Source organism: Clytia hemisphaerica, unplaced genomic scaffold (assembly GCF_902728285.1).
Source record: "Clytia hemisphaerica strain Z4C2 unplaced genomic scaffold, Clytia hemisphaerica genome assembly, whole genome shotgun sequence".
Classification (NCBI taxonomy): Eukaryota; Metazoa; Cnidaria; class Hydrozoa; order Leptothecata; family Clytiidae; genus Clytia; species Clytia hemisphaerica.
The window spans coordinates 457,338-529,426 of NW_027104053.1; the positions used below are offsets into that span (position 1 = coordinate 457,338).

At 34.9% G+C, this 72,089-nt stretch overlaps 5 protein-coding genes across 5 annotated transcripts; all 5 read left to right on the forward strand.

Moving 5' to 3' along the window:
- The first annotated feature begins 19,013 nt into the window (after positions 1–19,013).
- LOC136811949 (transcriptional regulator ATRX homolog) lies at positions 19,014–21,776 on the forward strand. Its single transcript, XM_067068558.1, has 2 exons — positions 19,014–19,179; positions 20,485–21,776. Exons 1-2 carry the CDS (start codon positions 19,014–19,016, stop codon positions 21,774–21,776), a joined length of 1,458 nt encoding a protein of 485 aa, XP_066924659.1.
- A 2,194-nt stretch (positions 21,777–23,970) lies between these two features.
- On the forward strand, positions 23,971–25,914 carry LOC136811950 (zinc finger CCCH domain-containing protein 4-like). Its single transcript, XM_067068559.1, has 2 exons — positions 23,971–23,983; positions 25,550–25,914. Exons 1-2 carry the CDS (start codon positions 23,971–23,973, stop codon positions 25,912–25,914), a joined length of 378 nt encoding a protein of 125 aa, XP_066924660.1.
- A 1,018-nt stretch (positions 25,915–26,932) lies between these two features.
- LOC136811951 (piggyBac transposable element-derived protein 4-like) lies at positions 26,933–27,918 on the forward strand. Its single transcript, XM_067068560.1, has 3 exons — positions 26,933–27,244; positions 27,337–27,612; positions 27,736–27,918. The coding sequence occupies exons 1-3, from the start codon at positions 26,933–26,935 to the stop codon at positions 27,916–27,918; spliced, it is 771 nt and encodes a 256-aa protein (XP_066924661.1).
- Positions 27,919–37,229: 9,311 nt separating this feature from the next.
- LOC136811952 (uncharacterized) lies at positions 37,230–37,907 on the forward strand. Its single transcript, XM_067068561.1, has one exon. The coding sequence runs from the start codon at positions 37,230–37,232 to the stop codon at positions 37,905–37,907; it is 678 nt and encodes a 225-aa protein (XP_066924662.1).
- A 29,098-nt stretch (positions 37,908–67,005) lies between these two features.
- LOC136811953 (zinc finger MYM-type protein 1-like) lies at positions 67,006–69,936 on the forward strand. The gene has a single exon (XM_067068562.1). It carries the CDS (start codon positions 67,006–67,008, stop codon positions 69,934–69,936), a length of 2,931 nt encoding a protein of 976 aa, XP_066924663.1.
- The last annotated feature ends 2,153 nt before the right edge of the window (positions 69,937–72,089 follow it).

Sequence of the window (72,089 nt, forward strand, 5' to 3'; positions counted from 1 at the left end):
GGTTTAAGTGACTATCAAAGCATTCCACGATTTCTATTTTCATAAATATGACAAACAATTTATTTTCATGGAAAAATTTCAGATATTTTTCCAAAAAAATTCAATTTTTCTTTGAAAAATTTGAAAAATTTCAAATTTTTGACAGAAATTTAGGAACATTTTTCAAAATAGGGAAAACATGTGCACTTACTCCACTTTGGAGTAACTGTTTTTAAAATTTTTAGTTGCTACACCACCACATACTAAGTGTCATAGTGTTCACACAGTAACTCCGTGAACCCCTTGAACTGAAGCTTTTTAACTGGTACTCCATAAAACAGTATTCTGTCTGGTCTTGAAATTAATATCTGCGTACTCTGGACTTAGAATTTTTGCGAAATAAAAAACAACAGGATGGTTGATGACAGCTAGTCTTTTCCTAGGAAGACCCCATTAAATGGGATCCCCTTACGAAAGAATAGGTTGTGTATGTGTATATTTAGTTCCAGTGTGTCGACATGGTCATATCAAGTCTGCAAAAACTGTTGTTTTCATGTGTTGTTTACTGTAATAAAAATAATTATAAAAAAGATCAAGTTCTTGCTTGTCAGTAGCTGTCTCTCCAAACTTATTTTCATTTCAACTATCAATATTTAAGTCTTGACAAACTTAAAGAATGGCAGCAAGGAAGGGGTAATGGAAGAGGAAGACCAAAAATTGATATTGACGAAGAACAAGTTCAGATTGCTGGGTTTCAATTGGAAAATAATTGCAAGCCTGCTTCAAGTATCCTACTCAAAGTTTAAGACATGGAAAAAAGATCATGACATTGAAAGTTTCACTAATATTACTGATGACGAGTTGGACAATATAATTTCTGAAATACTAGAGGCATCCCCTAATTTTGGTGAAAGGATGGTAGTTGGATCACTTCAAGCAAGGGGTCAAATTATTGAGAGGGCAAAGGTTCGCGAATCTTTAACGCGTGTGAACCCAGAAAGAAATTCACTTAACAAAAGAATAAAAAGAAGAGTTTACAGTGTTCCATTCCCAAATGCATTATGGTAAATTCTATTTATCAAGACTTTGGTTCCTTTCCAGCATTTTTCTTTCAAGTATTCACTCTGTTCCTTGACCTTTTCAAAGCCCATTCTTGTTATATGGAATACCTGCCTATTTGAACATCCATCGTGTACTTCTTTTAGTCTCTGCTTAAGTTTAAGATATTTGGTCATTAAAAGTCAACTGTATAATTTGATCTTAAAACTTCTCTTTTATCTCCTCCAGGCACCTTGATGGGAACCATAAACTTATTAGTTGGCGTTTTGTGATTCATGGGTGCATAGATGGGTTTTCGCGCATCATAGTTTTCCTGAAATGTTCAACTAATAACAAATCAATTACTGTCTTAGAAAACTTTTTGGAATCCATCCTTGAATTTCGCTGCTATTTGCGTATTAGAACTGATCATGGTTTAGAGAATATTTAAGTCGCTGAATGGATGCTAGACCACCATGGATTGGAAAATAATCCCGTATTAACTGGAAGATCTGCCCATAACCAAAGGATTGAACGACTTTGGTTTGATGTAAAGTTAAAAGTTAATTGTATATTTATTGATTTGTTTCGTAACTTTGAAGAAGATGGTTTATTAGACCCAGCCAATGAGGTTCACTTGCTTGCCCTTCAATACATTTTTTGTCCTCGCATCAACAAAAAGCTACAAGAGTTCATGTCAAGTTGGAACAATCATCCTATCCGAACTGAAAAAAACTCAACACCGTTACAGCTCTGGATTGAAGGAATCTATAAAAGCTTTGAGGATGGCATTCTTGAACGAACAAATGTTGATGTAGATGAGGACTATGGTGTAGATGGTGATGAATCAGATAATGATGATGAAGATGAAGAACAATACACAGTTGAAGTGCCACAAATTCATCTTGGTTTGGATGAGAATCAACAAAATTTTGTTACCTCTATAGATCCACTTCAAGATGATGGCGAAGAGGGAAGATCCTTATTTCAAAGATTAGTAAACTTTCTTGAATCGTAGATCAACGTAGGAACAAGAATTAAAATTGTGACATTTGTTTACCTTAAAGGAAGAAATTTTGGCGGGAATTTAATTTGGCAGGAATTTAATTTGGCGGATGGTGGAAAAAATAAATTTTGGCGGGAACTTAATTTGGCGGATTTCAGGTAAATCCGTCAAATCCGCCAAATTTTCTTCCCGCTAAAATTTCTTCCTTTAAGGTACATATTGAGAGGGTCTCATGCAGTTTTTATCTGGATAATGACATACCTTAAGTGTATTTATTTTTGTGTGTACTTAATTTCACAAGTTTTTAGGCCAAGCAATATTCTTATTCTTGTTTTAACCCTTCTCTTAAAAAATACATGCAAAAAAATTCTGAAACTGATGTTCACAAACTTTTGGCACCCGCTAAAATAAATATACTAAAGTTCCAGAGGTGGTGTAGGAAAAGTAATCATGTTTTTAAATTTTACAAATATTTTAGCGGAATTTAATTTTGCAAATTAAGGGATATTCTATCCAGAAAAAGGCCCAATTTAGTCCTAAAGTGATCAAATTTACATTTTGTGATTTACACCCAAAATGGCAAAATCAATTTCCGTCAAATGTTATTTCCGTCAAGATTTCATTTGCTTAAGGTAACATTCTTTAACTGTAGCCACTTTAAGCATTTTATATTTAAGGGGGGAAACAAGGCAGAAACAATGAACTTATAAATTCATTTTGTGGCATATTTATCTTTCTATTCTACATTATTAATATTTTGTATTTTAGTATCTTTGCAAGTGACATCTTTTTTTTTGTCAGACTCAATGAGTAGAGGTGGGGTTTCAAGGGGAGGTTTTAAAAAAAATTGGGGTTGCAAACTTTAAGGTAAATTTTACTTTACCCTAATATGCTTCACACTGCACATGAGAAAAAAGTGGTGTTTGAATTGTCTAGATTTACTGGTATGCCTTCATTTTACCTGTTTTATTTTTTCAGTGAAATAATAAATAACAAGAATGGAAACAAATTGTAGCTGTGGCTCGAAAAAGAAGAACAACAAATCTGCTTTGAATAAGCTTTTCCCATCACTATCCAAAGCAAAAGCTTCAAAAAAGGAAACAGGAGTGTATGAAGGATTTATTCCTGATTCCATCACCGAAAATCACAAAAGTGCCCCTCAAATTGAAACGCCAGAAATACTATGAACATGGATTAGTTACAGTAGCTTTTACATTTGATAGTGAAATGAGTGAACTAGATTTGCGCAGCTCTATTGCTGCTGCTTTTGATGAAAGATTTCCTGACTTTCCTAATTTTTCCTTTGTTAAACCTTTTGAAAAGGCCTTAATGGAATGTAAGGTTGAGGTTTGGAATTTAAAAACCCTTAAACATGTGTTTGGTGCAGGACCAATTTACATCAGAGTTATTGGTAGAGATCTTCCGCAATCCAGGTTTGTAATGGATGAAGAAGACTTGGATAATATTGAGATTGATGACATTGATGACATTGAAGATGGTAAAAGTGAGGACCCACCAATAAATCATCCACCCAAACGTCCTCTCCAGAAGTCAAGCCTACCTATACAGCTTCCTGGATCAAGTGTAAAACGGAAAAAGTCAGATGGAGGAAACTGTCCAATTTGCAACGAACACTTTCAAGACACTGGGGTACTTCTGGTACATGCAGACAAATGTGCGATGAAACTTGAAATAATCAGTGATGAGTATACAATGCGCATCACTTGCGCATATTTTTGGGGAAATTTTTTTGACGATGATTATAATTAAAGATTTTTTCAATATTTTTAGAATAAAGTGACAAGTTGTCAGCATTAATGACAATGATATGAAGTACTAATTATTTTGACTTTTTTAGCCTACACCTCATCAGTTTCAGAATTTAAAGCCAATAATAGGTTTGGTACTGCCTTATTTGAAGTTTGTACTTTTGAGCTACATAAATTTAACTTTTAAGTTTTCGGTTGCCGTAACTTCGAAGCAACTCGAAACTTGCAACTACCCAACTCCCCAACTCACCAACTAGAAAATTACCTGGACTCTTTATAATTTACGATCCGGGAAGGGTTTACTGAGATTAAGCTTCGCGAATTGAGATTTTTATATAAATTTCAAGGATAAAACTTAGTTGCAAATTCCTTTAAATGTACCATTTTTTGATGACAAAAACTCTCAAAACAGGTAAACATTCCACAAAGCAGTGGAAAAAAGGGCAAAAGTTGATATGGAATTGACACCTGCTGACGAAAATTCTGCTATCAATGATGATGATGTCATTGCTAAATGATGACTCAAAATAGGAATCCCCTAAACCTTTTCAAATTGTTATATTTTGAGCTCAAATTTGCAAAAAATTAAGAGGCATGTGCCAATATTCTGCCACCTGCTGCTCCCAGGATCGTCTATAAGCTAGTCGACGTTTAGACTGGAAGTCTACCTCTGACTGAACTTTGCTTCATCCTGATGATTTTGAGACCAGTGAAGTCACCCGGTATAACTAGTTTTGACATTTGAAAACCTCTAAAAATCAGTTACCCCCTTATTGTAGAAAAAAGTATTTCAGGGTGTTCCCATCTTTTTGGAAATGAACTTTTTTGGTTATTTCTAGCATGTTCCTGGACCTCTGTGCCAAATTTTATCTTTGCACCATTTTTTTTCAGTTTTCGATGGTTTTTACTATTTCTACCTGATTACAGACCAAAGATATTAGACCCACTCACCCACACAATTTAGTGGAATCTGATTTTAACTTCTCAATCTTTCATTTTAGGATGGCAACTGTGATCCGGAAAGGGCGTGGACATGTATTGGTCAACAACGGCTACACGTATAAACATAACAAGTTGAGACCCAATGCGATATATTGGAAATGTACCAATACGACTTGTTAATCGCGTGTGACCACCAACGTCATTAATTTTCATAATTTGAATAATGTCGATATCAACCTTATCAGCGAAACTGCACACAATCACATCCCAGGGTAGCAAGTTATCGATCGTCAGAGATTCATCCTGATAAGAGATGCAATATTGACTGATCCAACATTGCCTATCAGAAGGGTATACGATCAATGCTTTGTACAACACGGAAACAATATCGACATTGCACCAACGTTCCACGAAATCAGGTCGGTTTTAGATAGAGAGAGAGAGACGAGCCCAATTGCCTGGGATTCCCCATTCAGCCCCTAGGCTGAGTTCGGTAGTGATAAAATATAAGGTTATTAGATTATTAGAATATTTAAGATAATTTAAATTGTTTGATACCTAGTTGATTTTTTCGATTTGTCTAGGCTAGAAAAACTTTTTTCTTTAAGCAAACCTACAAAGTCAGCCATTTTATGGAAATTGGGGTCAAATTTCTTAGATAGAAGCGGTAAAGTGAGCCTAATCTAAATCACTGTATGGACGCTTTTCTGACTCTCTGATATCTATACCTTCGTGACACGATACGCAGTCGTGCATACATGATTAAGAGTACATGGAAAACAGGCTCAGAAATACTTAGGTCGAGAGCTTAATAAGGCTGAAAAAATGCGTGAAGGATGCTTATATCCTAACATAAATTCTTCAAGGATGCTTACAAAAGATAGTGAATCAGGCTAAATGTAGCTGTGTAACTTATACTTTTTTCGTAGGCTCGAGGTAATGTTTAGCATATGATTAATTTTTTCCCATATCTGAGCCTAGATATGCTTATAAGTGCAGTGCTTATAAACATTTAATAAACATGTAAATGTTCTATTGTGAGAGTTTTGTGCAAAATCGGCTCTTTTGGAGGTGTATCAGGAAGCTGAAATAATCCAATCAAAGTCAAAAGTGAATATTTTCGGACGTGGAAATCGCCGTACAAGTATTTTTGAAATTTTTAGCGCCTGACACAACTCGTTATTCAAATTTTTTAATGCTTCATTTCTGTAGTGTATGCACAGATATATGATATTTTTATATAGGAGAAACATGTACATATTACATTTGTTGAAAATACAACTCACAAGCACATATCGGAATATTTTTCCATTTTTTCTTCAGCTGAAATCTACCGACGTTCCTCTTTTTGATTATTACTTTTTCAGCAGGTAGTACTATAGATCTTTGAAATGTCGGGAAAAAATTATGGATTTTGACTTTTTGGGCTTTTCATATTCATATACCCTTTCTGGACATGCCATGAAAATTTCAGATCAATATCATAAATATTTGGGTGTGCACCCAAGTGTCCTGTTAAATTTTCAGTTGATACTGGGCGTTTTATTGGAGCTCTCTTTTTAAATTTTTTTTTTTCATTTAACCTATCTTTTTGTATACTTTAATGGGATTAATTTCGTGGATTTGGTTGTCATATCCGCGAAAATAATTCCCAATGGAAATTTTAAAAGGTCTTATCCGCGAAATTCTTTTAAATAAAATTCCAAAAATGTCAAAATATCACTTCTAGCATGTTTACCGGCAGCAAAGAAGCGCTAATAATGCGTATTTCACAACCAGCATGCATAGTTTGGCAGTAAAATAGCAAAAATAGTACAACATAGTACAACACAATAGAGTCATCCGCGAACTCTTAAAATTTCGCGGATGAGCTCAACAGCGAAATTTAATCCCCGCGAAAATTAATACCATTAGAGTGTCATTCTTCTTTTTCTATTTTTGTCGTAGGATATCTCTCTGGGCGGCGTAGCGGATTTTTGCCTTCAAAACTTTAACACGCGAATTTTCAGTGGCTGAAGACCTACACAAAAGGCCGAATACCTGCAAGACTTAAACATTTGAGAATCCAAATTTGATCTTGCAGACGAATACTAAAGGCATTTCAAAATCGAATTATTCAAACCCTGTTGGCTATCAAACTATTGAAGTTGCTTTGTTTAGAGCCGCCACTACATACTGACAAACCTACAAACGCAGGAAATCGTTTGAAAAGGTTTGAAGTCACTTGTCAGATTTTGAATTTGAGAAGGACTCATTGAAAGATTTCAAAAGTCTTCAACGCTAACGACTTTTATGCTTGCGCGAGGCAAGCAATAAAACTTGGTCCTTGCATATTTTAGCGGGTAGAAAATGGCTAGATATTTCTCTTCTTAAGAGCAATTTTTGACACGAGAAATCGTGATCTAGTCTTCAAAACTTAACAAACCATAACCATTTTTTTATACTACAAAGTCAGGACTTTCTAGCTGTGGGGGATTTATTTTTTCTGAAAATACTCTCAGCAAAACGCTGACGTCATCGGAGAACGTCGAAAACGTCGGTATTTGGCCTTAAAAAGCCATTTCTTGGCACCAGGTGTTCAAAGGCCATTTTCTTCTTTATCTACTTTTCACGCTGAATCCGTTGGTGACATCAAATATTTTATTTCAAAAAAAATCGTTAACCTTTGATAAATTCTATCGATTTACTCGAAAACTGTAGGAAATTCGAGAGAATTTTTCTTTGCCAATTCTACACCCTATTACCTTAAGAGAAGAAATTTTGGCTAATGAGCCCATTCGCCAAATTTGATGTAATTTGGCGGACTTTATTTTGGCGATTCAATAAAATTTCTAAACTTGGCGAGTATTAATTTTAGCGAATGAGCCATTTTTTGTTGAATATTTAAGGAGAAAAAGGATTTCGTGGGAAGTAATTTTGGCGAATTTGGCGATTTTTTTAGGCGATTCGCCAAATTCGCCAAAATTTCTTCTCTTAAGGTACTATTAGGAGCAAAATTATCAAAAATTTTCCCTGATCTAAGAGGTGCTCTACGAGATCTAGGTTCTAGGACAATTGCCCCGTGACAATTGCCTCGTGACAATTGCCTCCAGGACAATTGCCCCCCCCCCCTCCAAAAAAAAAAATTTCACTTTGTTTTTCTATAGCCCATGTGAATTTTATAGTAAACACTTTTTTATAAGAAAATATTAATCGCTTATTTTTGAGTTATCCTTTTAACTATCTATACCTTTAACTTAATTGTCGCAATTTTTAATATAAAGCTTCAATATTCCTCAAATGATTCCTGAAAGTTTATATTTCCGTCAAATCAGCGAAAGTGTATGTCGTAAATTTCAGTAAATCTCACGACCTACCGAAATCCTAATCTAATATTCTTAAACGAGTGCAATGAGAAAATGTTATCAATCAATTTTTTTTCCAGAACGGCATACGTATTAGTTAAATGTTTTGAAAATAACAAAATCGTCGAGGTCACCATTCCAAAGCATTGGATGGAAGGACATACAAATGTGGTGGCCAACACACAAAGCCAGACAATTGGCTATCAGTCTCGCTCCGCTAGATAAATATCTCTGTGGAGCTATTTTGAGATCCTGATATACTTTATCTCTTTTAAAAAGGTTGCTATTTCGGACTAGTAAATAGGAATTAAAAACAAGTTTAAGCTGAAAAGAACACTTTTTTATTCCATTTCAAATCCTTATTTATCAGCCTTCAGCCCTTCTTCAAGTCCGTTGTTTTTAAGGTTATTTGGTTAAAAGCCCTTCGCCCTTCATCAACGGGCCTCTTTTAAAAAAGTTAGAATTTTCATAAATCCATGAGGCCCGTCATAACGGACCTCCTATAAAATAATAAGAATGTAATTGAGTCTATGAGCCCCTTCAAAACGGGCCTCCTTTAAAAAAAGATAGAAGTTTCATAAATCCATGAGGTCCGTCATAACGGACCTCCTACTTAATAGTTAGAGTGTAACACACTAAATGAGGCCCGTTATAACGGTCCCTGTAAAGTACAGTCCCTGTAAAGAACAGAAAGACTTTAACAAATTCAGAAAGCCACTTATTGAAATTTGTATTTCAAAAATCAAGGGTCTGAGGGCCAACGAATATTACACCCTTTTAACATGATACAAAAGCCAACCATTCATGCCACTGCGCAGGTAAAAAAAAGACTCGATGTTTTTCAAAAATGAGGTTTAAACTTAGGCTAAATAACATAAACAAAGTCTATATTCATCGAAGAGTGGATGGGCGCCCTCCACCAATGGGTGTGCAAATTATTCATTTGAATTTGATGTCAAAAAAAGAAGGGCCGAGGGCTTATGATCGATTTAGCTTGAAAATGATGGGTTGAAAGAAGGGCTTAAGGCTTACAGAAAGGGTTCAAACTCAAATAGTGAAATCATCTGAAAAAGTATAAGATTGAAGAGAGACTGCGGATGCCTCAATTTAAAGATTCGCTAAAAATTAAGTCATAAAAACAGCCTCGTTCTGACGAGCAAAAAGTACTGAAATGCTAGCACTGTTGGTTTTGTAATTTTTTTTACGTTTGAGCACTGAAGAGAGAACATCAAAATGCCAAAGCGAGTAGGAGATGTTGTTTATTTGGAGTCTGGCGATTCAAGTGGCATCGAAACGGAGTATGAAATTCTCACTCATGAAGAAAACGGTTCATTGATGTTCAAACTCTACAAAGTTCGCTACCGAAGAAAAATGCCAACATGGCTAGAAAATATCGATTCAGAAAACCAATAAGCTGAAAAAACAGGCAAAACAGTTAACTCAAAAGTGCAAGTCAGTAACAAACTAGCATCTGATCAAAACAAAAAATAATTTTTAGTTGTTCAAAAGTTGTAGTTTATAAGCAGAATAAAAATATGGTTCATACGATTCAATTTCCTAGTTACTCATGTTTGTTGATTTCCCTGAATCCATGTAATCTATGTAATAATTTAAAACTTGATACTTAAATTTCGATGACTTTTCGGACTAAAAACAAGGGATGGAGCACCTTCCACCCAGGTAGAATGAAGGAAGCAAGGGCTTACAATTGATTATGCTTCAAAACGACGGTCCTCGACGAGGGCTAAAGGGTTTGAAACACGGTAAAAAACAGCTTGCTCCAATCCTCATAAATAAATGCCGATTTTTAAAATAGGTGGATCGCCTTTCACCCACCCCCTAAGGGTGCTCAAAATTCAGAAATGCTAATTGAAAAATCGAGGGAGCAAGGGCTTCCAAATAATTATGCTTTAAAACAACGGTCCTCAACGAGGGCTAAAGGGTTTGAAACACGGTAAAAAACAGCTTGCTCAAATCCTCATAAATAAATGCCGATTTTAAAAATAGGTGGATCGCCTTCCATCCAGGCCTCCCACCCTAGAGGGTGCTCAAAATTCAGAAATGCCAATTGAAAAACCAAGGGAGCAAGGGCTTCCAAATAATTATGCTTTAAAACAACGGTCCTCAACGAGGGCTAAAGGGTTTGAAAAGAGTAACAAAACAGCTTGCTCAAATCCTCATAAATAAATGCCGATTTTAAAAATAGGTGGATCGCCTTCCATCCAGGCCTCCCACCCTAGAGGGCGATCAAAATTTGGAAATGACCATTGAAAAACCAGGGGAGCAAGGGCTTCCAAATGATTATGCTTTAAAACAACGGTCCTCAACGAGGGCTAAAGGATTTGAAAAACGGTAAAAAAAATAAGTGTGATAAAATTCTTAGAGATGAATACTGAGTCTAAGAAGAAGTGAAAACCTTCCGCCCAGGCACTCCCACGCTGGAGGGCGCTCAAATTATGAAAAATGACCATTGTAAAACGAAGGGAGCAAGGGCTTACAATCGATTATGCTTTAAAACAACGGACCTCAACGAGGGCTAAAGGGTCTGAAAAACGGTAAAAACAGCTTCATAAAATTCTTAGAAATAACCCTTACCAAAATTTTTTTTAAGGTTGTATACTTTAAGTATACACCAACTATAGTTTTTTTGTACTTTTTAGACTGTTGATATAAAATGAGTATACTCATAGAATACTTTTGCGTTTGGAGTATAAAAAAAGTTCAAATGGTTAAAATGCCATATTTGTACTTAAATTGTATTCAATTTACATGGAGTATAACAAAAGTACAAAATTCAGAAAAAAAGTCAATGACTTGATGTTTAACTGCAACCCTTACTGTATGTATTCTGTACTTGCAGCATCTCAAAATTTTGATACTGTACTCAATTTGTACTTATTGAAATTCATAACTCACTTCAAAGTTTTTCATTACAATTGTAGTATACTTAATATGTACTTCAAGCTTTAAAGGACTTATTGATTTTTTAATCACTGAAACTTTAATGCTAAAACCTACAAAAAGTATACTCCACAAAAAAAAAATTTACCAATTAATTCAACCAATTTCTAAGTTATAGAAATTCTGACTATAAAAATTGTACTGCAGAAAAAAGCTTTCCAAAACATAGTCATTACGCTATAATAGCCCAGTATAATATACAAAATGAATCATGTGAGGCATCACAATGATTTTTTCACAAAAGAATTTTACCAAGAAAATCACTTCAGCCACATTTTAGGGTACTCTTCTGTGCCTAATTGTAAGGGGGGTTACTTTGCAATTCTTGGGAAAAATCACCCCATAGCATTTTATAATGAGCCCAGTCTATAATGATCCATTTTATGAATAATGCATTCTGTTTTCAAGGGACTCTCAAAGGAATTATAATCTATTATAATTGATCTATTATAATTCCTTTGAGAGTCCCTAGAAACCAGAATGCATTGCATTTATCTAAATCCGATATCGTCTATTGTAGGGGTGGGAAAGCAGGGAGTGGGTACTCTGGAAGAAAAATCATAAAATGGGGGGTCATTATTGAGTGATTTCGGGGTGATTATCCCAAAAAACCCTAGGAAAATAAAGGTTTTGGTACTTTTTCATAAAAATTTCATAAAATGGATCATTATAAAATGCTATGGGGTGATTTTTCCCAAGAATTGCAAAGTAACCCCCCTTACAATTAAGCACAGAAGAGTACCTTCCTGCCAAAATCAGGAAAAACTATAGTGAAGCAATTTTGCATATTGTACACAAATCAGAAAGAACGAGTCGATCGAGAAAAGCTGGTAAGAGATGGACGGACGAACATACAAAGGTTAATTATAGGACCTCCAGGTAGGTCAAAAAATCCCATTCAATATCTTGACCTAATAATGAGATTTCCCCAAGTGAAAAACCAATCATGCTTTAAAAAAATTATCCCATTTAAGTAGTACCACCAATGAGATTTTTCTCCCAGCTTTTAGGCTGTGAAAAACATGACCAGTTAGTTAGTTTACAAACCTGAAGATGATAGTCTTGCTAAACACTGGGTATAGCCACCACAAGCAATGAAGACAATTGGAAGATGATACCAATTCCACAATAACATGTATTATTTTCTTTTTTCAGTTATTTCTATAATGATAAACAATAATCTATTATGCAAAAAAATTAGACACCATCCCTTAAAGGCGGAAGTTTTTGCGCATCGAGAAAAAATATATTTCATGCTTCTATATTAATAGCCGTAGTCTGTATGTGAGTGTGTAACTGTCAAATTTTTTTTATTTGTTATGAAAGGGAAAGTTAAATTTCAAAACAATTGAGGAAATTCCTCAGAAATGCCAAAAAATTTGATAGATTTCCAGAAAAAATGTAAAATATAGATTGATCCTTTGAAAATAAATAGAACTCGAGAACAAAATTCCCTTCAAAAGAGAGAAACTTTTTTGTGCCGCAACCAGTATAAATGGCATAACAAAGAAAAACTCTTTAGAAAAGCTAATTACAACATAGAATTGAAACTGCGATTTTTTTCTAAAAACTAGTCAAAATTTCGTGAAAATGGGAAAAAGTACTATGAAAATAGGGAAAGCAAATCTTACGTTTTATGAAAAAATCTCAATTTGCTGTATATACTTTAATTCAATTTTAATTTCGCAAGATTAAATTTTGCAAGGCTAAAAAGAGAGAAATTTTCTGGATATAATTTTGCGAGTTTTTAAAAATTTTTGCCTGGATTTAATTTAGCGAATGAGACTAAAAGCCAAATGAAAATGGTCCTTTTTTGCTACAAATGGAGAATTTTGCCTCTTTTCTCCACCAAAAATGTGATTTAAATTTTTTACAGTGGATTCCATTTCGCGAGTCAGTACTTTTCAAAAAGTGTGTGTGAAATTTCACGAAATCATGAAATTTAATCTCGTGAAAGTTAATCCAATGAAAGTATCATCAACACTTGTCTCCTCCAAACCAAGTTTCTCATGCAAGATATGCAAGTGTGACGTTTCAAAACGCGAGCTAAAAAAGAAGGGCCCTTCAATGAACAACTGAAGTCAATGGAAGCAAAGAAAACATTTTCCAACACATTAAAGTGACCAAACCACCCCTTTAAAGAAAAAATAGAAGATGGTAATTAGTCCTTTTCAATTGTATTTGGGAATCGTGCAATGAATTTGAGGGATCCAAAACTTATGGTGCAGCATAATTCAATTATATCACTAACTCTGCACACATCTACTGAACACGTATCATTAATTTTGAGCATATGTTCAAGATCATGAAAATTCCCTTCAACTTTTGGCAACTCAATAACGGCAGCATATTCATATCTGGAACCATCATAGATTTCAAGATAATATTTGATGAAGCCATAAGAGACACCAAATTTCCCATTGTAACAGACTGTGTAAGAATTTCTCTTCGAAACTCGACTGTAACTTCTTGATTGTAACACAGAGCCATGAAAACAAATTCTTTTGAAAATTTTGAAACTTTGCATATTTGAGAAACGATGTCTAACAATAGCTTTTTCCTTGACATCAATGCTACCATTAGACAAAAGTCCACATTTATACCAGGTGAAATCATTATGCCTGTATTCTTTGCCAGTTTATGATAACCCACTGTCATTTTATTATATAGCGTGTGGCCTGTGGTACCAGGAACTAGAGTTCTAGCAATTTCCGGAATTTTGTGCTGTATGATTGAATTGCAAACTATTTGAAAATTTACACTCTGAGTCCCATGGAAAAGATGCTTAAAATCTCCATTGAAATCTTCATACCAGAAGCTGGATTGTGCCCATAAAGGACCTAATTGTCTCACCGACTTGACCATATGAAGTAGGTTGTGAGCATTATAGGTACAGTATCGCTCCCCATATAAACGCTTAATTTGGATGCAAAACTTTTTTAGCAAATAAGAACATTCTTCAAGATCCTTAATACTGATAGATTTCTGTAATAACAAGAAGAGCGACTTGACCAGAAAACAATAATGCATAAAATAATCTGTTGGGAGTTCATTCAATAATATCGGTGCAGAATAGAACAATAAAAATGATCTAAATTCACTGGCCTTCCACTGTCCAAAATCAGTTTCTATGCTTCTTGGTACACGGCTGATCAAATTTGGTAGTTTGAGAGATTTAATAGCTTTATCTATAGCTTTTACCTTTTCACCAATGTACCAGTTTTGCGATTTATAACTTTTGTTAAACCATAGTTTTAGAAGCATTTTTACAACACCAAGCAACGAATTATGCAAATAATCCAGTGCCAATCCATTCACAATATCAAACCGAGGAATTGACATTGGCCAAGACAAACCCTTGACTCCACAGACCTTTTCTTCTTTTCCACTGGTTAGCATCTATGAGATAAAACAACATGTATTGTGTAACTTGATTAAATTTTTAAACCTAGTTAGCACACTACCTTTTATAAGGGAACTTATTTTGGCGGGAACTAATTTTGGCGGATTTAGACGAAATTCGCCAAAATAAGTTCCCGCCAAAATTATTTTTTTTGTTTTCTTGCCTAAAAAAACCCTGAAATTCATCAAAGTTGCACAAAATAAGGCAAAATAGAACAGATTTATGCTGTCATCCGCCAAAATTAGTTCCCGCCAATTAAATATTCAGAGAGTATGAAGCAAAATATGAGTGGTCTCCATTAAATCAATGAAAAAAATAGCAAAGTTAAAAATTGAATGAACCTTATTCTGAGCTTCCATTGCATGTTTTAGTGTTCCATCATGTGACCTTTCAGTTGAATGACCAGAATTTTGCTGGAAATTAAAAGGATAACAGCGAGTATGTCCTTTTCCTGCCTTTACTGTCATTCCTGGTTCAAGGCAATACGGACATCCATATTCACCATTGAATTGTACGATATTCTGAAATTGGCATTTCGCTGGTGCATCGAAAACACCAGAAAGAAGATGGACCTTCACAAGCTTATCACCTGCAGATGTTTCGATTTGTCTACCTAGATTTAAGATAAGAGAGAAAGGGTAAATTATAATAAGAAAGGGTAGTTTTTCCCTGGCCAAATATGAAAATAACCCTATGAAAATAACCGTGTACCAGAAAACGGACAAAATCTTTCCTCCCTCCTTTCAGCAAAGTGGTCTTATAATTTACCTCGAGAGAATTCTTTCAATTCTTTAACAAAGGGTGTTAAAAATGTTTTGAAGTTTGGCTTTTTCAAATCAAACCAGAGTCCTGCAAATAATCTGTACTTTCTTTGGTATCTATAACAAAACAAAAAAACATTTTTCAGTATACTCTCAGAGGTGCCTAATACACGGCACCCTGATTTATTAACCTTTCTATTTTTTGCAACACTCAAACCTTATTTATTAGGCAGGGGTTCCATTATTAAATTTTTAGAATTATTTTAATAAAAATAATTAAAGGGAAAGTCCTCTAAAGTGATTTTGGCCTAATTATCCCATTTTGAGGTTTTCAGAAGTACAATTTCCAAACCCCTGGCATAATTACCACCCCCTGGCATAATTACCTGCCCCCATTCATTTAAGTTTGAAAATTTTTCCAACTCCATCAAATTGGGCACCCAAGAGTATGATTTAATCTCAGGGAGACACTATTGTCATTGGGTACTTTGGCGGACCAACAATGTATCGATCTTACCGTATAGATGGACCTAGTTCATTTATTGTGTAGTAGATCGGCCATATTTGCATTTTAGACGATTTGAACAAGCTGACACCATCAGTATTTACTTGCAGTGATATATGAATTTCTGTCTTCTTTTGTTCCAATGTTGTTCCATGTAAGAAGCCATCAGAACCAAAATGTTTCTTATAAACCTAAAATGAAAATTATTAAGTAAATTGATAATAGACGAGATAAGAATTTAGGAATGTCACCCAACAGCAGTAACTTAGAGTGAAAAGTAAAAAACTTCCAATTGTATACCTTAAAATGATTCTCATGGTTTTTTGGAAAAACTGGAAAAGAAAATTGCCAATTTTATTTAAAATTTTGTATCATCAATTTACAATTAAAAAACAGCAATATATAGATACCTCTCCATCAATCAAGTCTTCAATGTTGTCAGGGTGCAATTTCTTTCGTGTAGTTGGATATTTCAGCTTCTCAAGAAATCCTTCATCTTAAGAAATAGGAAAATGCAACTTTACAAAACAAATTTAATTCTGTCGTTAAACCTTTACTGTTTCATACATGTTTTTTTTTTTAGCATAACGCTTGTAAGCATATCCTAGGCATTGCCTAAGCATATGCTGAGCCTCAATTTTACAAAATTTCAAAAAATTATCCCCCAATTTACAAGAAAACACTCATAATGTGCAAATTGCACCATCACATAAGCATAGCATAGGCATTTTCGAGGCTCAAAAAATTGGACAAAATGTACTCTTTGAATATTTCAATAAAAGAGAAACTGCATTTTAAAGAGGGGGGCCTAAAGCAGCCAGATCTAAAAAACCCTATACTCACATGTAAATAGCGACCGCAAATTTTCCACCAAAGGGATAACAAGAAAATAACCGTTGTTATTAGTCTCTGATTTACATATTGGGCATGATCCATTTTCATTTCCAATGTATACCATACAGTTTTTACAAAAGTAATGTAGACTGATGACACCACGTACTGACACAAAACATTTACGAATAAACCTTATTGAAGCTTTGAAAATATTGGGAGAAACCATGTGGATTTCAATGAGAGATAATAAATCTGTAAGCGCAGCCCCTGAAATATGGTGCCTAAAAATGAAAAATAAAAAACACAAATTGTAAAAATTCAAAAGTAAAAAACATGTTTTATTTATTTATTTTGGTTTAAATGTTTTATTTACATTTTAGCTTACATAAATTGCAGACCAGAAAAGTCTGCTGTTTGGAGGCAATGCAAGTTTGCAAGTTTGCCAGACGATCTCAATCGAACAGATAATCAACGATGGAACTAATCGAACGCAATCAACCGATTGAAATTCGATGGTCGAACGCGGGCGGGTAACCGTAAACTAATACCTGACTTCCCTTCGCCTTATGGAAAAAATTAATCAAATTCTCAAAATTGGGTCCAACCGCCTTAAAACTATTTTTGTACCATTTTGTACCATTTCAGGTAAAAATGGAGACAAAACGCACCCCCGTTTATAAAACACAGTACAAGGGAGAAGGGTCAATTCATTCACCAAACCAAATTATACCGTGAGATCAGGTAACTTGCATCAGTGGAGGCTAAAGTGCATGGCCTGAAATGATTGACCTGGCTGGTCATTAAAATACAAAGTTAAATTAAAAAAAAAGATGGTAGAGTAGACGAGCTGCAAGCGGGAGCACCGTATAGCTCATTTGTTTTGAAATTTTGCTGCATTGATTGGTCAGTCATTTGATGGCTATGCAAGTTTCCCTCCATTGATGGAAGTTACCCGACTTCACGGTAATGTACCTCTTTTTAATGGTCACTGGCTGTCAGAAATCAAGAAGTCACACGTAGAAAGTTAAAAACACATACACATACACACCTCATTACAAATGTCATGATTAACATAATGCTCACAGCTAAAGTTAGGTTTGATCCTTTATATATTGGTTGACTCTCGACAAAACCAGATGCACTTAATATTTTTGGAATAAAGGAATCACTAATACTTTCAGGATTATCAACTTCATCACCCTCCTCATCACCGTCATCCACATTATCACCTTCCCCATCAGATGAAGCATGGTCACTTTGTTCATCGTCGGTATCACTGATAATAGCAGGATCCTCATATAAGTCTGTCACATTATGTTCATTGTCTGTATTTGTGCTTCTATTTAATTGTAATTGATGTTGTTCATGATCTTTGAAGTCTTCATATTCCTTTGCTGAGATTGAAGGACAAGGAGATAAGGAAGGTACTGATGGTGAATTTTCTTTACACAAGTTTGAGTGGTGTTCATCACGAGCATCGTCATTTAAATCTAATTGATGTTGCTCAACAAATTCTCCATCATCAAATAAATCATTTGTGGAGGATGGAGAAGGAGAGGAAAGTAAAAATGAATGGTTACCATCACCATTATCACAAGAATTATCATGATTGTTGTTGGTACGTTCTGCTTTTGTCATTTGATTATCCCCACCCTCTTCTTCTTCGCCTTGATGATGAAAATCAACAACAACCCTTTTTTCCTCTTGAGCAGAGTGGAAAGGGTCAGCTGACAAGCTACAAGTTGTTTTAAATTGTGCAGATGGGTTCTGTTCCTGATGAAGGTGATGGACTTCTTTGGTTTGGTCATTTGATGATGTTTCTTCTTGTGGACTATGATCCAAATGTTGGTTGTTCCTGCTGGTGCTATTATTGTTCTTGGCTTTCCAATAGTATTGACTTGACCGAGGAATCTTACCATTTAATGAGAGATATTCCATATATGGACCACGTTTTCTTCTCGACCTTTTATTTTCTTCCATGACTTGCTCAACAGCATTCAAATGTCTACAGCCACCAGCAGCCAGGCAGCTCAGCTCCCAACCAGTTCCATTATGAGGTCAGTGGGGTTTTGAGCCATGATCAAACTCACGGACGGATCAAAACAATAAAATAATTATGATTATTCCGGACCTCCTTTGAGAGGAATGTAGTGTTTTCTACTATACAGTCGATTTTAGAGCGGGAAAGTTGGAAAGTTGACATTTTGGCGGGAATTCACTTATTAGTTTAAACATTTTGCAGACCGGAATCTAGTTTCAAACTAGAGCTCGGAAATCGAGGACCTACTACTAAGGGTTGATAGCGTAGACCGCGTAAACCGTAGATTTGCCGGTCTTTGTTTTGTATGCGCATTGTAAATTACCGGCAAGGGAAAAATTCTTTCTTTATAAAACTTTCTGACGGTCGACAGCTTGGTCGTATCAAAGACGTAGATTTTCATTGTTTCTATTCTAATCAAAGTCATCAAATAATGACGAAAGGTCCATCAAAACACGTTGTCGTGATATGGAGCGACAATAAAGCGAATTCGCTTCCTGAAAATAAACTCAATTTCCCTGATGGTCTTCATGTCAACAGCAGTTGTCGAATGCAACATGGATCTGAGATGTGGCTTGGAACAGTAGACAGTTTCCATGGTAAGAAAAGGGTTTTTTTAACATATAATAAAGTTAAAACATATGGGAGCCCAAGGGAAAAAAATTTTCCCTCAGTTGTTAATGTTTTGTATGAAAATCCCAATGGGATTATAAGAGGGTATCAACATACTTTTCGTTTAGGGGATCTTAGCCCTGGTTTTCCCATAGTCAGTCAGGAGTTCTATCCTAATTAAGCATATTCAGTCTGGGAAATCCTCTCAATTGCACGCTTATGTTCCGAGGCTGTAAGCGCTATTGCACGGTTATCAAAATGGCAGAATCTTTCTACACGCTTATCGAAATTGTTCTGAAACGGGCGGTAAGCGTTAAGCAAGGTTGACGGGTGACGGCTTTTGCGGTAAGCGTGCAATTGCACGCTTTAAAATTTCTTATATTTTTGACACGCAATTCCTTCCGAAAGCTCTGTTGAATTTCAAATGCCTAGGGCAGTTTTACTCAAAATTTATCGTAGAAGAAGATTCCGTAAAAATGGATTGCCCGTTAAACCATGCCTTCGCCTAATTAGAGAATTCTGAACCCCTTGAAATCCCTAAGCAATTTCAACCGGGGCGGGAGCGGGCGTAAATTATAACCATGCAATTGCGCGCTTACCGGAACATAAGCGTGCAATTGAGAGGATTTCCCAGACTGATATTTTTTTAAAGATATTTTTTCAAAGAACCTTGGAAAATCAAGGCAAGGTCTACCCCATAATTTCCAGGGGGACAATTGTTGTTAGGCCGATGGAATTGGATTTCGAGTTTATCGTAGATCGATTTTCCAAAAATGATGCGGGCTAGTAAAAGTTTGTCAATAAGTAACTCGTTCCGGATTTTCCGTATATTTTCCTCGCCTAAAGGCTCGGAAAATATTGTACGGAAAAATCTCGGAACTCGTAAAATATTTCTCATATTGTAATCGCAACTGTCCGATAACTGGTTTATCGGTGACCCAAAAAAATGCACTTTTTGTGTTGGAGGACACTTTTGTAGCAAAGTGACGTTAGATTGCTTCTACCGTTACAATGCAACAACATCTTTTCGTCAATTTATATTTTTACATGTAAAATATAAGATATATTGTACTCTTTTTAACCAATCAGATTGCAGATATTTTTTGGATCGCCGATAAACACCTGTACATATTTTTTTGGTATAGCAAAATTTTATATTCCTAGTATGAATCCCCTGCTTTAAAAGAGATGAATAAGGATTTTTAGAGGGAAATCTACAAGTTTTCAAAAGGGGGATAGGCACGATAGGGAGACTTAATATTTCAGCATGGTTTGGTATATTTCCTCTACAGACACAAAGGCAAATGCTCTAATCCGGGAAGATGATCTAATGGGAAAAAGTCAAAATCAAAAGTTGCCAGCAAAGCGTCAGAGGAAAAAGACTTGCAAACTTGACTATACATCTGATATTGTATCTGATGGGGAAGAAGTTGTCAAAAAGAAACCAAAGACACCCAAAACAAAACGTGATCAGAGAAAGACTTCACACAAAAAAGCCAAACAGACTCATGATGATTGTTCCTCCACGGCATCAGAATCATCAGCTGATGAATCTTCCGTAAAGAAAAAGAAAAGAACCACCAAGAAGAAGGCCTGTCCCAAGGATAACCAATCGGAAAATCAATTACTCCTCAGGGAAGCTCATTTTTTCAGCCAATTCAACAGTGAATCCAGTGATGAAATCATTCACAAAGTGACCAAAACATCAGACACTGAAAGACCCAAACCCGACAAATCTCTCTCCTCAAATACTGTCAAATCAGGACACCCAACTGCCCTTCACGATCAAGCTGGATCTACTGATGTAAATGAAATTGCTGACCAAGTGACCAAAGAATTAGTCAATCAAAGACCCAAACCCAACAAATCACTTTCCCCCAATACTGTCAAATCAGGACACCCAACTGCCCTTCACGATCAATCTGAATCTAGTGGTGAAGATGATATTGCTGACCAAGTGACCAAAGAATTAGTCTATCAAAAACCCAAAGCCAACAAATCGCACTCCTCCAATACTGTCAAATCAGGACACCCAACTGCCCTTCACGATCTATTTGGATCTAGTGATGAAGATGAAATTGCTGACCAAGTGACCAAAGAATTAGTCAATCAAAGACCCAAACCCAACAAATCACTTTCCTCCAATAATACTGTCAAATCAGGACACCCAACTGCCCTTCACGATCAATCTGGATCTAGTGATGAAGATGATATTGCTGACCAAGTGACCAAAGAATTATTCAATCAAAAACCCAAAGCCAACAAATCTCTCCCCTCCAATACTGCCAAATCAGGACACCCAACTGCCCTCCACGGCAAGTCTGAATACAGTGGCAAAACAGCTTATGAAACAGCCAAAAATTCAGACAAAAGATCCAAAATCAACAAATCGCATTTGTCAAACATTGTCAAATCAGGACACCCAATTATCCCACAAGATAAATCAATAGGTCATTCTTCCAGTGCAGGCAAATCAAGTGACCGATCAGGCATCATCGTCAAATCAGGTGGCCCAGCAACCAAAGTTGACAAATCAAAAGGTACCAATGCAGCAGCCTGTCTAGACAGATCCACTGTGCACTGATTTCAATATTGATGAAAATCAGTCACTCATCAAAGAAAGTACTCCCAAGAGTAATGCCAATAAGAGTCGTTACTTTGGTAAAGCAAAGGATTGTTATTTCTGCCCCCTGAAACAAAGAGAAGTAAACGAACTGAGAGATCGAATTAAAGAACTTAACATGCAAATGGATCAGTTACAGAGGATTGTTGACAGTGGCAATTATGTTGGTATGGACAATATTATTTTCATACTTCCCTTCATTCTGAAGTCCAGATACTTAAAATTTTGGATATTAGTACTTATTCCAGCTTATTCGCAAAAATAAATTAATTTGGAAATTCTCAACAGGGTAAATTTGCTATAGGTTATGTTTTTTTATAGAATTCTTTTGGCTACCAGAATATCAAAACAGAATTAATTAATCTCTTCTGTACATCAGAAGAAGCCTGGCTAGGGTTAAGAGTTACAGTAAAACTATTCTCTGAAAGCTATAGACCTATAAATAGTTTTATTATTCTGATTTATTCCTCCATTAGAGAATGCTCTTTTATTTTTATGAAATATTATTGGGATTAAAATCAACAATATCCGAAACTTAGGGCTTCATGTGACATGCAAGTTCTATAATATATAAAAAAAATTCATCATTTTACAGACAATGAACATCCTCGGCCTGGCGTCCTTCCAGACAAGATTGCTAGAAAGTACCATGTGAGTGATTTAATTTTTTTTTCTGTAGTTTAAAAGGTGAAATATTCTGATGTTTTTACTTTACTTTCCGGACTATAAAATTTCTATATGCCTTATTCATATAAACATGAAAGATAGCGTTTGTGACATTTCTACGTGCTCATTAAAAAAATGATGTTTGATGTTTCTTTAATTATGTAACAACTACAGATCCAGAACCTTTTCTTCTTTAAGGATCAATAATTCCGTTAAGGGAACTATATTTGTGGGAACTAATTTTACTGTTTTTCGCCGATATTGCTGAAATTATAACCTGCAAAATACAGTTTGCCGATTTTATCAAAAAATTTGAAAATTAATATACCGCATCTATTCATCTTTCTTAGATGGAAACTCTGGTGGAAGGATTGAGTGTGTATATCACTCAGGAACATGCCGCGATTCTAGACAGCAAAACAACATCTACGGCATGTGTTTGTTTCCTGACTGATGTGTTCTACACGAAACAGGAACAATATCATATCAATTTGAGAGGGGCCAATGGGCGCAGACCAATGCATCCCAAAATTCTGTCTGGTATACTGAGTAAGATTTTATCTTTTTTATTTACCTTGTGTACACCACTTTGTGGGGGGGGGGGCATTCAAAATTTTAGAATTGCCGAAATCAACCTTCTTACTTCGGAATTTAGGTAATGAGGAGTTTTTATTCAAGTTTTTCAGATTTTTTTGCATGAAAAATCCCCCTATTCCAATAGGGAGAGTTTATGTTGTCTGTCAGAGATTAATGGATGAAATTCATCAACCCCAATACACTTGGGAGAAAAATGTTATTTAAAAAAAAAAGGATACAAACGGATCAATTTATAGTGATTTTCTTTTTTACAGCATACACTTTAAGACGTTATCCAACTGAGAGCAGTGCAAAGCTACGTGTTGCTATGCGGAATAAATTAGCTCAAACAAAGACCAGAATGGACAAAACCCAGAATAATTTGCATAGATGAGAGGGTTTTGGTTTTGCTTACAGAGATTATTTCTAAGTATTTTTATAGATTTTCCTATTTATTTCTATAGATTTTCCTATTTATTTCATGTATATATGTTCATTGTTCAAATATAATGCAGCTTCTATTCTTTGATTTTTCATTTGTCATTTCTTTTTACTTCGTTTTATGGCATCAATTTGCCTTATTTACTCAATATCTCCTGATATATTCATTTTTAGGATGTGACCCTTTTCTTTATCAATTTTTCATACTCTTTCGAATGGATTTGTCTAAATTCGCCAAATCCGACAAAATTAGTTCCCTTAAGGTAACCAATCATAAATTCCTTTGCACTAACTCCTGCACACAGGAAGCTTTTTTTGCGTGACATAATATAGCCTCTTATAATTTTCAGCATAAGCGTAATTTTCTATTCTTTTTGTTTTCTACAGATTGCCAAAATATAATGAAAAAATAAATTAACTGAATGTCCCTACAAAATGGATTGATTGTGGTTGGCTATTATGATTCTGATTCATGAGTGAAAAAGGTATATAAATTACTTATCTTTGGCATATAATTTTTCCCAACTGCCTGGGCGAGGCGGTGTCATATATATCCTCAAGAGGTTTTGATGTCTTAGAGAAATTTGAGGTATGCAAAGAACATGTATTTTTGTTGACTCTAGGAGAACTAATTTTCAGTCTGAAAAAATGAAAATGTCACACTCTGCAGGAATTAATTTTATAGCGTTTGCCCGTTTTTGGATAAATTTCTTTCATATTCCCAAAGATTTTTCAATATTTTTGACAAAACTTGACTAACATTCCTTTCTATGTAGGTAGGTACAAGTGCGTTTACAGCTGAAAAACCATGAAAAAGGCAAAACAAATTATTTTCCTTGCGGCAACTATGAGTTTTTCACAGTAAAAATATATTTTTTCCCCCTAATTTTCTTTCTCGTTCCTTTAAAGTATAGCAAGTATATTTGGAATATACTCCTAGTATACTTAGTTCATACTTAAATAGTACTTCAAAGCTACATGTCAAATCAGTGATGTGTAAACATAAACAATGTACTTGAACTATACTTTGAATGTCATTAAAGTATACTTTAACAGCTTGTATATAGATTTTAAGTTTCATAGTAAAATTATAGTTTAAGTATATTCTCTTGTCCAAAATTACACCTATATCAAGTATATGTCACGAAGTATGACAAAAATACATTCAAAGTATACATAGAGTATACTCGTATTGTATATTTTTTGTATTCATATGATACTACCAAAGTATATTTTGAGTATGAACAAATCATACTTAGAGTATACTCACTTTTGTTAAGGGAAATGCCGAGTCTAAGAAGAAGTGAACACCTTCCACCCAGGCCTCCCACCCTAGAGGGCGCTCTAAATTGAGAAATGCCCATTTAATAAAACGAAGGGAGTAAGGGCTTCCAAATGATTATGCTTTAAAACGACGGTCCTCTACGAGGGCTGAAGGATTTGGAGACGGGAAGGAATTGAAACCCTTAGAAATTAGTTAATTGGGTGGATCTTCCAGGTTGGTCAATATTGAAGCGAGATCTGAAAACTCAAACGAAAAGGCTTCACAATAACAAACTATGTCACTTGACATACTTGACCCACCCTAAATACGCCTCTGTTGATTGCTTCCAGAATAGTTGCAATTTGACCCTGGAATGGCTAACTATGAACAGAACAAAAACGAATACTGAAACTGAAACAAGAACGACAGGCAACAAAAAATGATTTCAAGAAGATTAAAATATATATGTTGAATGTTGAAGATCAGAGATCTGACCTCAAGGAGAGAAGGTGTTGAAAATACTAAATAAAATAAAGATGAAACCTAAAAAGGGACTAATATTTATATAATTATACGTTTTTTCCATTTTTTTTTGAATTTTTCTAAATATATAAATCAAACATTCTGTCAGAAGAAATGAGAATTTTATGCAAAAAAGAATCAGCAAACCAATAGACATAAAGTTTAAAAAGCCAAGCAGAAAAACAAAACAGCAAATACACAAAAACCACTCAAAAACGCAACAGTGCGGCGGCTTTAAACATGTTTTAACCCTTTGGGTCCGTAGGGGGTCGAAAACGAATCGAATCGGCAACCAATGTGAGCCAAGATAATAGTTTGATTCTCAATGCTGAAAATGAAACCTTTGATAACAGTAATGATAAAGAACAGTCTGTGGATATTACGCCTAGTGGGGTCAATAAGCGTGGAAGGAGCGGAAGACGTGGACGCAGCAGTCGCGGTACTGTAAGTGGACGTGGTCGGGGACGTGGACGCAGTCAAGGACGTGGACGTAATAAGAGCATCGCAGATGGTGGAATTGACAAAAAAGCAGAACAAGGAAGCGCACATGGTGGACGTGGACGGGGACGAGGTCAGCGTAAACCTGCTGGAGAAAATTCTAAAAAGAAAAAGGACGGGAATCCAGATTGAAAACTGTTTCGGGTAATTTTATCTTACTATACTAAATGAGTTTATGAAAAATGTCCAGTAACATATGTTAAGGTTTCTAAAATTTGAACGCCGCGGCTGGAAAACCTATCCACCTTCGATACAAAAAGTCTCGCGCTAAGTTTGACAAGCGTAGAAAACTCGGATTAGAGAAGACTCTACACTGCTATTTGTAAACGAAAAAAGTTCTGACGTCAATTTCATGAAAAAGTACTGCGACGTCACAAAGTTTCAAATAAAAAGGTGTGGCATTTTTGTTGCACGATTTCGAATTATTTTATATCAACACACGCAACAAAATCCAACATTGTTGTTTGATGATTAAACTTCGTCTTGAACATTATTTAAAAAGGTTTCAATGTTGGTTGCATTGCATATGCGCCGGTCTTAAGCTGTCCGCATGCGAAGCCAACAAACGGGAAAACCTTCAGTGCTCAATCGCAAAGCGCGATTCTCCTTCACAACTAAGGCTTTTTCATTCCTAGAAGCAACCCTCTCACCACCTCAGACACCTTTGGGCGTCTGCAACGACGGGTACCCTCGATAATTTTGACAGGGTCACTATGGCATTTCATTGAACACAAACTTCCGTTATCTTAAAAAGACATATCATCGAGGCTTACAGAAACAAAACTTTGACTAATGTAGAAAGTTTAGAAGTATATTTTTTATTATGTATTTGGCATTTTAAGCCAAAACGATGTCAGGAATTAACCCACGTTATAGTATTTTAAAGGCTTTTGATGCGCAAGCAAAACCGTTAACCGGCGTTTACAACGACGGGAACCGTCTAGTAAACACTAACGTGGACGTAGAATTTATCGAACATACCGGTCCCAGTCGCCAAGCCAAAATCCCAGGAACTCCTCTTCAATTTCTTCAGCTATTTTTTACTGATGCCATATTTGAACAGCTTGCTGAGCAAACTAACTTATACTTTGAGTATCTGAAGGAGCATTCGACCAAAAAATTGGATTTCGTAAAAACTAATGTCGCAGAAATGAAAGCTTATTTGGGTATCATTATTGCTATGGGAATGGGGAAATTACCAAACTGCAGTGACTATTGGAAGAAAGGAGTCACTAATATGCCATGGTTTTCTTCAATTATGACTCGGGACAGATTCCAAAAGCTCTCTACCTACTTTCATCTTGTCGACAACAAAACTGCTGTCAATAAGGGCGATCCGAAATACTCGAAACTGTTCAAACTTGGTGGCTTGGAAAATAAAATTTCCAAAGCCTTTTTTGAACACTATCATCCTGGGCAAGACTTGAGCACAGATGAGCAAATGATAGGCATGAAAGGGAGGGTGAGTTTCATTCAATATATGCCTAAAAAAAAAAGAAGTTTGGTATCAAGATATGGGCTTGCTGTGACGCCGAATCGTCTTATTGTGTAAAGTTTCAGATTTACACAGGGGCTTCTGAGAGTGGTGCAGAGCAAGGTTTGGCCAGTCGAGTGGTATTTAATCTAATGGAGCCTTACCTTGACAAGGCTTATCATCTGTATGTAGACAATTTCTACACATCTCTCAAATTGCTTCAAGACCTCGAGAAACGGAAAACTTACGCTTGCGGAACTGTTCGAATAAATAGAGGAGAATTCCCGCAGTCATTCAAGGAAGCAAAGCTCGAAGTCAGTGATTCAACTTTCATCAGGATAAATAACATCCTTGCTGTATATTGGAAGGACAAAAGAGACGTTTTTGTCATGTCTTCAATTCACGGTAACGGAGAAGACATAATCAGCAAGCCGTGAATGATCAGAGCTTACAATATGAAAATGGGTGGTGTTGACAAGTGCGATCAGCGTCTATCCTACTACAGTCTGAATCGAAAATCCTACAAATGGTGGAAGAAAATTTTCTTCAGATTATTTGAGATGGCTATTGTTAACAGCCTTGTCCTTTTCACTCACAAGCATCCAGAGTTTACTAAGAAAAGGTCGTCTCACAAAAAGTACCCGAGAAATGCTCATTCATGAGCTCGTTCAACCGCTCCTCGATGAAAGAGCCGCAACTTTTGTCGAAGTAAAGGGTCGTCCAGCTCAACCTAAACCTATTCCAAAACACAAAGCTGATGCAAACATTAGACTAACAGGGAAAAAAACATTTTAGGAAAACAAGACTTCCAAGATCAAAATGCTGTGTCTGCGCTTACCAAATAAATCCTAAGACTGGGAAGCGCGTTGATAAAAAAACAGTTGACTATTGTTATAAATGTGAGAAATATGTGTGTGAACATTGTTTTGAAGATTTCCACACCAAAAGTAACATTTAAATAACTCATCTTTGGACACTTATTCACTTGTATGGATTATAGTATCATTATTGCTTCATTTGTTCACATTTAGAAATTTTTAGTATGGCCGTTCGTAAAAAATTGTTTGGTTCCCGTCACCCGACCGACCGTGATTTCTACTGAAAAATTAGAGTCGGAGAGTTGGAAACCGTTTTTCCTGACAGCTGAAACTCCACCATCACCCTCTATCTTTTCTTTTTTGAGAGAAAGAGCAAACGCTAATCTCGCCCAAAAAAACAATTCGAAACCCGTTAATTCCGTTTTTCCCGATTTTCAGGTCTGATTTTTCATTGCAGACCATATGGAAGCATCAAAACAAACCAGCGGAGCTTTTGTGAAGTGAAAAAGAGGCTTAGGGCGATCAAACGTTCGTTTACCACCCTTTTCTAAGGAAAATTCCGCCCTCTTGGACTGTTTCGTTCAAACAGAAAATATCTTCCGCCCGCCCGACCGACCCACCCACCCACTTTTTGATGGTTGGAATGACGGGAACCAAGGTATTTTTTACGAACCGCCTATTTTTTCTAGAATTTTACGCTTTTCCGGCTTTTGGTATTTTCTCAATATTTTCAGAAATAAGTTTGGCAGCATTGTCCTCCCAGGTAAATTGGTCAAATTAGAGTAGAGTTTCAGACTTATAGCTTGAATAATGAATCCTGTAGCAGACCTGAAATTTCTTTTTTGAAAAATTTCGTTGCTAGTAACCAAGGCCTGTTGCTAGGGAAGAAAAAAAATTTTTTTTTTTTTTCAGATTCATATTTTAAATTTCATAAGCTTTCAGAATATATATACTTTATTGGGTCTATCCTCAACTAAAAAAAAGTTATGGTAAATTATATTGACCCATGTATCAAAAGTCTTAAAAATCGAAAAATAATTCCAGGATCCAAAGGGTTTAAGGACGTCCAACACTCAGCCTCCCCCAGATTCCTGAACCGACCCGCAGTCCAAACAAACTAACAAACATAGAAAAATAAACAGAAACTTGCACACAAATACAAAGAAACAAAAAAGGGGTTAAACAACAGACAAAACAAGACAAACGACAAGTATCAAAAAACACAAATTTTCGGCATGTACTAAAAGACGGATCGACGGATCAACGGATCGACGGATCAACGGATCGACGGATTACTAAAAGACGGATCGTCGTATTTCGGATTACTAAAATACGGATCGTCGTATTTCGGATTACTAAAAGACGGATCGTCGTATTTCGGATGATTACTAAAACACGGATCGTCGTATTTCGGATTACTAAAACACGGATCGTCGTGTTTTTTTAAATAGAAAGCTATAGTCTGAAATAGCGTGCAATATCATTTGAATTAATCAGGGTGGGTCCGACTAGGAAAATTTTATAAAATATAACTTCTTAGACCAGCAAAACCCTTCTATATTGACTCTAATTTTACTAATAAAATTTCAGACCACAACCCCAAATAGAATCCTCCACTTCACCATAGTAAATACTTTATGACTACTCCCTTTTATATTTATTGGCTGAAATTTTAAGTTGAGCAGGAACTAATTGATGTGTAAAAAATAAATACTTTGCCGTGTAGAGAGGCCCCCCAGCTGTACTAATATTATAAGCAGTAGGTATAATATAAAAAATGACTGGTTTTTTTCCTGACCTTAATAAAATTTCCTAATTTTCTGTTGAATAATGCAATATTTATTTTAAAAGTTGAGTATATGATTAATAAACATCCTTGCCTTTTCTGGACTATATCTATCATGGAGCTTTCTATATATTTAACTAACATTGACCCAAGGGCCCATTCTTGCTACATTAGATTAAAAATTCACCAGACGTAGCAAACGATGAAAATAGTTAGTGTATGCCTTACATATTTCCCTCAACAATCAACAATTTCACACTACCAGTCACTGCAACTATTTTCAAGAATTTTAAGAAGAAGGAGGAGGAAGAAGGAGGGGGAGGTCCTCAGTAGTCCGACACTTTCTAGTCCGACAGTAAAAATGTCCGACGTCGGATTTGACGAATGCGTCAGTCCGACAACGAGTCATAAAAAACATGTATGAATGTATGAAACGAAATATGAATCGCCGAAAAGGAGGCACATCTTTTATAAGCAACCACGTGCTTATAAAAATCCAAAGTTCCGAGGTTGGGCCCCTAAACGCAACTTTTCTTAAATTTTGGGAAGCTTCATAATTCTGAACATGCAAAAAGGGACCCTTAAAGGCGGTGCATTATTTTTGCTATAAATTATCTTTAAGCAAATTTGATTGGTCCTTTATTTCTAATTATGTCAAAATGCCAAAATGAACTTTCATTAGTATTATCTCAGTGAACAACCCTTATTCAACATTAGACACTCTAAAATCTTTCGTTTTCGGACAAAAGTGACATCGGAAAAAAATTTGCTAAATTTATTACGCACGAGCGAGCGCAGCGAGCGAGTGCGTCCCTTTTTTCAACGGCGGCGGGCGTGCGAAACAAAACCGAAATTAACCCGAAAATCAATACTATGCGTGTTGCATTTTTCAAATCTTTCACTTTTTTGTAATGGCATGGGAACAAGTCACAGCTTGTAAAGACTAGAAATATCAGCTTACTCAAGTGGATGGAAGAAACAAGGGAACAACGGCTTGATTCAAGTACGATATATTATTCACGTAATACGTGTGTGCAGGTGTGAGTGCTGTATATGCATAGCGTACATTCATCATATGCTTGATAAGTTTATATGTTATGATATCTGGATATGATTATTATTGATGTTTGACGGACGGTAACTGACAGCTGGACGGACGACAACTGACAGCCTGATGGACCATGAAAGTGCATCAAATGGGATTTGTTTGCTTCAATATAAACTTGTTAAATGGATAATTCTTGGATCTTTTTCTTCTCTAAAATCTGTATATTACCGTCTAACTTGGGACGATTGGTCAAAACATGGGACTGTTGACAATCTGGCCTGCACTCCACCAAGTTTATCAATCTTACTTTCTGTCATAACACGTCACAATAACTTTCACTGATAACGCACCCTTTTTAACTTTTTTGTTTTCATTCAAAATGACTGGACGCTGATTGGAGAATTAGAGAACGTCTGTCGCCTAACCCCTTATCGCCTGATGGGATTAACCAATAACAAGCGTGTGATATGCCGTCCGTGCAAGTGACGTCAAACGCTGTCGTTTTGCCACTAATTTGTTCTTCTTCGTTCCAGACACTGGCATGTATTCCACTACGGATTTTCTTCATATTTTGATTTAAAAGCCTACTTGGTGCGAAAAAGAAATCGTGTATTTTTTGATACGCCGTTCATTAACTCAAATCAAATTATTTTGAAGGTTCGGTGAAATGGTGGCCGAATTGCCGTCCCATGTTTTGTCAGATAGTCCAAAGTTAGAGCAGTTGACGGTATAAATGATTGTGCTGTGCCAGAAAAAACTCTTCATTGGGCTTCGGTGATTTTTCCAGGGACCAGGGGTATTAAGTAATGGGTATGTCCAAGCCAAAAATTGAAAATTGACCCTGTGAGAGACAGAATTTTGCACATACCTGACACACCAAATTTACCTTTAAAGTAACAACCATCCCAGTCTTGAAAAAATTGCAAAAAACAGTCATACCCAGGCCCAGGGGTCGATTTGTCCACACAGGAAAAAGTATGGAAATCACATGCTTGGTAAAACTGATTTCCGAGCATGTGATCCTGCCAAAAATCACATGCGTGTGAAAATGTAATTCACAAGCCATCTTTTCTCAACTTAAATGGAGTATCTGACTAGATCTAATATCACAAATAGGATTGTTTGTCTTTCTTAGAGAGAGAGGTTTAACACCCTAAAAGTAACTCACTTCTATTCTATTTAACAAGTGAGAAAAGATGGATTGTGAATTACATTTTCACACGCATGTGATTTTTTGCAGGATCACATGCTCGGAAATTGGTTTTCACACGCATGTGATTCACGGATTTTTTCCTGTGCCAGAGGTAAAATTATGGATTATTTCAACAAAAGAAATAGATTTATATATTTTATAATCTTTGTACTTTGACTTTTCTGGGTTTTTGAACTTATGAATTTGTTTAGGATATATGGAATTTATGGAAATTTCTAGGACTTGCTAGATTTTAGATTAAGTTATGTCAATAAATTTTGAGAAACTTTAGTTCTCTTGGGGATTTTTCGGATTTTTGTAAGACCTTTTGGTTTTACAGTCTCGTTTATTTAAACCGGTAATTTTTTTGTTGAGACCTTGCTGTTCTCATTTTTTATCTCATTTTTATTTCTATGATCCCTATGAGTTTCAATAAATACTTTATTTGATTACAATTTTATTGTTCACCACATGCTTGAGTTACTCATATTTTCTTCCAAAACTCTTAGTTGAGCCTAGGATGTTTTTATTTTTTCTATACCGAAGAATCGTTATGATATTCTTATTTTTGATCGAAATTTTAAGATACTTGAGGCTATCTTTGTCCCATTAATTGTATTTATTGAATTTTTATAATAAAAAAGCATACAATTTTTGCTTATTTCACCTCAATTGTTATTTTTTTGTAAGAACTGTGTTTAAAGTTGTTTTAATACCCTGGCCATTTGAGCCTCGACTCTCATAAAGTCGTTCTAATAAAGAAATATGTCATTCTATCTTGTATTCCATCAAGATTTACCAAGTTCTTCATTAATTAGGTCTTAGAGTAAACATTCTGACATTTGGTGTAGTTAACACGTTTCCTGTCTATTAAAATTCACCAACATTAACATTTGATGATTTTATAACCAATCAGCCGGTGGAGCTGGAGGGGGGGGGGTCAGTGTATCATATAGCAGTATGTAATTTGAGGTTGGTCGGTGCTTTCAGGAAAATGTTCAGTGTTTTACTGCACAGATATTATATAATTTCAATGATTTTTGAAAATAGATTCTAGAGCAATATGTAGAAAAGATTTTCTTAAAAATTCAAAAAGCAGTTTATTTTAAAAATAGAATATTAACTTTCTAAAAAATTTTTGATTTTCAAAAATACGTTAACTTCGTGAAAGAGGCTCAATGTCCCAAAATCAAGTTTTTATTCACCAGAGCAAGGATACTTTAAAAGCTAAAGAAAAACTTTAGCTTTCAAAGTATCCTTGACCAGAGTTTTTATATGCTTAAAATGCATCTGTAGAAATCTATCTTGCTCTCGTGACAATCATGCAAATCACCAAAAGTGGTTGATACATCATGCAAATATAACGAAAATAGCCCAAATCACGCACCATGCCTCGAATTAATTCCCGCAATCACGCAACACGCAAACGGCTGGGTTCCCTTAGTTTTAATTTTAACGTACGTACCCCTAGTAATTGAAAGCGCCAAAATCGCAAAATTGCGGTATAGCCACTTTTTTGGGATTTCAGCGCTTTTAATAAGGAAGCGTTTGGATTGTTATGTGTAAGTACGGTAGAACACCCAATTAACCCTTTATTAAACAAGTTAACAAAAATTGGGCTAGTCTCGGTCCTTTTCTGTTGTAAATGGGAAATTTTCGCTGGGAATGAGAAATAAGCTTCCTACGGTAGTGTTTAAAAAACCTTTCGCTTGCGAACACGAGACTTTCGTTTCGTGCGTAACCCCTTTTACAATTGATTTTATAGATTCGGACTATTTTACTGTTGGACTAGAAAGTGTCGGACTAGTGACATGCACCCGAATAGCACACGAGAAATTCCTTCCACACGAGGACGATCCGTTTTTTAGTAATCCGAAATACGACGATCCGTCTTTTAGTAATCCGAAATACGACGATCCGTCTTTTAGTAATCCGAAATACGATGATCCGAGTTTTAGTAATCCGAAATACGACGATCCGTGTTTTAGTAATCCGAAATACGACGATCCGTCTTTTAGTAATCCGTCGATCCGTTGATCCGTCGATCCGTCTTTTAGTATATGCCCAAATTTTCAAAAAGTAGGCCCAGAACCCGGTTCGACATCTAAAGTCCGAAATGCCGTAGGCTTTAGGCTGCACATATCCCCTCTGATAAGTTTTGATATACATAGGGGATGCGAATCAGGCTCACAAAACCGTTCCGAACTTAGCAAAAAATCTGCTAACCAAAAAGAGAGTTGAATGATAGAGAACTTTGATTGACAGTTTGTCATCTTTTGTTATCTTGAGAGTTTTGTTTGCTAATTCAATTAATTTCGATAAACAAAAAGAAAGAGAGGAGAAAGAGAAATTTCTAGCCATCTGTTCTTTTTATTTGAATCCTGTGCATATGTACAGTCTGCAATATGTTTCTACACAGCGTATTCAAAGTGATCTGAAGGTGTGGCAAATATCTCATAATAATCATCCGGTCCGTACTGGAAAAAAACCAAACACCCTCACAGTTATGGTATGCTGGAAGTTTGAAAAGACAAAATAATAATTTATTTAGGAGAGACACTGGAGAGACTGATATCTTGATTGAAGAGATATTGGAAGGTTTCAACTTAGTTGAGCCAGATGACATCTCTGTAGTTGTTCCCAGATATATGGCTCCTCTTACACAATCTCAGCTGCTTACTTTAAAGGAACAAATTGATTCAAATGGGATAGATCACAGATGTTAGGCGAAAGCAAAATTTGGTAATGTGAAGTCGTTAAAAAACGCATCGAGCAAACGGCAATTTTAGAATTCATAATGGCGGCATCGAATGAGACTACAAACTCGACAGAAATCACTTGTTTTCAAATGCTCACTGCAGTATGAAATAAAAAGAAAATGAATATTCAAACCTTCCTTGATACAAATAAAGTAGAAGTTGTGCCCAAACCTAGCCTTATATTTATAAATAGACAAGACGCTGTCGGCCATATTACAACTTCTAACGACGATTCGCTAAAAACTACTGCTCTGTTCCCGCTCAAATTTTAACTGTAGCCTAGTATCGTAGTATCTTGTTTACTTATCATAAAATAAGTGGACTTTATTTGCTTGTGCTTCCCAGCTATCTGTGGCATGGATTATAGCTGTTTAGGGGGCTTATTTTGAAGAGAAATTATATTTTTAGAAGTATAATAAGCGCAATTTTCTTTTTTTTTAGGTAATTTTTTTTTTTTAGGTAATTTCAAAATACAAGATGGCGGACAAAGCTGTGTAGAAGAACTTAAACAAGACAAAAACATTGAGAGTTTGTCGCAGAGAGTCGATTTTTTAGACGTCTTCAATGCAATTGAACTGTTATACTTTTCTTCTACATCACTTACTTTGTACAACAATCTTCAAAACAATATTATGGACGAAGAACCACCACCAAAACCAAAACCAAAAGGAGCATGTGGATACTCCCCTCTGAACAGGGCAACATCGTCTTCACCAAACAGCAATAATCCTCAACAAAAGCCAGCTTACAAACCAATACATCTTATTAAACAAACTGTGCTTAAACCAAAAGAGAGCTTCTTTAATATCTTAACCACTGAAGCCAAAAACATGTCAAACCAACAACAATCAGACGTCATAATCAGTGACAAAATCCTACCACTATCGCAGCCCTCACCACAACTCTCACCAAAGTCATCACAACAATCTCTCACCGTAAAATGTGATCTATGCAACCTTCCCTTTAAAAAGAGAGGGCTAGCCAACCACAAAAGGAAATGTGCCAAAAATCCCCAACGAGAACATCAATCCTCAAACAACCCTCCGCCCAACACCATCACCACCACTACCCTTCTAAGCAGCGATCCCATCTCCAATGTCAATTCTCGACCATCAACAACCACCCAATCTACTGAACTATCAGCCACCCAACCCACTCAACTGATAAACCACAACGTCCCTCAACTCTGGTTTAGTCGGCCCACTTTTAGCCCTGCCTATTCTAATTGCTAGAGTTGGCATAAAGTGGATCGAAAGTGGGCTGTCTTTGTTTGACTTTAGACGGCCAACTCTTTGCCGACTTTTGCGAAACAATAGTATAGCGTCATTGGTTGCGAGCTCGAAGTTCTATGCGCAAAATATTTTATGTCCGGTTTTATGGTGCGTGTGACCGCGATAAAAATAAACAAACATGGTAGACTCAGCTGCGGAATAATTATCCTCTCTCGTCGATCTATATCAAGTGAAGCAAGTTGCTGAGAATTTTAACTGTATTACAATTCAAGATTTGATATTTGTTTTTATATTCGATTCAACGTACATACTTACCTGGACATACAATTTTTTAATTAACTTCTACATATTTTATTGGACATTTTTTTTATAATTCACAACGTACACACAGAACACAACAACAGCAGTTGCAGTAGTTGGACATTCATTTTTTATTCATTTTATAATCAATCAGTACACGTGCCGTGAAGAAAGTATGAAACCAAATAATACTGCCCTTCTCCTTACTTTGTTGAAAAGACGACAATCGAGACAAAAGAAAAGGTTGATTTTTTTGAGATCCTTAACCAAATACTTAAGGAAAAAACGTGAAATCATAATGTCAACGGTAACTTTGCTTGGAAATTTGGTACAGTTTATTTTATCTCAGGAGCCACCACCCCAAATTCGTTCTTGCAAACGTTTTGTGCGAAACACTGGGTGGTGGCAAAAGGTGTCATCTACCTATACAAATAAACGTTTTAAGCAAACTTTTCGCATATCCCGTACCACATTTTTCTACATTTTGGAAGCAATTAGGGATAAACTTCAAAAACAGTTCGTGACCGAGGAGCCAATCCAACCAGAAGAGCGATTAGCTATCGCTCTTTACCGTTTAGTGAGGGGGGATTACCTCTTCACTATATCGGAGATGGTTGGACATGGTGAGGCCACTGTATGTGTCATAATTAACGAAGTTTGTGATGCTATTGTGACAGCATTGTGGGAGGACTCAGTCATGAGATTCTTTCCAAAGAGTCCCCAAAATTTCGAGGATGCAATGATAGCCATGGACACCGAATGGCAATTCCAATATGCATTTTGAGCTATTGATGGTAGCCACATTCCAATAAAGTGTCCCCCTGGCGGAGCTGAAGCAATGAAAGAATATTATAACTTTAAAGGATTCTATTCAACTGTCCTCATGGCTTTAGTCGATGCAAAGTACCGATTTATTTGGGCCTCTATTGGTGCTCCTGGTAACACTCACGATTCACTTTATTTTAAATCTTCCGATTTGTATCATGATATATGCCAGGGTGAGATTATTCCAGCTACGATACAGAAACTAGCCCAAGTAGAGGTACCTCCGATGATACTTGGTGATAGTGCCTTCGAGCTCAAGACCTGGCTCACAAAACCTTACGGAGATGCCATTCCTTCGCCTGAAAAGCGGTACTTCAATTACCGTCTGAGTAGGGCAAGGATGGTCACAGAAGGAGCTTTTGGCAAGCTGAAGAGCAGATTTCGGATTTTACACAGAAAGTGTGAGTCTCAAAAAGAAACTGTAAAATTAATGGGTTTGGCATGTATTGTGCTGCACAACATTTGTTTGGATAGGGGGGATCTTGTGCCTCGACAATACGATTTGACGCTTGATGTCGCCAGCAACAGGAGGCGTGATCCAAAAACTGTTCGAGACCTCCTTGATTTGATTCGAGCTGATACCAACTTTCTGACTAGAGGTAAGGCTGCAGCTGAAAATGTCCGAAATGCAATTAAAGATTCTTTTTGGGCGGAGAAAAATGGCAATGTTGAACATGATAATGAGGAATAGTTTATTAAAAAAAACACTAAAAAAGTACAAAAACCTATCCAAAGCACGTTTCAGCTTGTACGTTCGAGCACTCCTGAAAAAAGAAAAAAAATCTACATTTATTTGAATGCCCACTATACAAAAAAAACGCGAAGAAAAATCAAATTGCGTCATACCACCTTAGGGGAAACCCCGTAAAGTATAAATTGTGCGTGTGACCATGCATCGTTTTTCTATTTAGTAAGTTAGGCCCTGGTTTTGTTTTTATGTCGGAAATTCTGTTCAAGCGAGATTTCGGCTTGTTATCATTACCTCGCCAAACATCTGTGAGATATATATGATCGGGTTTTCCAATTTATTGAAAGCTGTAGAAATATTTAATTAGGTCTTATTTTGTAAATCTTTTGTCTTCCTCTGGCCCCTTTAATAAATATGCATATGCAATATATCCAAAAGTCATCTGATTGGTCTGTTTTCCTCACCTGATCACATCATTGTATATTTGAAAGTTACTTTCCAATTAGTTCAATTGTGAATAATTTTCATAGGAAATGTTATGTCCCATGTATTTTGCCACCTTTTTTATACAATTTTTTAAAATATCTTTTCAGAGTAAAAAGAGAGCTATGGATTTAACAAAAGTTGAATATGTCGTGGAAAAAGATTTCTTCAAAGCTCTGATAAAAAAAATTCTTTAAAACTGTCAAGAACCGTGTATGAAAAAGCCTTACAGTAAGTATTTAATCAGAAGCTAAACATATATGTTCATGACAGGCTCTTGTTTCATTATCATTATTTATTATCTTCTCCCTTATTAAGAGAAATCAATTTCGGAAGCTTAATGTTTTGCATTTTATTTTCAGAAAGATTTTGCTCTGAGAAATGAACCAATCACTAACCAAGATGTGAAAAGGTTCCTTGACTCAATAGTTGATGAACTTAAGGAGAAATATGACTTGAAGGTAAGATATCATTGATAATCTACATGACACTTTAAACTATGGCGCGCCAAAGCGGAAATCTTTCATTTCGCGACACTATCTTTCATTTCACGATAAAAGTAAATTTAAATTAGGAAAAAAATATTTAATTTTGATAAAAAAAATTAAATTTAGAAAATTTTTTATCAATTGAGAGAAAAAAATTTAATACATTTCATGAAGAATTATTTAGTTAAGAACAGATTGAATGAGTTATATGCTTGTAAAAAGGGTTTGTTATGTAGATTAATTTTTGTTACCGAAATCTATCTAACGCAACCGTTACCTACCAATTTATGATACTCTACTTTTATACAAAAAATTAGAAAAATTTTACAATCGGGCAAAAAAACTTTTTCTCTTTTTTTTTTCATTAATTTTTTCTCTAAATTGATATTTTTTCTAAATTTAATTTTTTTTTTCTCGATGGCACTTCTCGGCTTCCATAATAAAGATAGTATCCTGTAAAAAAGATAGTATTGTTTCAATTAAGATAATGTTTTTTTGGGAGAAAAGTGTCGCGAAATGAAAAATAGTGTCGCGAAATGAAAGATAGTGTCGCGAAATGAAAGATAGTGCCGCGAAATAAAAGTTAATGTCGCGGAATGAAAGATAGTGTCATGAAATGAAAGATAGTGTCGCGAAATGAAATTGATATATTAAACACCTCATTTAAACTGTCTTTCCGGCGAAAATAGGTTGTTCCAGCGATTTTTAAATAGTTCTGGCTTCAAAAATCAATTCTATTGAAAATTGGAACATGCTTGATGGTGGGCATTGCTATTAATAACGTTTTTGAATAAAAAAACAACCAATTATAAGGAAAAATTCCAATGAAAATCCAGAAAAACGGCGATTTCCGGCATTTTCGGCTGAAAAAAAATTGTTCTCAAAAATCGGTCTCGGCCATGTTTTGGGCATTGTTAATACGCATCTTTGAGCAAAAAATCTGAAAAAACTAATGAGCCAATCCTGAGAAAAGCTGGTAACAGACGACGAACGGACGAACGGACAAACGGACATGGGTTAATTTAAAGGACCTCCACCGGGGTACCCGGAGGTAGGTCAAAAAATTTTTGAACTATTGTAATTATTACAATAGTGCAAAAAGTAGCTTTATCAGCTTTAAAAATTAAATACAAATACAATTCCCATTCAATTTATATAGTACCTTAACTAAAGGGAAGAATTTTTTTGGAATAGCCACCAAAATCTCTTTCCTTGTGTACTTCCTCTTTACAATTTTACTTAAACGAAAAATAAAAAACTTAAAATTTAAGGAACCCTCCCTTATTTCATTGATTTCAATTTCTTTAGATCGCATCGATTTGGTTGTTCATATTACCTTCATTAGTAACCTTACCAGTGGTCAGAAGTATTTTGATTTTTAGCTGCTCGGGTAAGTTATGGCATGTCTCAAAAACTGAAAATTACCATAAATTTTAGATCGCATTAGTCGACAGAAAATGACCAAACAAATGACTGAACGTGAAGGGTACTATGATGTAGTTTCTAACCTGATGTGTAACCTAATTGTTTTTTCGCTGATTTTCGCGAAAAACCGCAGAAACTGATTATTACGTAATAATCGATGACGTCATCAAAACTAAAAATTGAATTTCTCAAGAATGGTTTATCCAATTGTCTTCAAACTTTAACCAAATATGTATCTTACTAAAGTCGATCATTTGAAAAAAATAATTTTTCGAAATTTTCATGACGTCAGCGGAAATTAGTAAAAAACGAAAAATCCTATTTTCTGCTGACATCATCAAAATTTTGAATTTTTTTTTTGTTTTTAAGGATCGACTTTGTGAAGTATTGTTTTTTTCTGTCTTTTTGCATGAAAGTAGGTAAAAGATGGCTCAAGCAGATTTTTGTAAAAAAAAATAATTTTTCAGCTCAAAAAATGCATCTTCATCTAATAAGCATACATCAATGTTCTTAAAATTACTGAATTTTTTGATGAGACATGTTTTTTTGCTCTCAAAGTCTTGAATATGAAAGAATATTTCAAGAGTATGAAATTTTGGTTTCTAAACCTTTTTTTATAAGAAACAAACGACTAATTTTAACAGATCGTCACTATTTGTGTTCTGAATGATTGTTTAGGTCACGCTTATGTAGATATCAATTATATATGTGTTAACTGCATAACCAGGTAGGTCATAAAAGTATCACTTGTTGGTGATTTGGTTGACCAAATGTTTGATGGCCATGTCTATGAAACGACATACGTAACCATCACCAAATTCAACCATAGAAGGTGTTTCAAATCGTTTAACCGGAGCCGAATCAATCAGAAGTCCGCTGCAGCTGTTGTAGTGCCACCAAATCCAGCACAAACAACACACGGAACTGTGGTAAGCATTGTATCTTTTACTTTAAGAAAGTCAAAGAAATGCCCAGGATGTAACTCAGTTTTACCTCACACAGGCTCTGTCATGGTCCATTGTAATTCTTGTGATGTGGTTCATGCCAAGTCCCAGCTCAGCGCTGGTAGTTTTTTGTCCTTTACACTACTGTGTTACATCAACTTAAGGCGAAAATTTGAATGCTCAAATGAGATTATTGAGCAACATGTTGGATCTTCAACTGAAGATGGAGACAAAAAATTTACTCATTTACTCTGTATGATCAGAAAAATGGAAAGGAATAGAAAAAGCGCTTCTCCGATTAACCAAAGTGTTCTGATTGTTTCTATTGAAAACTCCTTTGTTTATTAATAATTAGATCGTTAGAAAAAGTTCAGAAAAAATTTGCTCGTCATGTAATAAGGGTTTCTATATGGCTATGTGCATAAAAGTGGGTCGTTTTTTTTGCTTTTGATCAGTATCCTGTAACAAATTTTTTACACTAACTTGTAGTCTGAAAAATTCTCATCACGATGATATCAAATTACTTCGAGAAATTTGCCAAAAAATCGTCAAAAACAAATTTTATTTCTTATTTTCTTGCAATTTAGCTTTTTATCTAAATATGCCGCCATGATGCCGTTATATAATTAGAATCGCTAGAATATTCTGAGCAAGAAAATAAAGGTATCTTTTGGTATGAAGAGGTTCCCCAAAATGTAAACCCCTAAAGTTTACGTATGGAAACTACAGCGCAAAAACATTTCGCCCCTGTTTTTCTGAAAAGTCATCGATCACGCAAAACCCTATTCAAATGGCAAAGTCCAGGGCAAATCGTGCATCCTTTGCATGACCGAAAAGTACCACATAATTACTTCCAAAGACAAACTTATAAACATATGAGCAATTTCTTTTTAAAAAACTTTAAAGACGTCCCTCCGGACATATTTGATGTCCCTCGTGACAATTCATAGTTTTACGATTTTATCACTTTTTTACGACTTTTTAATCAGCATTTTACCAATTTTGTAACATATGTTTTCACACAGCTTTTTATTTTTTTAGTTACATCTGATGATTGCTTAGAGCATGAAACTCCGAGTTATGGATTTTTAAATTTTTTGGTTTTGAAATATATTTTTGATTAAAGAAGCTCTACTCCTGGTTGGTTTTATCGAGCACTCTTTGAATATGATTTCACCTTATTTGATTTATATATGGTATATATATATGGTCAAGAAGTATAAATCCTTCAACTACTCAAAATGGAAACAGTAAAGACAAAAAAACTCACAAAACAAAAAGACAATATAAATACAACAAAAATCTAGAATGAACATTCACAGAAAATCAATCAGGTTGGAATTGAAAAGGAAAATATGATGACATAGAAATCCATCAATGCAAAACTAGTGATCTAAAGTGACTACAAGAAAGAAAGCGACTCAATATGAGTTAAGATGGAAAGAAGTGACTCAATATGAGTCAAAAAAATTTTTTCAAGAAAAAACATTATCTGTTCTTCAGTTTTCGACCCACACGGGATTTCGGCCTTTTACGAAAATATCCTCCTATATGATGGAAATAGAGTTGTGTAGGAGGGCAAGCAGTGTTAATTAGACACCACCACATATAAAAGATAATAAAAAGATGTGTTTATTGAAAGTATAAATTTTTTTTCTTCAAGAAAACACATTATCTGTTCCTCAGTTTTCGACCCACACAGGATTTCGGCCTTTTACGAAAATATCCTCCTATATGATGGAAATAGGGTTGTGTAGGTAGGCCAAGCAGTGTTAATTAGACACAACCACAGATAAAAGATAGTAAAAAATGTGTTTATTGAAAGTATAAAAAAATTTTTTTTATATATACTAGCATATATGTATAAGAATTGCGAAGCGTTCCAGGCAGGTCACTCGATTCGTAAGTTGCAAGCAAAATATTTATAGGGTCACGTGGAGGGTGTCTATCTAAAAAATCCTGCATTACTAAAAGTTTACAAAAACGACAAATTTCATAAAGAATGGCAAAAAACAAAAACAAAAAAAAAAACACGGTAAAAACAGTTCAAATTCCAAAGTGTGACCCTGAAAAGCCTAAATTTTAAGTAAAATGGTCTTGATAATAATAATAACAGGGAAGTAATGAAAACACTAAAATGTAGGTTTTTCCTCGATCTAAGTCCCTTTAGCTTTAAGTCTCCGTTGCGGTCCCTCTAAGGGCCCGCCAAAAATCGCGGGCGACACATTATCACGCAAACCTAGTGCCATCCCCGGGAACTTATAATGAATTTACAAAGAAAGATGTTATCCACAGTGAAATTACAAAAGCCACCTGGTCACTGAAACAGGGGTGGGTGCATTTTTTGCTTTTTTCCAAGAACAATTGAGTGTATAAATAATGCAGAAATGGCATCTGTCCGATTCGAGAAGTGTCACTCTTATTTAATATTCGACATCTAGACCTTTCGATACGGAAAGGCAAATATATTTTTGACACCTTTTTATTTAAGGGAAGAAATTTTCGTGTGTTGCTTGGGAATTTTCCAATAAGGTGCAGCCAGAACATTCTTTTGGGAGAGTCGTTTATCGCAAAAGCTAATTTTAATTGTCCTTAATCTCATTTGTTAAACTAATCGTTGGAGCAGTTTGGTAACAAGGACTGAATGAATCATTGAAAAGATTAAGCAATGTAGAGTAGTGGTATATTTAATATTTCCCGCTTTATGGGGGAAATGTTTTTAAAATCGGCTTTTTAGGGAGGTTCGATGTAAACTTTTGAAAGCGGTCGCGCGATCTGAAAGCGTGTGATAATAGAATGAATAAGTGTCAGTAGCTAGTCTTTCCAAAGCTTTGGCGTATGCTATCTATATACTAAAAGTCTAATTCTCTATGAGCCGTGGGGAAGCCATTATGGATTTTTTTCCAAGTCTCTTTTTAAATCGAGCTCCGAGCGGGAAAACAGTACAGTATTCTTTTTTTGAGACGGAGTACGTTTCTTTTGACACCGTCACGGGAAAACATCCCTACGGTTCCTTGCCGATCGGGAAACGTCGCGCGGTTCGGAAGCGTATCTCCGTTTTCGAAATTCTACTTTACTGGTAATTTTCGTAAAAGTAAATAAAACATTGAATAGCAAGAAGCTCAACAGCTATTTTGCTTTTTCTTTCTTTGGTTTCTTAATATTGATTGATTGATCTGGTCTCTCTGCTCTGGTCACTGGTGCCATCGTTTGTACATGGATAGGGAATGGTTTAATGGTTATGGTATCCAGTTTCTTATAAATAGAGAACATTTTGTTATGGATTTGACTGGATTTGTACAGTTGTTCTTCAGAAATTATTATGGGGCTTATCGCAACCAACCATCTTAACAAAATAAACAAAGACTAAAGACCGACCAATGGAAACATTTACTTTAGCCCTCTTGAAAATTGAGAGTGGCATATTTTTGCTGCATGGTAATACATCCAAGTAATTTGGTAGTCTTGTAGGCGGCAATCACAAATATGTTCGTTTCCACGACCGACCGGCCGATGCACATTGTAGACCGACCGACCGCCTCACTTTGTATACCGACCGACCGCCTCACTTTGTAGACCGACCGACCGCCTCACTTTGTAGACCGAGCGACCGCCTCACTTTTGTAGACGGAGCGACCGTCTCACTATTTAGACCGAGCGACCGACTCACTTTTTAGACCGAGCGACCGACTCACTTTTTAGACCGAGCAACCGACTCACTTTTTAGACCGAGCGACCGCCTCACTTTTTAGACCGACTGACAAACTCAATTTTTAGACCGACCGACCGACTCACGTTTTAGACCGACCGACCGACTCACGTTTTAGACCGACCGACCCACTCACTTTTTAGACCGACCGACTCACTTTTTAGACCGACCGACCGACTTACTTTTAGACCGACCAACCGACTCACTTTTTTAGACCGACCGACTCACTTTTTAGACCGACGGACCGACTCACTTTTGTAGACCGACCGACCGACTCACTTTTGTAGACCGACCGACCGCCTCACTTTTTAGACCGAGCGACCACCTCACTTTTTAAACTGATCGACAGACTCACTTTTTAGACCGACTGACCGACTCAATTTTTAGACCGACCGTCTCACTTTTTAGACCCAACGAGGACGCGAAATGAAGATATTTGTGTTGGCGCCTTCTACGTTTCTCTTCGATACTTTACTTTGGTTGCAGGCTGCTCTGCGCAAGAAGAAGCAGCAACATTGAATATTTGGTACGTACAATAGTGTAGATACATTATCATGTTGAAATGTATGATTGAATATCATTGACACAATGAGTATATAGTAGACTTTTTCCTTATCACAATAATGTTGTTGTTTAACCAAGAACTCTAGAACAATGATAAGCAAAATTAAAAATACACTTTCACTTTATTTTCCATCATTTTTAATTTATATGTTGTAAATAGGAAAAGGTTATAGTTATTATTGACACCATCATAGGATAAAATGAATCATTCATATTTATATACATTAAATTTATCACTAGCACCTTTTCAATTAACACTAAACCTCATTATAAAAATATTGACATTATCCTAATATTGAGTACCAGTTTTTTGTCCTAACTAAATTCATGTTTTCTGTCTAAATGATTTTGGCCTTCCAGCTTAGCTTCTTGCTTTTAAAGTATTCAGTTATTAATCATTATATGTCTATATAAAAAGTAAAATGGTTAATCGGGAGGGAAAAATTGAAAAAATAAACTTTTTCTAATTTGTGACACATTTTTGTTCCTTGTGTTTTGTTTATATCGGGAATCCGCCATTTTTCTTTAAATCCGTTCACATAGCAACGTGATAGACCGTATATTTTATAGCCCGGGCTTTTACGGAAAAGAGCTAAGAAACTTAACAAGGCGATATCTCGAGATTGGAAAGGAGTTAAGAGATGGTTGACCCCTCATTGGATCGGGAATTCAATAGAGAATAAGTTAGGAAAGGTAAGAGTGGGTATAAAGAGACTTTCGAAAAAAAATATATTCGGGCATCTTTGGCCCGATGACGTCATCAGAACCTAAAAAATAGAATACACTGCATGAAATATATGTCTTTCCAGTTTCTTGTCCTTGAAAACTTAATGTTTTCGAACGTACGATTGCGGAAATATCGATTTTTCCTTACAGTTTTAAGAAAAGATTCTTTTTCTTTAAGTTCTTGAAAAAAGATAATCTTTAAATATTTCTTGCTTCGAAAAGGTGGATAATTTCTTTTGTCGTTTTTCATTAAAAAGGAAATCTTTCATGTTTCCAGATTGACTATCTTTTCTTCGTTTGTATTTCAAGAAAATATAAAGTTTTCGTCTTGAAATTTAAACGAAAATATTTTTCATGAAAATATCAAATTTTCATGCCAAATTTATCGAAAATACAATCATCAAATACAATAAAAAAAGGTAATAATTTCGTTTTTAAGAGCATTATAATCTCTACGTCGGGATAAAAGTAAGGAGCAGATTTTCTTGCAGCTGATTTGGCAAAAGTAAAATAAATATTTCAATTTTATGGGAGCAAGATGAGAATGTGTTTTTTAGGATTGATCTCTTGATTGACAAGATTATTTTTTAATTAAAAAATTTTTTATTGTCCAATGACCCCTGTGCCTGTTAGCGTGATGACAGGAAAAAGAAGAGGTGTCCTCTGTTGACCAAACTAGGTGCCGCTTTTTTTTTTCGCACCTTAGAATTAGAAGTTTTAAGGCGAAAGGAGAAAGAAATGTCCTACATCTTTTACTTTGTTTCGTCTCCGCTTAGAAATTGCACTGTATAAACTTTCATCCCCATAGTGGGAGAAGCTCCACCGGGGCTGTAACACTGTGACAGAGGTGTAATTAGCTCTCTTTGTACTCTATGATTTACAGATTTTTCAAATTCTAGACTTTTCTTTTAAATCTTTAATTTTGACAATTAAGTCAGATCAACAACTGTTGAAAGTGCAAACCACACTTCGCGCAACCTCAGCATTATTTGCATTATTTGCAGGCCAATTTTGTAAAAAGTGTACACGTTTTTTTTTTTATAAGAACAAACTATATAAGAACATAAGGCTTCGAGGCCCAAAAATTTAAGAACATTCTAAGAACATACTGAGGCTTTGGAGACTTAAAAACATGCAATTTTTTAAGAAATTACATCAAAATGCTCAAAAAATGCTGAAAATAAGAACATTTTAAGAACATTTTTAGGCTTCAAATCCAAAAAACTAAGAACATCCGAAGGCTTTGAAATTTTTTGACGTTCTTATAAAAAAAAAAACGTGTATCACTACTTTTATAGAAACTCAATACATCCCTGTCTCACAGCCCCTGTGGAACTTTTTCCCACATGGAACCACAACCCACTGGAAAATTTAGCAAAAACTTCATCCTCTGATGAAAAATACCCTATCATTTCAGCCCCACTTGGAAATTGACTTTGAATTCATCCCCATATAAAAATTATATTTAAGAAATTGCGTTCAAAACCATCCCACTATATTTTTGAACTTGAAAAAAGTATATAAATTCTATCCCCATTGGGATTTTGAAAGAATTGTTTATCCAGCGGCGGGTCTTGACACAGGGGTGTCTCAATGGAGTTAATTAAGTAAATAGTTGTGTATGAAGATTCCCTCTTCAATTACTTATTGATTTTAATACATTGTATGCAAAATGGTTTTTTTGATTTTATACGCATTAACATAAAATTATTAACTCATTAATTCATTATTAACATAAAAGTTTTAGGTGAGGCTATAGCTGAAAATTCGCCTGAATTTATTCTTGGAAATATTTAATCTTTACAAAAATACCGGTAAAATCTATTCATCAATACGTTTACTCGTGTTAGTTTAAAAGTTTAAAATATTTTCTATACATTTTGTCAATCTACTAAAAAAGCTTTACAAATCCTCCCCTTCTTGGCTTTGAAGCATTGTGCTTTAGCATCTTCACCAGATTTTCTACAACTAGACTAATTGGAGATGTTTAGAAACGATTTTTGTTTTAAGGGCTGGAAACTTGATATGCTCAAATTAATCTTCTTCAAATTCATTATACATGACTTAAAGCTTTCATTTCATTCCATTTTGAGATTATTTTTAAAATTTTGTGTTTTTGTAAAACTTGCAAAACTTGTCAAAATCTTTCAAAGATCTTTTATTTAAGTCTTAATCTCGATTTACTTCATTATAGTTGACAAATGTAATGCGAGGCAATTTTTACTCCTTATATATTTGAACCAAATGCAAGGGTGTTTTGTAGAAGGAAAGAAGAACAATTTATTTGAGGCATTCTTTCATAAAATGAAAATAGTATAATCCTTCGACAGCTACCTTTGTTTCGTTTGAGTTTTTTGAATGTATAGCGATTCACTGTTTTGGGCCTCGCAGCGTTTGTGACGCTTTGCTTACGGCTAGTAGGTTGCATTTAAGCCTGTATTTTACATTATAGATGGCATAAAATTTTTGGATGTATTAGATATTTTGCAAATCAGCCAAAATTAATTTTTATGGTCAGTGAGTTTGACGAGTTTTACATACAGAACGAATCAGGAATGTATATAAAAAGAAAACAATTTGATTTTGATATTTCATGAATACACGTTTTTTTATAAGAACATCCAAAATTTTTGCCTTCGGAAATAAGCCTAAAAAGTGTGCTTAACATGTTCTTATCCCCCCCCCCATTTTATGAGTATTTATGGCCATTTTCGTAAGAAATCGGGTGTTTTTGAGTTCCCAAAGCCTTGAAATATTCTTAACTTGTTCTTAACATTTTGGCCTTTTAAGCCTTATGTTCTTATATAGTTTGTTTTTATAAAAAAACGTGTAGTATTAAGCTTTTGCGTTAACTAATTCTCGTAAAATTGGGGGACAAGCTGGAGTTTTTACAAGCTCTTATTTGATTTGGTTGGTCGTTAACAAGTAATAAAACAATTTTGTTACTTTTTCTAAAGAACGCATCATCTCTATCACTTCAAATGACCAATTAGTGAAGTATCTTGTAAAAACTCCAGCTCATCCCAAAATTGGGGCAGTGGTGTGTACGAAGAGCTCCTAAAAACAGTTCAATTAATTAAACTTGTTAAAATTAAACTCGAATGCTTTAACTTGATGGAAGAAAAGAACGATTCGTAGTTTCTCTTTTTTGGCGATATTTCAAAGGCTGAAAAATTTGTTCGGCGGTTTCATCAAAAAATTACAATTAACTGTTTGAACTGAACAACACCATTCCCTTTGGGACCCTGTGTTAACACATTTATAATTGTGGAGAAATTACGATATTTTCAATTGCAGTCCAATTAAGTCTCTTATAGAAAAATGTTGATAAAGAGATTTTAATTGGCAGACATTAAAAGAGGGAAAGAAATTTGATTTGTCACGAAATCTTGTAATATGCTTTCACACGAACTTTACAGTGAAACAAGTAAAGACTTGGCTAAAGAGGCCATGCAATGATCATGTAAGTACTCACTCGTTCAAGTTATTTTTTAAATAACCTGTCTAAAACGCGTAATTTCTTTCTTGCTATTATGTTTTTTTGTAATCTTCAAGTCATTTTGGATTTTTACTAGTTATTTTCAACTTAAAGTTCAATTCAATTTTCAATAAAAATAAATGGACAATTAATCTGTTTGATAATCCTGTTTAAAAAGTAGAGTATAATTTTTATCATTTTCTCTCTACAGAAAGTCGAAAAACGTATCGCGAGCTCGGCGCTGGGAGCCGAAACATCAATTCTGTGCAATGTCAAAGACGTGTGGAGAAAACTTATCACAAAATGAACATCGTCTCATCAGAAGACCAAGAAATAAATGGTATTAAGAAAAAGAAGTAAAGATGATTGTTCGACAACACAACAAAAGAAACATCTTCAATGCTTCAATGAACGAAGAATCGGAGAACCCTCGGGAAAACAGGAACGATATACAACTGAAGGAGTAATTGTTGTACTTCTTTTATTAATTAGTTCATCATTTTTTATACCAATACAATTTCTTGAACCGTAACCTAAATCTTATTTCTTAAATTCGAAAAATGCTTTACAATGTCAAATTTTGTCAGAAATATCCCCCCAACCCTATAAGCTCCTTCTATACCATATCAATTATTGCCATTGTTTTAAAAATTATATATCATGATTTATTATCTTACATTATCTTATTAATTTATGTCATTTTATGTAAATAAGGCATACTTTAGATTTTTAGCACAAGAATTATGAGTACATAGATATTAATATGATTTTTTTAATATTGACTTAATTTTAAAGAAGAAAATCATCCAAGAATATTTAATAATTCAATATCTTATCGAATTTAATCTCGCGTCTAATTGTCGCTACAGTAACCAGAAATTTAATGTTTCCATATTAGAAGTTTTTTACCTTTTCAATGTTATGAAATGAAGCGGATCAAGTATTTTTTTATTTCTGGTCTAGACATCTGCATCTTTTCGAAAATGCGTAAATAATAAATTGTTAATCTTTCCTTTCATTAAAAGAATTTCGTTATTTTTTTTACAAAAAAGGTTCGTCTTTTCTCAATTTTGAATTTAAAATTTCCATGGACAAGAAAACAAGTAAAAGTGAATCTTCACTGCGTGGAGAAAGTCTTATATTTTCACTTCAGAGAAAAGTAGTACTTTTCGTGGCTAAAAAATGTAATCATTTTGTACATCGAAAAGTTAATTATGTCGATATTTAGAAAATTTAAGCTTTTCGAGAAATAGTGAAGATTCACTGTTACTTGTTTTCGCACAGAAGAAAATTCAATGATTTCAAAACAAGAAAATTGAGAGAAAAGTTAACTTTTCGTCATATATCTTGCGTTAGAGAAGACAAATTTTCATGCAGTGATATCTAAAGTTTGAGAAGGATCTAAGCAATGGTTGACCCCTCATATTGTATCGGAAATCATCGAGAGAATCTTTTCGGTAAATGACAAATTGTTTTCAGTGGGATTTCAGTCAAGCAAAACATTTATTACCCTTTCAATGACGTCATTTAGGACCCAAATGACGTCACAAAACATTAAATTTACGATTTTTCGAGTTTTGATTGGTCTTCTTGAGTGACAATTTTTGTTATTTGGGATTGATTCAGTCTATAGTTTCCCCTTTACTATCCAAAGGGCTTAGGATGCGTTCAGCTTATCTACTCCTCGGCGGGTGCGACGCCGGGTGACGGCTAGTCTATATACTAAAAGTCTAATTCTCTATGAGCCGTGGGGGAGCCATTATGGATTTTTGAGATGGGGGTTCCAGAGTTACGTGACCGACTGTTTGGATGGGTGGCTGGGTGGCTGGGTGGCTGAAAACGAAAGCGAAAGTGGTCAGGGGAAGAGTGTGAAAATTAGCGTTTTTTTAAAGAAGTCGTTGCAGTGCAAATCTTTCGCAAATTTAAAAACCCACTTTCCCGTGGAAATAATTGACGTTTTTTGGTTTTTTGGGACCCTTGGGGCATAAGCTACCCGTTGACCGCAAAAATTTCAAAATTCGCGAATTGACCGTTGATAACATTAGGGGTAAAGAGACCCAATGACGTCACAGATTTGGGAAAAACTTGAAAATGCGATATCTCGAGTTTGAAAAGGAGTTGGGAGGTCGGTGACCCCTCATTGGATCGAGAATTTAATGGAGAATACGATGGAAGGGTTTATATGGCTTGAGTGTGACTTTAAAATTTGGCTGAATTTTTAGGCGTTTTCAGATGATGACGTCATCAAAACAGAAAAAATGCGATATCTCGAGATTGGAAAGGAGTTTGGAGATCATTGACCCCTCATTGGATCGGAAATCCTCAAGAGAATCTTTTCAGTCAATGAAGAAATACTTTCAGAGGAGTGAAAAGTTTATTACTCTTTCGATGACGTCACTTAGGTCCCAAATGACGTCACCAAACATAAAATATGCGATTTTTTAACCTTCAATCATTGATAAGTGGTAATATTTCGTTTTTTGGGCTTACAATATACAAATCAGATCTTTTTACCCTCCCCCACCATCCAAAGGGCTTTTGATGTGTTCAACAACACTCTACTCGGCGGGTGCGACGCCGGGTGACGGCTAGTTTTATTACTATTGAGATAAAAACAATATTAAGGATATGGAAAACTGTGGAAGTTTATCTCCCTAGTATTCTTGAAGTGAGAGACACATTTTAATTGTCAAACTAATTACCCAGTAAGCTTTGCGTTCACGTTTGGTTTTTATGCTCTGTGTTGCTCTAGATTGAAAGAGTTGGTTGAAAGTGTCGTCCAGAGTCCAGTTTCCCCTTCAGATAACTTTTATAGTGAATCTGAGGTTTGTGTATGCAATATTTTATCATATTTTTTGTTTTTTTCTTTTCTACGTGCCAGACTGAGCAGGTGTGTAATAGAGCATTTACTCCAAGAGTGAGTAATAATTGCTTGATCACCGATATAAAAAGTTCAGTGCAAAAATATACTTTATCCACTTGAGTGGATTGAAATACATTCTCGACAAAGAGGTCGATACAAAGATTTTCCACTTGAGTGGATTGAAATATATTTTTGATTGACAACGAAGTCAATTTGAAAACCCTCTACACTTGTGGATTTGGATTTTTAAACTATTTTTCGACAAAGTCAAAGAGATTTTTGTTTTGAAAAATATTATATATATATACTTTGTACAATTCTAGTCAAGGTTTAAAAACAATAATTCCTAGCTTTTTTGGATTTAATTACTTTTTTTCCATCCTTGATTTAACAACTTTTCTACACACTTGACTTGTGCTTGTGATTGGAATAGCGTAGATTTAAGACGAATAATTCGGACAACATGAGGTTTGAAAAAATAATCCAAGGTAACTTCAATCAAGCCAATGAAATATTTGGACATACTGTCGGTAAGCAGTGTGCTGCAATTACAGTTTTTTCGGTATGCTGGACAAATATTCGCAAAATTAATATCTGGAAAGATTATGATCTAGACCATATCTTACACAAGGGTGACAAAGTATTTAAAGATACTGGCATAAATAGACCATTGTATATCAATGAATTGCCTGCACAAATTATGATTGAAAACTGTCGTTTTGATATTACTATTGTCAGACAAACCGATGGGTACATAGATACGTTATCAGATGGTAGTAGAGTACATGTTGATGCTTTTCTTGATGAAAATTAGTTTTTTAAAGAAAACGTCACTGGAGTTATACTATTTATTGAAGGTTATTGTATTGCATTTCTGAAAGACAACCAGAATAAATGTTATTTGTTTGATTCTAACAGTCGTAATTCTGAAGGAAATATAGTTGACAGTGAAATTGGCAAATCTATTTTATTGAAATTGTCATCTGTTAAAGATATTCCTGAATATATTTTTGCTATGTATGGTTTGCATGCTTATCAACTTGCATACATCCATGTGAAAGTGATGGGAAACAAAACTGAATTGACGAAGTTTTTGAATAACTTAAAAAGAACAAAACTATATTCTGAGCATCTTGAAAGCAATAAGAGTAAAGAAATAAATGATAAAACAAAAGAAATCCGCAAACGACACTACTCAAAACATTCTGATGTGATTAAGAAAAAGATGAAAATATATAGACAAGAAAATTCAGAATTTATTAAAGAAAACATGAAAAAATATAGAGAAGAAAATTCTGAATCAATTAACAAAAGCAAGAAAGAATATTATCAGAGTAATAAAACTGCAATAAAAGAAAAGTCAGCCAAAATTAAAATTGATTCTAATAATCGAAATCAAAGAATAATAAGATTTAAAGACAGAATTAAGGAAGGACCATTCTACATTTGTGTTTGCTGTCACAAATGTCTTTACAAAAGATCAGTATTTAGAAAAGATGGTTTTGATGTGGACTTTGAGCTTGTTTGTAGCTTTGATAACTTATTTTATATTTGTAAAACCTGTGATAAAAAACTCTTAAAGAAGGAAATCCCATGTCAAAGTGTAAAAAATAAACTTGAATTGTATGATCTTCCAAATCATTTACAGAATATCAATAAAATTGAACGTGCGGTGATATCACAGCGAATTTTATTTTCAAAAATTAAAATTATGCCTAAAGGTCAATTTCCTAAAATTAAAGGTATTGTTTGTAATATACCAATTGAAAGAGAAGAAGTTTGTAATGTTTTGCTAAGAACCCTTGATAATAGTAATGTTATCTTTATGAAATTAAAGCGAAAATTATGTTATAATGGCCATGTTATGGCAGAATCGGTAAGACCAGAGATAGTATTTTCAATCCTAAATCATCTCAAAAATGTTAATCCGTTATATTCTCATATAAATGTACAATACATAGTTTCTGATAATGCTTTTGATATAAGGTTTATTGATGACAGAGATGTAGACTTTACTATCAATAATGAATCAGCAGATTCTTCTACAACTGTGATCCTTAAATTTATTGATGACAAAGATGTTTCACAGATAATAAACTATGGAGAACATGATGAGTTTGAAAATGAGGATCCAATGGATGATCATCGGTTAAATTGTGTTGAAACTACACTGATATTTAAATGTCCCCATGTTATTGCAGATGACGAAAATATTGTAGTCGCTCCAGGAGAAGGAAAGGCACCTTTGAATATTTTGAAAGACCCTAATGCGGAAGTCTTGGCTTTCCCTGATTTATTCCCAACAGGAAAGTTTGGCTATACTGCAACTAGAGATGTAAAACTTACTCATACAAAGTATTTCAATCATCGCTTGTTAAATTATACACAGAAATTTGCCTCTGATACAGATTACATATTTTTTTGGCAACTTTGTTTCCCAGCAAACAAACTTGAAAAACCAAATGAATGTTGCAATGCGCAAAGTGTCAGGTAGGAATATCAACGCTGGCATGTTGAGTGACAATTTCAAAGAAACTGTAAAAAATTTTATCGTTAACTTCATGAACACTGTCAAAGGTTCTTCAGCTTACTGGAAAAATATGCTTTCTGACGTTTTAGCTATGGTGAAACAGCTAGTAATTCCATCATTTTTTATGACTTTATCTTGTGCTGATTTAAGATGGCTGGAATTGCCATTCATCATATCTCGGCTCAAAGGTAAAGAATTATCAGATGAGGAAATAAGTGCATTGTCTTATTTTGAAAGATGTGAGCTACTCAATAGCAATCCAGTACTTTTAGCAAGACACTTCAATTACCGTGTTGAGGTTTTCTACAAAGAAATAGTACTTAATGGTCCACTTGGTAAAGTTAAATATCATGTCATTAGAATATAATTTCAATTTAGAGGATCACCGCATGCACATTGTTTAATATGGGTTGAAAATATGCCTACCCTACGTTTAGAAACCATTGATGAGTATACTGAATTTTTAGATTCTATCATTTCTGCAAACATACCTACTGAACCTTCAAGGCTGAAAGAGCTTGTTGAGAAATATCAGGTACATAGCCACTCTAAAACTTGCACTAAATACAATAATAAAGAATGTCGTTTTGGATTTGGAAAGTTTTTCACGCATAGAACGATTATTGCAAAACCAATCCCATCAGATAATCCCAATAAGAATCAAATTGCAAAGCAAAAGGAAGTTTTATCAAAAGTGAAGCAATATATTGACAAGTGTTTGAATCCTAAAAAGAGGAATTTTTTATACCCTGAAAAGCCAAACTTTGAAGAAATTCCAAACATTGACCAGGTCCTAGAATCTTTGGGTATTTCCCTTGCTGATTATGAAGATGCTTTATCAGTTTCAAGAGATGATGACTTTCAAGTTCATTTAAAAAGGGGTACAAATTCATGCTTTGTAAACAATTATTTTGAAGAAGGTCTTCTTGCTTGGGAAGCAAATATTGACTTGCAACCAGTATTAAATCATTATAAAGCTGTACAATACATGTGTTCTTATTTTTCCAAAAGAGAAACCTTTAGTTCAGAAGCCATGAAAGAGGCATTAGCAGAATGCAAAGAACTTGATAAAGACAAGTATGAAACTATGAAAAAAGTAGCTCAAGCATATAGTGACAATAGAGTATGCTATGTTCAAGAAGCAGTCTATCAACTAATGCCTGAGTTGTGGCTACGTAAGGGTTATCCTCAAGTTACCTTTGTCAATACTAACTTTCCTGAAGACCGCTTTCATATGTTTAAATCAGAAGAGGAATTGGCTGAACTTTCTGAAGACAGTGAAAATGTTTTCAAAAAAAATATCTTTGATAGGTATATTGATCGACCAAACCAAAATTTTAAAAATGGCAGATTTGAAGTAATCAATGACCTGTGTTATGCACAATTTTGTAGTAATTATGAACTAGACAAAAAAAATTGATTATGAAGAATTGATAAATGACAATCAACCTGATGTACTAAATGACTCAGTTGTTGAAGAAAATCATGAAGAAAATACACTCCCAAAAAGAATTCCCTTAATGTCCTCAAAAGAATGTATGAGATGCAGGAAAGTGAGAAAGGTTCTTAGAACGTATACACCAAATCGTCATTTGTATCCAGAAAAGTATGCACACCATCTCTTAATGCTATTTTACCCTTTTCGGAAAGAAGAAGAAGACCTTAAGTTGAACAATTCTTATATGTCCAAGCTAGCTGATCCTGATGTTTTACAGATTGTTAATAGGAACAAAGAGATATTTGAACCAAATTCTGAACTAGTTGAAGTAGCCTTGCAAAACTACAGAAATGACTTACATACAAACCAAAATTCTTTTGCCCAACAGGAAAAATGATGAAGTTTTGGATCTTTTAAATGATCAATTAATTAACAGCAATGAAGCTGAGGGTGAACCTCTGAACGAAGAGGAAGAACTAGACAATTTACCCCCTGCCACTGTTCATCAAACAGCTATTTCTGATGAAGAACTAAACTCAAGCATAGAATCATTGAATGAAAAGCAACGAAAAATATTTGATGTGGTTTATACATGGGCGAAAAGTTTTGTCCAAAATAGAAACTTGGAAAAGCCTGAGCTATTGCACCCATTACATATTTTTTTAACAGCAGCCGGTGGATGTGGAAAAAGCTATTTGGTGAAATGTCTTTATAATACTCTGAATAAACTTCTTTCTCGAAAAGGTGATACATCAAAAGCTAAGATAATGCTGTTGGCACCAACTGGTGTTGCTGCAATTAACATTGATGGTACAACTATTCATACCGGTCTTGGCATTCCTTGTAAAAATTTTATACCGCTTAGTGACAAACAGAGAACCAATCTTAGACTCAAACTTCAAGAAGTCAGTGTCATTTTTATAGATGAGATATCAATGGTTAGTCCTAAGCTTTTATTACAAATTTATCAACGCCTTTGTGAAATATTTGGTGTATCTGACCGCATACCATTTGCTAATAAGACTATTATTGTCAGCGGAGATTTGTATCAATTGCCATCTGTAAGAGCAAAGCAAGTGTTTTCCCTTGATGGATTTATAATAAGTTTGCTAAAGCTTTGGCGTAACTTTCAATTTGCAGAACTTGATAAAGTCATGCGTCAACAGGGTGACAACACATTTATTGATTTATTAAATAACGTAAGAATTGGAAGATTAACAGAGGATGAAGAAAAAATCCTGCAGTCAAGATTTGTTTCACCAGAGAATCCAGATTATCCTTGGGATGCTCTTCACTTGTTTGCTGAGAATAGTCTTGTAAAAATTCACAATGAAAGAATGCTCAACACTTTGTCTACTCCTTTAGTCAATATTTTTGGACTTGCTACAAGTAAAATTAGAGAAATCAGGGATAAAAATTATACTGATACAGGTGGTCTTGTATATAATCTTGGAATTAAAGTTGGTGCACGAATCATGTTAACTGCGAATATGGACATAAGCGATAGACTTGTAAATGGTCAGCTTGGTACTGTGAAACACCCGACTATTTTAAATGGAAATTGTGAAAAAATCTTTTGGAGTTTCTAATAAAAAATCAACTCTTATGATAACATGGACACAATTTCCTATTGTTCCATCCTATGCATGTACAGTACATAAAGTACAAGGCTTGACTCTTGAAAAAATCGTTGTCAGTTTTCAGTTGAATAAACAAACTTATTTTAATCCAGGTCAAATCTATGTGGCTTTGAGCCGCGTGACTTCTTTAAATGGATTGTATCTTACTGGCAACTATACATCTTCTGCTATTAAAGCAAATGCTAGTGCAGAAAAAGAATATCAAAGACTAAGATCTGCAGAAAACTTACTGGAACCCTTACTTTCAATTGTTCCTACCAACTCTAACTTGGTTCTGACTTTATTAAATATCAGATCCCTGAGGATAAAGTCAGCCTCAATCAGACACTACAAAGAACTTATTGATTCTGATGTTATATTCTTTACTGAAACACAGATTTCCTATGACTCAAGTGTTGATGAAATTGAATACAACATAAGACCTTTCCAAATGGTCTTCCAATAATGATGAAGACAAGTTCAAAAGCTTAGCTGTTGGTTACAAAGAATCTGTCTCGATTTCAGAAATTCAACACGTTTCTGGTTTTTCTTTGATTAAATTGCAGAAAAACACATTTAGTGATAAAGTTTATAAAATTCTACTACTTTATCGTAGCCATAAAGAAACGTTGAATGTGTTTTTTCACAAACTCCACACTATTTTAGAAGAGGAACCAGACATTGATATTATCATGGGGGATTTTAACATTGACATGCTGAAGGAAAGTGAGGAAAAGGAGAGACTTATGAATGAAACCAGGAATTTTTTGCCAATTGCACAAAAACCAACTCATATTGATGGAGGTCTTATAGACAATATTTTTATTACATCAACATTTTATGATGACACAAATCATTTAAAGTATTGTTTAAATCTTTCTGATCATGATGCAATAAAAGTGGAGATTTTACCAGGATAGTTTACCAGCTCGCCATTTTGAGCTTGTTCAATTAATAGGGGAGGGGTTGGAGGAGCAATTTTATGGAGGGAATCTTCTTTTAGGCAAAAATTAAAAAAGAGTGTTTCCGGAAAGGGGCTGGGTGGAACATTTTAAAATCTTACCCGGCCACAAAAGAATGAATATACATATTTCATCAAAAAAGGTGAAAAAATTATTTTACGGCCGGACAAATTAAAACTGTTTTCTCTTGCCCGCATTCAAGAAACACAACGCTTAATTAATTTCGCCTTAGGGCTTACTTTAAGGGGATAATTTTTTGCGGGAATCGATTATAGAGAAGAGTTTTTACACTACCTTATGTGCTATAGTTACTTGGAGAACCTATTTTTCAACAAAAAAGTTCAGTTAATGGAGTAGGCTCAAAGCTAAAAATATACTAAATGGGTTAAGTTAAAAGTTTGCAGACCAAAAATTCCACAAATTGAGTAGTATGTGTCAATCCGCCATCTTCGATGAAAATTTTTGGAAATTTGTACCAAATCTGGAGAAGAAGGCTTGCAGGAAAATTTCTGGAAACTCAAGAATTTTTTTCACCTAAATTTATCAATGCTTAGGCTGAGCATATTCTTAAAATGGTCTTAAATATTTGGCTAATTTCACCCTTAAGTAGTGTTTTTATAAACTAGGTTCTAATAATAGACTTATAATTCTATTTTTATTTTATTTTCTAGATCATGTAAGTGGGTATGTTCAAAAGGTCACCAAAACCAACTATTCTGCCGCTAAAAACTGTAATTATTTCAATGCTGTTTTGCAGACAGACACAAATACCTTCAGTGAGCTTGTGTGTCTATCGCCATCGAAAAAACGTGCATTTGAGGAAGCTGCAGAAGAAAAAACCCCTCTTCAATTAGATAATCTTTATCTAAGCCCAAGTAAGTTGAAGAAATGCAATGATGTCATCAAATTTGGAAGCCCTTCAAAAGAAACAAAGACGGCTGTAGAATTTCCGTATCTGCCAGTTCCTGAACCAAAAGGTCAGCCAGATGCACCCATAATCAATATTAGCGACATCACCCTTATGTGTGACATTGTATCAATTAAGGCATTCATTAATATTGATAACCGTCCAGTTGTAAGTGTGCAGCTTCCTTACAAGAGTGATCCTGTCAACAAAAAAGATTGTTGGGCTAATGACTCAACTGGTGCAATGCCATTGGCTCTTTGGGGTGATTTAGTAAATCAAGTGGAGAGTAGTGGAACCTATCGTGTTATCAACGCTAAAGTGAAGTCTGGGTATGGCAAGTTGTCTCAAACCACTAATTCTTCAACCAAAATTTACAATGATGACACTGCTGTAGCCCCATCCCCATTACCAACTAATCAGAAAACATCAGCTGTCAAGTTTCCACCCATCAGAGTGATCAATTTGCAACGCAGGTATTACTGTACTTCATGTAATAAATTCAAAGATTCTACATCACCAAATCCAAACTTATTTTCTTGCTCATCATGTAAATCTAATCTCTCAACCGTACGCATGAAAAAGAGAATTAGAACTCTATTAGAATTTGAGGATGATCACGAATCGGTCAAAGTTAGGTTTGGAGGAAGCCAGGTGGAGGAATACTTTAAAAGATTTGGCTCTGCCGTGCCCCGTGATGTTGATGACATCAGTATTGCCCTACTGCAGGACTGTAACTCTATCATGCTTTATGATGCACAAAATTATTGTATTGGGTTTAAGTAAACTTACTCCCTTGCTGTGAGACGTATAAATTTATAGAACTGTCATTGATGACTTTTATTATAGTAAAAGAAAATTTCTTTTGATATTTGTTTTCATTTACAGTAGCTGTCTTTTGAATTTTGCTGGAAAAAAGAATTGAATTTTAATCTTGATCTTTTTATGACTTGGAGGTAAATTAAATACCATTCCGTTCTACTGTTACTGTTACTGTTGTTATTTTTTGTTCTCGTTTGATGTTTGAAGGTGTGGTTATTAAGTTTTATCTTCACTCAGTCTTCTGAACTTTGAAAAGAATCAATTTATAATTATTCTTATAAGAGTATGGGCTATGATGAGAATGTTTGTCCATATGTTAATATTTTTATATTTTGCCGCTAAAAACTGTAATTATTTCAATGCTGTTTTGCAGATGGACACAAAGACCTTCAGTGAGCTTGTGTGTCTCTCATCATTGAAAAAACGTGCATTTTAGAAAGCTGCAGAAAAAAAAAACATTGTTGTTTTTTGTTCTCTTTTGATATTTGAAGGTTTCATCTTCATTCCATCTTCTAAACTTTGAAATCAAATTATAATTGTTCTTATAAAAGTATGGGCTATGAACGGAATGTGAATGTGTGTCAATTTGTTGTTTTTTCTATTTTGTTCTGCCCTATATTTCAGCTATCCTGTGGCACTGTTTTGGCCAATCTAACTTGCCAGCTTTGAGAATAGACCAGTATTTAGCTTCCTTGACTTGCCTTTCTCAATCATATACTTTGCTTCTGCTCTTCTTAATTTGTATTTTCATATTCTAAGCGTATATAGATTTTAATATATTTTCATGGATACTACTTCATATTTTAAACTGTATAATAACTTAAAAAAGAAACTCTTCAGTTTTTCCTGCTCTTTTGTATTTCATGTTCTATGAATTTATGTGGATTTAAATATATTTTCATAGTACTTTATATTTTATACTGTAAATAGCTCAAAGAAACTCTTCATTGCAAACATTATGTAGGCTTGTCTTTAAAAAAAAGCTGAGGTAAGTTATGGCATGTCTCAAAAACATGAAAATTTTGACACATGCCATAAGTCACCTGGGACACCAATATACAATACAATACCTTAGGGAACTAAATTCCCCCCTTTTTATAATTTTGTTTTACTAATATTTTTATTTCAACCGCAAAAATTAGATGCAAAAAGCACTAAAAGATTTCGACGTTACTTCTCAAACACAGCTTGATTTAGGCCAATTCTCTACTTCCTAAGTACCAACTCCTACTAAAACTCAGCAATTTACTTATGTAGTATAATTAAGCTCTGAATGTCGATTTAGACTGGAATGGCTTTATAAAAGTCAATTTAAATATCTGCAGGCTACGGCACTATCTTCCCCCAGTAATGAAAATAGGGGGTAATTCCCTGCGACGAACGAAATACACTTGTGAAAATACGCAACATGATTTGTCAAAACTGAGGTTCGGAATTCTCGAGTTATGACGTCATCACTAGCATTTTCCATCCGTCGTGGCGATTTTCATCAAAATATTTAACCTCGCTATTCATGATATTCATGACGTAATCTTTTCCACGGAAGCACCCGAGATAACCCGGAACTAGTGGCAAAATAACAAAAGACTTTTGCCACTAGTCCGTATTATTTCGTGTGCTTCCGTGTAAAAGATTACATCATGAATTGAGAAGAATTAACGGAAATCTCCATTCCAGTCTTTATGAACGGACGATGGATTTCAAAGTTCAAAATCAAGTGTGAAAATGTTAAAAATTCATTGGGGCATAAATTTTTTTAAAAGGCATCAAAAATATATTTGCCAGGACAGTTAACTGGCTATCGAAGAAAAAATAGTTACTTTGATATTATTTTTCTTTCTTTTGATATTAATATTCAATGTTTATAATCCGTATTTACATCCAAATTTATTAACCCTTCTCTGTGCATTTATTATTTAGACAAAAAAGAAATTTTTATATGAAAACTGAATTGAACTTTTAATATCGCGCCGCACCTAAAGTAAATTCACAAATATTTAATAAAGCGCCAATTGAGAAAATTTGAGTTAAATCATTAAAATAAATACCATATTATTAAAGTTAAAATAGATGCTGAAAAATGTATCCAATCCAAAAGTTAATTTGTGCTTAAAGAATTTGGGCTACTGTTGGGTATCTAGGGGGTATGCCCCACGTGGTAAGATTTCAATACGATAACATGCTATAGTAGTGATACCTCTTTTTTCCGTGTTTTTTACACTTTTCGAAAAGTGAATTTTGACTTTTAAAGTTCATAAGTAGAGAACAAGTTGGTCAAATTTAAAAAGTGATGGCTCATAGTTTAATTTAGAATATCTACTTTCTAAATATCAAAACTCCAAGCACTTTGGGACATTTGTTCGGCCTCAAGACGTCGGGAAACGTCTGAACTTTTCGTGGGTCACCCGGTAGGTCTTGGTAGTCTTTTGTAACGATGGGAAGATGTTTCTGAAATAAAAAAATAGAAAAAAAAATAACAACCTAATGAGTTCTTGGAAATAAACGGCTGACAAAAAAAAGAGGAGTGACAACGATTCATTTGATATTTTCTCACATTAAATGAGCAATGATTGTAATCTTTGAGATGGATTTGTTCGTAGGGGTGGGGGCAAAATTTTGTAAGCCAGTGCTAATATTCGCAAAATAACGAATTGAATAGTTTTATCTTACCGCTGTTTCTCTTCTTTGCCGTGTCTAATTACTGACGGGTTTAAATTACGAATCCATTACGATTTTCCAACAGATGAAAGCATTCAATACTTGATAGCGTCAACTGAAATGGGTAAATTGGGTAAGTCTTTAATACCTTAAGGGAACTAATTTTAGCGGGAACTGATTTTCGCGGTAGACACCCTCTTTTTGCCGAAAATTAGTTCCCGCGAAAGTCACCTTCAGGTAGTAAGATCAAACCAGTAAGGTTTTTCTTCACGGTTGTGGAGTGGAGACGGTTGGATATTAATATTATCACAGCATAGGGAAAAAATTTTAATTAACTTGCATTAACACCCTAATAAAAGAAACATGTTTTAAGCTTTTAATTATTTGTATTAAAAAGAAAGTATTATTCATTTCAAGATAATTAATAATACAACCCAATTTTCGTAAAGTGTAATAGTGACCGATTTTCAATACTGTCCTTTCTCATCACCATTTTGATTGTAACATCACACTAAATGAAAAATTATAGAAAAGTGGTCCAAGTTATTACCTAGGTAAGTTTAATCATAAGAGATCCAAAAATATACGATGAACTATAACTACCTTCATAAACAGTAGCGTGGTGGCAGGGAGGTCTTTTTTGGGGGGCGTCAAAATCGAAAGGGGCGCCAAAAAAGAAATTTTTGCGCCCTTTTACTTTGCTGATGCATTTTAGCGCCCCTTAGCGCCCATTTTAGCGCCCCTTAATAATGTTATTTGAAAATGAATGCTCGCAGATTTAACATCATAACATATGAAATTATAATCTTGTTATTATCTTGTCTTACAATGTTGATTTAAGACTATTCTGAAAGTGAGTTTCCAAGACATAAAAAGTATCATTGAAAAAATGAAAAATTATATAGTGTATCATATGCACACAGTAATCAACATAAAAGGGGTTGCGGAACGAGCGTTCTGTTTTCGCAAAGCGAAGAAATCTCAAAATGTACAAGAAATCGACCCATTATTAATTAATGCAGAATTTAAAGAACAAACTAACAAGAACTTACATTTCACCTAGAATTTATTAGCGAGTCATAACAATAATGCCAAAGAAGAGGATGTTGGAAAATTAGAAGACAAAAAGTCATTTATTGTGCTCGATTTTGTAATGTTTGTAGCTTTAAATAAATCTGCCTGATTAAAAGTACAATAATATCTGTTCAATACAACTTTCCACAAAAGTAAATAATAAAAAAAAATTAAAACTCTAAAGAGTATAGCATTGTAGCATGGACTTAATAACATAGGGGTATTACAGTGTAGACTAAGAAACTCATGAAATGCAAAATTTCACATATTATGTTTTGGTTTATAGTTTTTATCTTATTTAAAATTCAAAAACACATATTTGTGTTTTCAGTGTCTTTCGGTATCTAAAAGGGTAACACAGAGAGTTTTTCATACAGGGCTTTTGAGCTAAAAATAATTTGATGAGTTTTAAAAGATCCTTCTAGAATTTTTCAACATACGTACCCTGTGAAAAAAGACTCAAGCACGAGGTCATAAAACCAATAACACACTGATGTGTAGTTTAGGAAAAGTGTAGTCTTTCTCGTCATTGTTTAAATTCTGTAGCTTTTAAAGTATTAAACATGACATGACATTGTATTATAGACTTTTTGATAGTTAGGATGTCACTAATTTATAATTCACTACATTCTCTAGTTTTCACACATTCATACAATCAAAAAAGCTAAACATGCAATGACTTCGAACCCCTTGAATAAATACTTCATACCTTGTGGATTAATTTTGACGAGGATTAAATTTTGCGAATTTGGCAAATTTTAACAAATATTGGCAAATTAAATCCCCGCCAAAATTTCAAAAACTCACAATTTGCCAAATTTAACAAAAATAATATTATGTAAAAAATATCAACTTTTCAGTATATTTTATAGTAATTTTTACCAATTTAAGTGTCTAAAATTTGCATTTCACCGGATTGAATCCCCGTCAAATTTTATGAAATTGATCTATCGTCAAATTAGCTAAATCCCCGTCAAAAATTGTATTTTGGCCGATTGCCAAATTAAATCCACGCCAAAATTTATCCACTTAAGGTATATTTTAAGGCGGCAATCACAAACATCTTCCTTTAACTTCGCCAAAAACACGCTCAAGAGTTTTGAGGAAAAAGCTTCAAAAGTTTATTTGGGATATTTACAGCAGTGAATTTGAAATTTTCTACTACTTACTGAAAAAGATTAAATGAAAGTGCATTAGTGATTGTTGCCTTCGTATGTAAAAGTTATAAATGTCATTGAACATCACATGTCACAAAACATGATCACAATTTGACCCCCTTCTTGTGTTGCATTAATACGTACATAATAAGCGCTTGCTTGATCTCAAACCACAACAAAGTCTTTCTAATATCATGAATAATTAAGAAGTCCTGGAAATATTTTGTCTGTTTTTCACAGCAGCGTACCTCCTCAATCAGCCTCAACGAATGTTATACTGACCACAATGTATGATCTTAAAAGTGTTACTCAAATAGTCAAACAGTATTGGCTGACAACGTGACAAAAAAAATCATTGTTTGGCAAGAATATCCGCTGAATGTTAAGTTTAACCATGACAAAATTCCAATAAAATCATAGGGTCTAAAAAGTTAAAATATTTCGAAATCCGAATGTTGTTTTTTATAAATCTGACTTGGCTGTTCATGCAGATATTTGGTTTGATCAAGCCATAAAAATAGTTTTCCATGAGATGAATTGATGTAATAGTAATGGTTACTCCAATCAATTATCACAAATATGTGCCATGAAGTTTGAATGCCACAAAGTAAACAACCATCACACCATTTATGGAAAATTTCAGCAGTTGACTACAGCAAGTGGAGGATAGGACAGCTCTCACCTCTCCCAGAGGAAGTGGTAAAAAAACCTCAAGAATGATACTCGTTTAAAATTTCCAATAAGTGTGAACAGTAGCAACGTCATTTTACAAGCAAAAGATGCCTTCTAGCTTAAAAAATCAGCAGGATCCTGCCTTGACAAAAATCGCCATCTTTGTTTATGTTTCGCAAGTGTGCAAAAGTCACGACACAAAAACAGACATCTCGCACTTGATTGGATATTCAAACTCGATATAATTTTAGATACACTTTTTACTTTTTTTAAAATATGTATATTAAAAACAAAAAACGACAAAATCAGAACCAAAGTTTTACTGAATTTAATTTTCAATAAAATTTACGAGGTAAATGCTTCTTTTCGCTGGCTAAACAGGTGCCATTCTTCAATACAGAGCAAAGTCGACATTTTTCGTTTTGGAGGTAGCAGTTTTGGGGACATTTTTTTGAACATATACAAATTTACGCCCCGTGTACGCAGATCTTGCCAAAGGATGCGGAACGCGCGTTCCGCAAAAATAGAGTCAGTAGAAAAGAGATAGCCAAGGAGAAAGCTGATGAAAAGTATCAAAAGTTAAAGATGGAAACCAACAAGAGGAAAAAGAAAAGTGGAAGTGAAGGAAGGAAACTCAAAAAGATGAGATTAGCGGAAGAAGCAAAATCCAGAGTGCAAATGGAACAATACTTCGTTAAAAAGACACCAGTGAAAGAAAAAGGAATTGAAAAACCAGGGACTTCACTTTTGTCAAACAATCAAAGTCGTGTAGATCTTGAAACAAACATTATGCAATCCTCAGGTTCAGATGAAGAAGAGCAGATTACTACAGAAAACGTTAACACTGAAATTACCTTACCCTTAGACACTGACTCAGGTCAAACAGATATTGCAATTTCCTCGAATGTTGCTGAGACTTCCAACACCCCTGGAATTGATGAATTCGACCATGTAAATTTTGATGACGTTCCTGAAGATATACCCACCTTCGATCGTGGTCATCTTGACAAGGAAAAAGAAACTGCATCCTCAGATTTTGAAAATGTCTTTAATGTATCTGCCGTACTTGAAAGAAATTTAACACACGAGGAAAAGATTGAATGTCTTAATCAAAAGCCTTGCCAGCCTTCGCGAGACGAGTTAAAGAAACGAAAAAAGGTAATCAGAGGAATCGAAAGACATTGCTCCGAGGATATGTTTTTTCGAAAAGATGAAAGAGGAGTTAAAACTAACAGATCTTGGCTAACATATTCACTTGATAAAGATGCGTTATTTTGCATACCCTGCCTCTTGTTTTCAGACGAAATTCTCCGAGGTGAAAACCAACGGCATATTCAGGGGAAGGCTTTTTGTAAAGATGGTTTTTCAAATTGGAAGAAACAATACAACGCAATCCCTGACCACAAGACATCACAGGCTCACATGAACGCAAAGCTTAGCCAAGTGATGTTTTTGCAACAACGGTCTTTAAATGACATTTTAAAAAGACAAGATGAAGAGCAAGAAAAGAAGAGACTAATCCAGGTTGAAGCGAATCGAAGAATCTTAAAGAGAGTTATTGAAACCATTATGTTTCTAGGAAAGCAAGAACTAGCATTTCGTGGGCATCGGGAATCACTGGCATCCGACTCCTCTGTAAACAAGGGGAATTTCTTGGAAACACTAAACTATCTTGCAGAATATGATGATGTAATGGCACTTCACTTGGAATCCGTGGAGCGTGATCATATCGATCTCGAGGCGAAGAAAAAAGGGAAAAAGAAAGGTGACAAAGCCCGAAGATTTGGACGAGGTTCCAAGCTTACATTTCTCAGTAATGACATGCAAAACAAAATTATTGATGTGATCAGTAAAGAAATAGCGAAAGAAATCGTTAATCTAGTAAAAGATAGTGTAGCATGGGCCGTTATTGCTGACACCACACCTGACGTTTCAAAACATGAACAGTTTAGTTTGTGCGTACGTGTCGTAACCAAATCTGGAGAAGTAACCGAACACCTTTTGTTTTGCACTCGGACAGGGGCGACAACAGCTGAGGCTCTTGTTAACAAAGTGGAAGAAGAAATGACCAGACTAGATGTACCGTTTGACAACGTAGTAGCGCAAACATATGACGGGGCCTCGAATATGTCAGGCAAATACAACGGCCTTCAGGCCAAATTCAAAGAAATTGCTGGAGAACATGTTATTTTTGTTCACTGCTATGCACATAATTTAAACTTAGTACTTAGCGATGCTGCAACTGCATCGTTAGAGGTTGACAATTTGTTTGATAATTTGCAAGCACTTTATGTGATGGTATCTAAATCTCAACCCATACACCAACTATTCGAGGATTGTCAAAAACAGTTGAAAGAGGAAAGTATTTGTTCCTTAAAAAGAATCGATACTGTCCGCTGGAGTGCTAGAGAATTCTCATTAGATATCTTTGTAAAGCGATACGACTCGATTATGCTCATGCTACAAAAGATTGTAGATGATAACTCTTACAAGTCTGATAAGCGCAGTACAGCAGACGGCATGTTGAAACTATTTTCTACCAAGCAATTTTTAGCCACCGCCCTCCTTTTCAAAGAAATATTTTCGATCACAGGTCCATTGAGTAGAAAATTGCAGTCCGTAAATATTGATTTTGGTAGTGCTTTGACGCTTCTTAAAAACGCCGAGGAACAGTTAGAAACTCTCCGAAAAGATCCACAACAAATAATTGACGCAGTTGATCTAAATTTTGAAGGAGCCGAATGGGAACAGAAGAGGATTGTTAGAAGTCGCAGAATTTCTGGAGCTGGAGAGACAGCTGTCGATAAGAATAAATCGACAGAATCGATTGACCCAGAAGTAAAGTGGAGGATTGATGTATTCACAGTTGCGCTTGATTACGTTACCGTTGGACTGGATAATCGTTTTTCAGATAGTAAACATGTATTAGAAGCGTTTTCTATATTCTCACCACGGGCTTTCCCCACCTTCTTTACAGATTACCCAACAACAAACCACGTTGAAGAAAAAGTTCGAGAATTTTGTAATACCTACAAGATAGACGTTCATCGTTGTGCAGCTGAGTTGTTCAGTTTCGCGAAAGTTTTTGAAGACTTCGACTTGGGGCTAATCCAAAACAAATCACAAACCATTTACCTTGATAGCGACATTGATTACTTGTCTGACGATGAAGTAGAAATTGATGATGAAGAAGACGCAAGTGGAAAATTCAAAAGTTTCATGGATTGTCTGTCGGTTCTTACTAATAAAAACTACATGCTAATAGACGCTTACCCAAATCTTGTTCGAGTTTATTCGATTGCTGTGGCTATACCAATTACGTCTTGCTCAGCTGAACGCTCTTTTTCGACCCTTAAACGTGTCAAGACAAGGTTGCGCTCCTCGATGCTCCAAGATAGATTAGAAGGACTGTTGTTGATGTCCAATGAACGAAAGATTTTGTCCGACATAGATGTAGATAAGATAATGGACATAGTCGGACAGTCTTCATCAGAATTAAAGAAAGCTCTTTTATAAATTAATCAATTTCATTGATATTTATATAGATCAAGATTTAACGGTTTCATGATGATGTATATGTTCAAATCAAAGTTCTTAGGTTTTATTAGGCTTACAATAATCATAATCTGAGTTGTGCTACAGTATCTTCTTTTGTCCAATCACAAACATTTAGAAATTTTTGAGTAAAGCTTATGTTACTTTGTGAAAGAGCTAACCCGAAGCATACTTTACGTCGTATAAAATCTTAACTTTCTCCATAGATAAACGGTGGGAACCAAACGGTTAATAGAAAATGTTAAGCTCGAGTCTTTTGTTAACATTTAATCCATCAGCTTTGTTACTATCGTATTTTTAATTTTACAATTAATTCCAGTAAAAATCAATTATGGTATTTTTCTACCGGATACAAGTATTCATTCCTATTCGTTATTCAACTTTGTCCTTAATATAACTCGATATAACTTTATAACCTTTCCTGACTTATTTCGCTTGATTTTTAATGAACTGAAGAAAAAGCAAAGGGAAAAGGGGGTTAATCCTACTAGGGAGCGGGCGCCTATCTAGGCAAAGGGGGAGGGGCGCCAAAAGCAAAATTTAGAACTTTGCCTCCCCAGCCCCGACCTAGCCACCACGCTACTGTTCATAAAGTAAACCATACACGCTTCAAAAGTATTCAATTGTACAAAAAGTTCAAAAACATGAGTACTCTTAATAAAATAAGTTTCTTTCAGTTTTATGCGAAATTATTGTAGATCTTTTTTTTGCCTATATGTATATTTATACATACCTGTGCAAACCTTGCACAGGAGACTATATAAAAACGGTACTATCATATATATATAAAGATCTGAATCGTGAGTGATATATTTTTGCATCAAAATCTCTTTTGTTTTTTATCGTGTTATATTTATTTTTAAATTCCGAGGCTGTGTATAGAAAAAGGATCACGAAAGGTCCTCCGATAATCGTGAAAGCCCTCCCTCCATGTCATGCCTTTTATCCAGATCCCATCTAGATGGATTACTTTAAGGTCTATTCAAACAGTAATTTAAATTCACCTATCTCTCGATGATCTGATCTCAATTTCAACTGTAATTGGAATTTGTTCGAATGACTGTACTAATTGAGGATTTTTTCGGGTTAACTAAGAGGAAGTTAAAATGAGCTAGAGTTCTTAATTCTATCCAGATATTATTAGTCGATGGAAGTTGTAGAAGTCGTTGATACTTTGTTCTTTGATTTTAATCCAGGAAGACAACCAGAGCAGAAAGAGCAAATCAAGAAGGAAAAGATCAGATATTTCATTTTATAGAAATAAAAAGCTACGAATAAAATGCAGTCAGACTCGGTTTCTTAATTTAGTTTAGGTTATTGATTAGTCTTCATCTTTAATCAATATATTTTAACTCCTTTGTAACTCCTGGAAATTCATTTTCCCGCTTTTTCCGCTTTAGATGTCGAAATTGGAGACTCACCACGAAAAAAAAGACTAAGAAAATTGACGCCTATTAGAAGGTTTTTGAATTTTCAGGGGTCTTAAATACCATCATACCGACAAAAATTTGGGTCAAATACCGTAATACCGTCGATAAAGGAAGCCTAATTACCTAATTACTGATACCGGTAGAAAATGATGTAATCCGTAAAACCTTAATCCCGTCGTTTTTTTCTGGTAATACCGATTTACCGGGGGAAAAAAAGCCCCAATACCGTCGTACCGTAAAAGTGAACCCCCCTCTCAAATTAGCGGACACGAACCCTATTCCTCGGGTTTTTGGGTGCATGTCACTAGTCCGATATTTTCTAGTCCGACAGTAAAAAGATTTGAAAGAGTGTCGAATGTTGAATAAGGGTTTTTCACGGAGATGAATATTAATAAAAGTTCATTTTAGCAGCATTTTGACATAACTAGAAATAAAGGACCAATCAAGTTCCCTATTTGCATGTTCAGAATTATGCTATTATAAAGGTTTTAAATCACAAAAGGAGGGTGGCAAAAACAGTTACATCCAATTTATTGACTCTTGAAAGCCTAATCCTAAATCCTAATAAGCTTCCTAAAATTCAAGAAAAGTCGGGTTTACGGGCCTAACATCAAAGTCGGAACTTTGGATTTTTATATAAAAGTGCCTCCTCTTCAGCCATTCATATTTCGTTTTTTATATGTT

Bases quoted from the DNA above. Each gene is read 5' to 3' on its own strand.
- LOC136811953 (XM_067068562.1), top strand. From the start codon at position 67,006: ATGGAAACCAACAAGAGGAAAAAGAAAAGTGGAAGTGAAGGAAGGAAA.
- LOC136811952 (XM_067068561.1), top strand. From the start codon at position 37,230: ATGAAAGAATATTATAACTTTAAAGGATTCTATTCAACTGTCCTCATG.
- LOC136811949 (XM_067068558.1), top strand. From the start codon at position 19,014: ATGACGAAAGGTCCATCAAAACACGTTGTCGTGATATGGAGCGACAAT. The intron at 19,180-20,484 runs GTAAGAAAAGGG...TTTCCTCTACAG, and splicing joins AACAGTAGACAGTTTCCATG to ACACAAAGGCAAATGCTCTA.
- LOC136811951 (XM_067068560.1), top strand. From the start codon at position 26,933: ATGAAAGCTTATTTGGGTATCATTATTGCTATGGGAATGGGGAAATTA. The intron at 27,245-27,336 runs GTGAGTTTCATT...TATTGTGTAAAG, and splicing joins TGATAGGCATGAAAGGGAGG to TTTCAGATTTACACAGGGGC. The intron at 27,613-27,735 runs GTATATTGGAAG...GGTGTTGACAAG, and splicing joins GGATAAATAACATCCTTGCT to TGCGATCAGCGTCTATCCTA.